This window comes from Podarcis filfolensis, assembly GCF_964270895.1.
Source record: "Podarcis filfolensis genome assembly, chromosome: W".
NCBI classification, from domain to species: domain Eukaryota; kingdom Metazoa; phylum Chordata; class Lepidosauria; order Squamata; family Lacertidae; genus Podarcis; species Podarcis filfolensis.
The window spans coordinates 15685105-15757193 of record NC_139619.1 but is presented as its reverse complement, the minus strand read 5'-3'; positions in this window follow the sequence as shown (position 1 = coordinate 15757193).

Genomic DNA, 72089 nt, shown 5'->3' with positions numbered 1-72089 from the left:
TACGCAGATCTTTTAAAATCAAAAGTAATAAGTCTAAAGGTCCTTTCCCGACGTTTCCCAGCAAATTTACACAGAGACTGCCGAAATAACTTCCCCCTCTGCTCTCCACCTCTCCGCACTAATTAAAAACTATTAAATGAACCAATATCAACCGTAGAAATTAAGGAATTAATTCAAAAATTAAAAATAGGGAAGTCCCCAGGCCCAGATGGCATACCAGCAGAATACTATAAAGAAATGTTAAATGAATTAATCGACCCACTAAAAGAAGTAATAGAGGAAGCGGTAGAGAAGGAGAATATTCCAGACTCATGGACCCAAGCGTATATAATACTCCTGCCAAAACAAGGTATGGACTTGGAATCTGTCTCAAATTATAGACCCACATCGTTGTTAAATCCGGATGATAAAATTTATGCAGGATTATTGGCAAATAGTCACTTGTGGCTCCTCCCCTCGCAAACAGTGTTCCAAGCAGTGAGCCGACCCAAAGGGTAAGGGATTGTTGATGCCATGACACCACTGGGTCATGGAGTGCCAACCAACTCATTCCCAGAATAATGGGTGGTCCCGCCAACGTGGCCACATGAAAGGCAATGGTTTCCGCGTGCCTGGAAACCCTCATCCTCATTGGGAGTGTCTGGTGCGTCACTCCCTCCCCCCAGTAGCTCTCTCCCATCAATGGTGTTCACTCGCAAGGGGAAATCTAGTGGCAACAGGTGCAGCTGGTGTTCTAAAGCGAAGTCTCTGCTGAAAAAGTTCGCCGAAGCAACAGAACCCAGAAGGGTGTGGACTTCTATTGGGTGCCCATTAGGAAGCTCCAGCACCACTTGAACTGCTATGCCCGCCTTGGGGGGGGGGTCTGGCTGGGGCTTTTCTACTGGTTGCCTGCCTGGCTGCTGCCCCTGTTGATCTGCAGCCAGGCTCTTTCGTTTCCCTGCACCTGAGCCTTCTCTCCCTTCTCCTCTTTGCCTGCTGCCCCCACCATGCCTTGCCAGGCTTTTTTGGGGGGACAAGCTTTCGCGAAATGCCCCGGCCGCTGACAGATGAAACATTTTTTGGTTGCCTTCCAGTCCCTCCCCTCTTTCTTCCTGAGGTCATTGGCATTTGAAAACTCCCGCGCGATGACTCCATTGGCTCGGCTGGCGCCAGTCTGTGGAAAGCCCCTGTCGGTATCTCAGGAATGCGGCTGCCGTGGAAACGCTCCCCTCTGGCTTCCCGCCTTTTCTGCGTGCATGCGCGCGCTTCCTGTCGAACCCCAATGGCTAACGTCGCTTTAGTTAACTCATCCATGGAACGCAGGTGAGGACCCCTGGATAATTCATCTTTCACCTCTGGATTCAAGCCGGCCTCAAACAAAGCTTGCAGGGGTTCAGAGTCCAGGTCCCAGCTTAACTTGTGCACTAGCATCGCAAAGCGCGATCAGTAACTCTGGAGGGTCAAAGTTCCCTGCCGGAAACTCAGCAACTCCTTTCGCGTCACACTCCCCTCCACCTCGCTGGAGAACATAGCGTCCATCGCCTGATAAAACTTGGTCAGGTCCTTTAGGGCATCGTTTCCTGCTGCTATGAGGGGTCTAACCCATTCTCTCGCACATCCCTCAAGGTGTCCAATTACGAAAGCAACTTTTTCACGATCGTTAGCAAACTCCCCTTCTTGCAGTTCCAGCGCATATTACATCTCCATTCTAAAAGCGTTGTATTCCTGAGGCTTCCCCCCAAAACTTATTCACGAGTCCTGGGACCCTCCTCCCAATTGGAGTGGCTCTGACTTGGCCGTCTTGTGCCCGACGCTCCTCCAACCGGGCTGACAGCGTCGCGACGTGAGCCTCCAGGTCTTGGTTCCTTTCCATTAAAGCTCGCATTACCTTTTCCTGCTCCATCTCAGCGGCTGCCCCTGTCTTGCTCATCGTGCTGCCTTCTCGCGGCTACCCTCAAACTGTAGCCTTATTGGAGTTCACTGATTGGGTCTGCATTGCTCCGGGACAGGAGGAAGGAAGTCAAATGACACCGAGGTTGGTTCAAAGAAAGAGTTTATTCTGCTCTCCGGATAGCAGAAGGCACTTGCGTGGTGAGTCCACAGCAAGTCCAAAGAAATCAGAGATTACATGCAGTATATATATCCTCCAGGCACCCTCTCCCTTCTTCCCCAGGAATCCAACCATGTCAGCCTATGTACGCAGGTTGACATCACATATGTTCTTGCTCTGGTATTCTTAACCATAAAAGGGTATTCCTTCCTGTACTTCTGACCATAAAAGGATCTTCCTCTTCCTACTCTTATCTTGGAGGAAGAGTTCGTCATCTCCGAGAACACGCTCTGGCGTTGTTCCCGGACTTAGGTCTGTGTGTCTTTTGTGGTCAGGACATAAGATAAGGCACAGACGTGTCTTCTCTGTTCTACTGGTACAGTCAGGGTCATCCCTTGCCGTGACTGATAAAGGAGAGAGTTTGTTTATACAGCTGTGTCCTTGTTATGCATTTGCTCAACAGCTCAAGTTTTATGCATTTTAGAGTGCTCTCTTGGAGAAACAAGAAAAGGGGGGGGGGGGGTTGAGTCAGTTTTAAACTGACTGCACAGAAACCCATTCCTTCAGAACAACTTCAGAGACTCCCAGATTGCTGTTATGTGTGCCAGCGTGGTTGCTCAAGAGCAAACAGGCAAGACTCCCCATTGGTCTTTTCAAGGCTTTATTATCTGTCCAAAATGTTCACAATGCAGATTGACTAAAATCCATGTCTGCTCACTCGCTAGCAGAATCTGGGAGTGGGTGGTCCTTAAACTTTCCCCAGCAGAGTAGTCTTTTGACCCCCACCCTACGCCTCTCCTCTCTGCGCGTAAACCGACTGCGCAAAGAGGGCCTGGGCAGAGGGGGACCTGCTCCCCCCCCCCGCTCTGTTCATGCTTGATGCTGTCTCTCCCTTGCATACTCCGAGCCCTGCACCCCTTCCCCACTGGAGGTGTGGCTTAACTCCTCCGCGGAGGAAGTGCTTCTTCTCATAATCTTTGGAGGACTCCCTGTAACCCAACTGCCCTTCCACCTCTCGCCTCTGAGCTGATGGCACTTCCCTGACATATTGCCTAAGTTGTTATTTTTGTTCCAAGTACTTCCTATCATTGATAAGTTGAATTGTTTTAAGGAATGACAAAAGGTATTATCTAAATTTATCTGGCAGGGGAAAAAACCCAGAATTAAATTTAAATTATTAACAGATGTGAAAGGGGGGGGGGGGTTTCTCCCTGCCAGATTTAAAGATTTATTTCGAAGCAGCAGCCTTTTGCTCCCTGGAAGAAAGGTTTTTATTGGAAGATACAGATGTTTTAGATCTGGAAGGTTTTGATAATGTATTTGGTTGGCATGCATATTTATGGTATGACAAGATAAAAACTCACAAAGGGTTTAAAAATCATATAATTAGAAAATCTTTGTATAATGTTTGGATAAGATATAAGGATACGTTAGAAAGGAAAACACCCAGGTGGATATCACCATTGGAAGCTAAGACCCATAAAAGGTTGAATATGAAAGACACGTGGTTGAAGTATAATGATATTCTGATGGAAGTAGGGGACCAACTTAGATTAAAATCTTATGATCAGTTGAAAGAATAAAGTAGATGATTTGTTTCAGTACATCCAGATAAATGAAGTGTTTAAAATGGATAAGAAAATCGGTTTTCAAACAGAGAAATCCAAACTGGAAACGGAATTATTAGATACAAAAATGAAAAACCTATCCAAGATGTATAATTTATTGCTGGAATGGCATATGAAAGATGAACAAGTGAAATCTGTAATGAGTGAATGGGCCAGGGATGTGGGGCACAATATCATGATGGTGGATTGGGAGAAATTGTGGAAAAAAGGAATCAAATTTACAGCTTGTAATGTATTAAGAAAAATTTGATGAAAATGATGTACAGATGGTATTTAACACCCGTGAAGTTAGCAAAAATGTATCATACTCATGATAATAAATGCTGGAAATGTAGAGAAAAAGAAGGAACCTTTTACCACATGTCGTGGACGTGCCCCAAGTTAAAAGACTTCTGGGAAAGGATTTATAATGAACTGAAAAAAGTGTTGAAAAGAAACCAGAAGCCTTTTTACTTGGTATAGTGGGGGGTGAAATCCCCAAAAAGGTTGTTACTTTTTTTCTGTATGCCACAACAGCTGCGAGAATATTGTTAGCGAAGAATTGGAAGAAACAAGATTTACCAACTGTCCAAAAATGGCAGATGAAGATGAGGGACTATATGGAACTTGCCGAACTGACCAGGAGACTCCGAGACCAGAGAGAAGAGACGGTGGAAGAAGATTGGAAGACATTTAAGGAATATTTGAAAAAAATCTGTTAATATTTAAATCTTAGAATAGCTTTGGAAGTGGATATAGGCTGTAGGATTAGAAGTAGAAGATAGTTTATTTTAAAATAGTATTATTTGTAAGTGAAATGTGAAGACTTTTAAGTGTGATAAAAAAATGAAAAAATGGTTAGAAATTATGATATATGTAAAGTGCTTAAGATGAGGTAAAATGAAAATCAAATAGGGGGGACTTGGGGAAGCCCACTTAACAATGTTTAGAAAAATAAGGATATGACAAGAATCTGTTTGTATTGCTTGTTTTTCTCTGTGTTTATTTGTGTTATAAAATGAATAAAAAAAATTGAAGAAAAAAAAGATTCAAAATGGTTTTAACAGATTGGAGAACTAGGCCCAAAGTAACAAAATAAATTTCATTAGAGACAAATGTAAGGTTCTATACTTAGGCAGGAAGAACCAGATGCACAAATATACAATGGGGGACACCTGGCTTACACTGTTTGAAATTAACCAGTTGCCAGTCATTTTTGCGACTCACGAGAGCCGTCTAGCAACCAAATTGAGATTTGCAGTCCCCTTGTTTGCCAGTGAAATAAATCTCCCCAGCAGGAGAGCAACTGAGCTTCTGGCATTCCCTTTCCATGCTATTCCCCTGAAGACTTTTGATGTGCTAAAGAGACTCCAATGTGGCACTGTTTGCATAAGTAAACAACCTGCAAAGCTCTCTTGGGGGTAGGGAGCAGGAGGGGAGATTTATGTGAGGAGAATCAGAGCTTACGGGGTTAACAGCTCAGAGTGTGTGTCCTGCCCACTGGGGGGTGGTCCCACATAGGGGGATTGTTCTTTGTCTGTTAGATACTTTCGGTTTTGCTGACGACCGGGAACCAGCAATGTCTGCTTGGTCTCCCGGGAATGCTGATTTATTGCTGCTGTATAAATCAACGCTTCTTAGATTAGGAGAAGCTGTGCACGGACTGTTATTTCTACACCCACACAAGGCACACTGTTTGCGATACTCTGCTTGAAGCTGGGAAATGTACAGAGGCACAAGGAAGCGTGCAGGACGGCCAGTTTATTTCACAGGTTATGGAGTCCAGCCACACAGATTATGAATTTCAGCCACGTTGTGCCTGGGTGTGGAGCAGCAAGCCCGGCTGGAGGACCTGCCTAAAAGGCAGCTGAACCCGCCAGTGAAGGACTCATCTTCAGGACCGGGTGCCAGGAGCTACTGTGTGTGAGTAAGCTAGCCTCGGGAGGAAGATGGCGGAAGGCCAGGAGTCCTACACAGTCCCTTTTGAGAGACTCGATGGACATAACTGGGAGGAATGGTCCCGAAGAGTTAAGGCCTGGCTTACAGCCAAAGGTCTGTGGGAGGCGACCCAGGCCACTCCGCTTCAGGCTGGAGAGGGAGATAGTGCAGCAGCAGTTGCAGCGGCCACGGCTTCACAGAGAAGGGATCAGAGAGCCTTGGGATCTGTAGTGCTCAGTATTGATGGCTCACAGTTGCCACTGATTGAGGATCTCGGGACGGCCCAGGTCTGGCAAGCCCTGGAGAGAGTTCATCACAGAACAACAGCAGGGGCCAAGATCCATGCCACTAGTCAGTCAGTCAGTCAGTTTTATTGCACATAGCCAAAGGCTGCCGCAATGTACACAGAATTATTTGACAATTAAAAGAAAATATACTGAATTGATAAAAAAGACTTAAAACATTTATATTATCAAAACATCACGTACTCTAAACAGAGCTATAAAAGTACCCCAATGTACAAATCAAGACATTAAACAATAAAATTCATAAGCTAAAATCATCACATGGCCACTAATGTTAAAAGCAATGTCAATTAATACAGTGTGCAATTTATACTCAGAGTTTGGTGACAAAGATAGAGCATAGCCTGAGGTAGATAGATAGGATCAAATAAATTCATCTCCTTTAAAGTTAATGGCTACCTTGGCTATATAATTTGCTCTAATTTTCCTAGCAGCAGTTGCAAAAAGTGAAACACGCCAGGTCACATACTTATCTGTGTCTGCGAGGAGATATAAAATCATGTCAGAGGGGTTCTGGTCAGGGGACCTTGTCATTATAGGTACTAAAAAATTTTTTCTCGCATCATCATATAAGGGACAGTGCAAGATAGAATGCATAAGGTCCTCTACTTCAGAACATCCCCTAATGCAAACACGTTCGTTTTTTGGTATGCCTCTGTGTCTCCCATACCTATAAGCAGAGTTTATTGTATTTAGTCATAACTCTGTAAAAGCTTTCCGAAGTTGTGCAAAAGTCAATTCATTAAAATAAGATGTATGTTCATTGGCCTCTCTAAGTTTAGAATACAATGGGGCACATGTAGATGTGTACATAGAGTTTAGATCGTTTTTAGTTGCCACTGCCCTTATGGTTCGTTAATAATAATAATAATAATAATAATAATAATAATAATAATAATAATAATTTATTTATACCCCGCCCATCTGGCTGAGTTTCCCCAGCCACTCTGGGCGGCTCCCAATCAAGTGTTAAAAACAGTATAGCGTTAAATATTAAAAACTTCCCTGAACAGGGCTGCCTTCAGATGTCTTTTAAAGATAGGATATCTGCTTATTTCCTTCACATCTGAAGGGAGGGTGTTCCACAGGGTGGGCGCCACTACCGAGAAGGCCCTCTGTATGGTTCCCTGTAACCTCACTTCTCGCAATGAGGGAACCGCCAGAAGGCCCTCGGCGCTGGATTTCAGTGTCTGGGCTGAACGATGGGGGTGGAGACGCTCCTTCAGGTATACAGGACCGAGGCCGTTTAGGGCTTTAAAGGTCAGCACCAACACTTTGAACTGTGCTTGGAAACGTACTGGGAGCCAATGTAGGTCTTTCACAATGTATGTGGTCTCGGAGGTCGCTCCCAGTCACCAGTCTAGCTGCCGCATTCTGGATTAGTTGTAGTTTCCGGGTCACCTTCAAAGGTAGCCCCACGTAGAGCACATTGCAGTAGTCCAAGCGGGAGATAACCAGGGCATGCACCACTCTGGCCAGACAGTCCGCGGGCAGGTAGGGTCTCAGCCTGCGTACCAGGTGGAGCTGGTAGACAGCTGCCCTGGACACAGAATTAACCTGCACCTCCATGGACGGCTGTGAGTCCAAAATGACTCCCAGGCTGCGCACCTGGACCTTCAGTGTGTGGTGTAGTGGTTAAGAGCTATAGACTCGTAATCTGGGGAACCGGGTTCGTGTCTCCGCTCTTCCACATGCAGCTGCTGGGTGACCTTGGGCCAGTCACACTTCTTTGAAGTCTCTCAGCCCCACTCACCTCACAGAGTGTTTGTTGTGGGGGAGGAATGGAAAGGAGAATGTTAGCCGCTTTGAGACTCCTTCGGGTAGTGATAAAGTGGGATATCAAATCCAAACTCTTCTTCAGGGGCACAGTTACCCCATTCAGGACCAGGGAATCCCCCACACCCGCCCACCCCCTGTCTCCCAAAAACAGTACTTCTGTCTTTGTCAGGATTCAACCTCAATCTGTTAGCCGCCATCCATCCTCCAACCGCCTCCAGGCACTCACACAGGACCTTCACCGCCTTCACTGGTTCTGATTTAAAGGAGAGGTAGAGCTGGGTGTCATCTGCATACTGATGAACACCCAGCCCAAACCCTTATATTTTTCTGGGAATATAAGGGAAGTTCTTTAATCTCAGTCACTGAGAAGTCATATTTGCCCATCAGTTGGGCAGCGTGATGTACCCAGTTTTTGAGGGGTAATCCATTCGAGAGCTCAATCAGGCATTTTTTTGGTAGCCTAGTGTTGTCCGTCTGTTGAACTCTAAACCAGTAACAGATAATTCTTTTATCTATTTAGCTCTCTATGCTCAACATGCGAGTTTTCAACCTGACCATGGCAGATTGCACGTCTTTGGGTAAACCTAAAAGAACTCTTAAAAAATAATTCTGTGGGGGTTCCAAACCAGAGACCTTTGAAGTACCCCAAACCTCTGCACCACATAAAATCTGGGCCATTGTTTTTGCTTTATACACAGATAGAGCTGGGTTGACCAGATTTCCACCTTTACAGGCAGTGAATTCCAGAATAGTTTTTGCTGATTTAAAGGCTTGCAATTTAATATTGGATAGCTGTGTATTCCAAGATGCCGTTTCTGAATAAATCAATCCCAGATATTTAAACGTATTTACTTGGTTTATGATGTGTTCATCCAGGTGCCAAACATACTTTTTAGAACGCTTCCCAAATACAATGACCTGCGTCTTATTGTAGTTTATAGATAAAGCATTCCTCATAGCAATATGAACTTAATTTTGCAAGCAGCCGTCTTAGGCCCACCTGGGTTCTAGATACAAGTACTAGGTCATCAGCATACATTAATACTGAGAGTTTTTGGTCGAGAATTGTGACAGGGGCAAACTGTAGGCCCTCCAGTTCTTTAACCATGTCATTAATATAAAAATTAAACAGGAAAGGTGCCAAAATGCATCCCTGTTTGACTCCAGTAATGGTCTTAATTCTAGTGGTGAGATGGACAGCCAGATCCACCTTTACTTGTATTGATGTGTCAGTATATAATGTTTAAGGTCTGTATAGTTAAAGCCATGGTTTTCCCAGTAGTGATGTATGGAAGTGAGAGCTGGACCATCAAGAAGGCTGATCGCCGAAGAATTGATGCTTTTGAATTATGGTGCTGGAGGAGACTCTTGAGAGTCCCATGGACTGCAAGAAGATCAAACGTATCCATTCTTAAGGAAATCAGCCCTGAGTGCTCACTGGAAGGACAGATCGTGAAGTTGAGACTCCAATACTTTGGCCACCTCATGAGAAGAGAAGACTCCCTGGAAAAGACCCTGATGTTGGGAAAGATGGAGGGCACAAGGAGAAGGGGACGACAGAGGACGAGATGGTTGGACAGTGTTCTCAAAGCTACAAACGTGAGCCTGACCAAACTGCGGGAGGCGGTGGAAGACAGGCGTGCCTGGCGTGCTCTGGTCCATGGGGTCACGAACAGTCGGACACGACTAAACGACTAAACAACAACAAATATAATGTTTTGATGAGAAATAATAGACTGAGGTCTATATTTGTCTTTTCCAATTTTTGCCACAATGCATGTCTTGGGACCGTATCAAAAGCTGACTTTAGATTGATAAAAGCAACATATAATTTTTGCTTCAAATTATGGATGTATTTACATAGCAGAAAGTTCATCACAAAGCACTGGTCCAATGTGGATTTCCCTCTTTGGAAACCTGCCTGGACTTCAGATATCACCTTATTTGTATCTGCCCATTCTTCTAGTCTCCCAAGAAGGAGCCTGGCATATAGTTTGGAGGCTACATCTAACAAACTAATGGGTCTATAAGTGTCAGGGTTTTTCTTATCACCTTTTTATATATTGGGGCAATTATACTCAGCTTCCACCCTTCAGGTATGCGACCTGAGCTGTTAATGTATGAAAACAATTTTGCAAAAATGGGTGACCAGAAATCAGGTCTTATCTTATAGATCTCCATTGGGATTATGCCTTCTCCTGGAGCTTTATTAGCTAGTTGGCTTGCGATTAGCCTCTTAATCTGATTGGGCGTGACGTCTGGCCATTCTGGCAGTTCTAATAACTGAGTATAGTAAACTTGTGGGGGTGAGTCAGGACAGGGGCCATATATTCCTGTAAAATATGTCACCCAATCCTTTCCTTGGACAGATGCTTCTAACAAGTAGCCCAGCCCATTTGTGCCTTGGACAACCAGATGCCAAAATTTCCGTGAGTCCTTTGGAAGTGCTGCATCTCCCAATGCTTTCCACTGTTGTTCATAATATATTTGTTTCTTGCTTTTAAGTAATAATTTATAATTTTATCGTAATTGGGCTACCTCAGCTTGTAGAGCAAGATTGTGCTTATCCTGTTTTAACTTCAATTTTCTAAGTTCCCTAGCTAGGCATTTTTTGCTATTCTGACATTCCTTATCAAACCAAGTCTGTCTTTTCAACTTTTTGTTTTTTATCACACTAGTTGTGGTCATCAGTGGGCGCATTCGGTTGATTATGTTCTCATAAAGTCCGATTATGTTTCCTGTTTCTAACAACATTTCCCCCTTTAATAAAGCAAATTCATGGGAATCCAGGATCTGAATCATTTTTTCTTGGACCTGTGCATTCCATTTTAACCTTCTATTTCCAAGTATCAGATATTCCGTTTCATCCAATAATTTAGGAAAGGCAGGAGAAACGAATTATGTCAGAGATAACTCAAGTGGAAAGTGGTCACTTTCAGCTCTGGGAATTATCCTGAAGGTATCTTGGTTAATTGGCACATTATTAGATGTTAGGATATAATCTATGGTGCTAGTAAATCCTCTGGGGGAGATAAAAGTAAAATAACCCTCTTGATCCCTTTGACCGTGCCCATTGCATAACAAAAGGTTATGCTTAATTATAAGTTCACAAAGATATTTCCCAGAGCGATTAGAGGTGGTGTCCATTGCTGCCCTCTGACAGATTTCAGGTTCGTCCTCCAAGTTTAGTCCAGATAATATTGTATTTTGTGGGGAAACAAGGCCGATCCGGGCATTGAAGTCGCCTCCCATGACAAGCCGAGGGTTGGGTGACAGAGAGTCTATACTTTCGAGTAGTTGGTCAAGTTTTTCCCAATATGATCTCAGTTCCCCACAAGACTCTACTGGAGGTATGTACAAGCAGATGCAATAAGTATTTCTCAGGAGACTATCAGAAAGGGACAACACTAAAAAGTTAGGGGTGGTCAACGAAGGACACTGTTGAATTGATACATTAAGAGAGGTTGACACCAGCACCGCCAGCCCCCCACTAGGCCTTCCATACTTTACAGTTTTAAGAGCTGGTTGAGTGTAACTTGTAAAACCCTGTAATTCAACCATAGTGCCCTCTTTTGCCCAGGTTTCTTGAAGAAAGATGATATCATGTGTTTGTAGATAAGAACAGAAATCACTGTCTTGGATCTTGTTCGTCCACCCTGTTACATTCCATGAGAGAAGTTTAATTGTTTTACAGTGATTTACTCTTAGTCAATTGTTGGCCAATGTACTCACGGAGTTTACCAGTTTTTGAGGCAACAGAGTATTGCTAATGCTAGTGGAATAATCCAGATGTTCGATTATTTCAGTCGTCGTACATAAAGTACTCACATTTGTAATCACTGGGCCTTTTATTTGCAAATTGCTCACCAGCGGGGATTCCTTGGGTGTATTTCCTGACTCCTCCTCTTCTAAATATCTCATCTTTGTCCAATACTCCGGTGGTTCTATAGTTATTCTGTTGTGGCCATTGGGTCTATTGTCAGTCTCTGCCTCCGGTTCTTTAATCTCTTTCAATGTCTGGCTCATAAGATCAAGCCTCTTGATAACTGTTTGTTGCTCTTCCTGAAGTAGATTCCTAAAGGAGTTGAGAAAATCCTCTTCCAAAGGATTTACAGAGTGCTCAGATTCCTGAAGATGATTGTCTAGAGGAATTGGCTGTTCCTTTTGGCTCACCTGGTTATTTTGATGTTGGGCATGATCCTGCGAATTCAACTCAGGCATGTCTGTTTCCTCCCCATCTGTCAAGTTTTTTTGTAATGTCATTACTTCCATTGGGGATCCAGGCTTTGGTTTTGTGGGCCCCTCTGAAGCACCAGTCCTCATCTTACATAAGGGTGCAACAATAGAATTGCGAAATACCCGGGTTGGGAAAACTCCTCTGCTTGACAATCTGAATTTCAGCTTGTGAATCAGTGAGGACAATCTAGTAGAGGAAAAAGTTAACATAATTTTTTGGATTTGATTTGTGGTATTTAAGAGTTCAGTCCTAACGAGGTCGATCTCTGTAAGTCCAATGCCAAGTAAGTCTGATAAATGTCGTTTGGAATGCTGGGCACCTTTCCAGTTAGGAGTTTGATCTGGCCTTCCACAAATTGTCATGCAGATCTTTTTTGGTTGGAAGATTAAATAAGAAGAGTTTGTTTTAAGAGCCTCTGCGTGTTCTATGTTGAGCTTAGGGGTCTGCTCTTATTGTCGCCAATTCACTTTGGTACTATGGTGTTCTGTTAATGCCTGCTTGTTATTAACTGATAAACTGTGGACCTCTTTGGATAATTGGGTTATTTGAGAGGCAATACCTCTAATTTGTTGGAAGATATGCTCAACCGTTCTTGCAATTAGAGTTAATTTTTTTGCTTTTTTTAGATTTCAGCTCGGCATTTAATACCATTCTACCACAACGTCTGATGTCTAAACTGGAAGATCTGGGGCTTCCGTTATCACTTTGTGGGTGGATACTGGACTTTTTGTCAGACCGCCCCCAGAGGGTTCGGTTGGGCCCTTATACCTCTAATATGCTTAAGACTAACATAGGAACACCACAGGAATGCGTACTCAGTCCGCTCCTTTATATTCTCTACACGTACGATTGTGTCGCTGCTCACCCTAGTAATAGGGTTGTCAAATTTGCAGATGACACAACCGTGATTGGGCTCATCCCTGAAAGGGAGGGTGAAACGGATTATAGAGATGAGGTGGAGCGGCTGACAGAGTGGTGCAGAGCTAACAACTTGCTCATAAATACAAGGAAGACAAAGGAGCTTGTGGTGGACTTCAGGAGACAGAAGAGCAATATCCAGCCACTTTTGATTGATGGGGTCTGTGTGGAGAGGGTAACAACGTTCAGATTTTTGGGCATTGAATTACAAGAGGATCTGTCCTGGAGTGTCAACACAAGGGGGCTTGTGAAGAAGGCGCAGCAGAGACTACTTTTTGAGAATTCTAAGGAAAAACCATCTTCCGCAGAAACTGCTGCTTGCCTTCTATCACTGTGCCATTGAGAGCGTGCTCACTTATGGCTTATGTGTGTGGTACGGAAGCTGTACTACCCAGGACAGGATGGGGTTGTGCAGAGTTGTTAAGGCAGCAGAGAGCATTTTTGGCTGCCCACTCTCCACCTTAGAGCAGATTTATGCCACAAGGTGCCATAGGAAGGCACTGGACATAGTAAAAGATCCATCGCATCCTGGTCACTGTCTCTTCGAGCTCCTGCCGTCGGGACGGAGATACAGGACGATGAAGACAAGAACGAGCCGTCTTAAGAACAGCTTCTTCTCCAGAGCGATCTCGGCCCTGAATGGGAAGCCTGGACTTTGAAAGTCATCTAATCTTCCTTGCTGTACTATACTGTATTGTTTTAATTAGTGTTTTTATGGAGCAGTCAAGTAATTTCGTTGTCCCTGAGAGGGGGCAATGACAATAAAGATATTATTATTATTATTATTATTATTATTATTATTATTATTATTATTATTATTTGGGTCTCTCCCTACTTGTTATTCCTTCCTCTCTGAGCGGCACAGGATCAACTTGCCCCATTGCTGGATCCAGTTCCACGCTCTCACCTTGAATACTCTCCCCACCTCACAATCATCTTCAAGAGGAGAAAACCGGTTTTTTGTTGCAACTATAAAAGCAGATTTGTTTTTAAAAGTCCTCTATTTTAGATTGTTTGGGAACCAGTGAGAGAGCTACATCCTCTGGGTCCCTGTAGCATTTACTAGCAGGCATAACGTCGCCGTGGGGAGTAAACAAGAAGAGGTTTTCCCAACCAAAAAAAGAGAGAGAAAATAGAAAGCGCTCAGTTTGTTCAATTTAAGAGCTTCTCTGTGTGGTGACTGCAAGGAGTTCCAGGAACAAAGTATAGAAGCGAGCTGGCAGTTAATAGCTAGCAGCTGGCGGCCTGCCCAGGATGCTTCACAGAGGAAATGGAGAAGACTTCCGGTATGAGGATAAGACTTCCGGTATGATGGCAACCAGCACTCTACTAATGTGAGCCCGTTGATTTTATCTTTTTGTTTTCTCTTACTCCTTTTAAAGACTATTTTAATGAACACTGAGCTCAGATAAATTTAAGCACCTCACCGCACTCTATCCCACGCTTTGTATTCCTGACACTTCTTGGAAGTTTAAAGCTGAATTGACTATCTTATCACATTGCGAAGAGTTTACAGGAAGACTCATGGGCTGTTCCCACCACAAGTTTGGAGGCACAGATGGAGCATAATTTAGTGTTATGCCAATAATCTTTGGCACACTACTCCTCCTTGAATAGGATACTTTCAAGGAAAATACTCCCTCGACTCTTTGAAAAACCTAGGGAAGATAGAAGAGCGAGGTAAAGGGAGAGATGACTCAGCAATTAGACAGCCCTGCTGATGCGAGGAGGGGGGTTGGAAAACGCTGCAGAGAATCTGAGGACTTAGAGGAAATGGCATGTTTGCCCCTCACCAAGCAAACCAAAATCAGCGAGTTCTTTAATGGAAAAACAAAGGATACTTTTAATATTCCGACCTCGAATAGCTTCTCTCCATTAGCAGAGATAATAGATAAGGAAACTACACCGAAGGAACTATCCGCTAAACAACCCACTAACCCCTTAAACAACACCATCACGAGACCAAAAGGTCCCAAAAAAGTTCCAACTATGCCCATTCAGGCGGAAGACTGCATCAGAGAACATGAAAACCATCTCTCTGAATTACTACTGGAACACTCTACCACGTTAGACCTAGTGGCTAAAACCGTGGACTATATCTTTAAATACATAAGAGACATCAAAGGCTCCCTAGAGAAGATTATATCCTTTGTATCCCCAAAAGTTAATGTCAGCCCCGTAGATGCTTCACCGGAGGATAGGGCCGAACCAACACCTAGAGTACCTGTCCTACTGCGCTCAACTTCGCAGACTGGCTGCAAATTTGAAAATGAACAAACTATGGAAGATTTACACTCCATATCTTCCTACAATCTCTCACTACAAGCCACTAGACTTTGTTTAATTATCCTCCCCTTCAAAGGTCAGGCTGTTAACTGGTCGTCTATACATGTCGCAAGAAGGCATCTAGCTGAGCTTTTGGGCGTAAATCCCCTTTCCATCGATCTGAAATCTACTGTCCACATTTACAGCAAGCCACACATGCAGAGGATACTGCTCACCTTCGAATCTAAAAAGTTTCCAACTTATATGATGTCCCTACGAAGCTACCTGACTAATTATGGAATTTTTATTACAAGAGTTTTTATCAACACTAAGATTTGCCCTCTTATACCCTACTCTCCAGCTAAAAGGAAAGCAATTAAAAATGAGGGCACCCCACTTACTACGAGCTCTACCTCTCCACCCTCAGACTTAATTAGTTGGACAGAGACCCCCTATCAAATGCCCCTCCTATCAAAGGCTACTCATCTAGAGAATTCGATGGAGCAGGAGTTACTTATTTCCTTCTCCCATCTGCCAAAAGCCGAACAAACAGAGATAACGGACAGACTAGATGAGTTATTACTCTATCTCCGCAACTCTGAAGACCTAGCGCCCACAAAAGAGGCAAATACTCCACCTAACTTGGAGCGAAAAATGGGATATGAATCTCCTCAGGTCATGTCAGAACACACACCCCTACTCTGCCCAACTGAAATCCATGCCGAAATCTCTGTGGCGCCCCTAATCACATTACCAGAGACTTTACCATCCAATGGATGCATCTTCCACGACCCCAGGAAAGCCCTAGATGCTATTGAAGAGACAAAATGACCCTTCTCTTATTGGTTATGATATTCCTGTTGGTGGGGGGACGGGCTATACCTTGTTGAAGAAATATAAGGAAAGCTGGCAGTAACGGGAGAAACTGAGAAAGCTAACAATCTGTGTGGGTGAACCAAAGAAGGAAGAATATAAAATATACAAAATATACAAAATGAAAAAGGGGGTGGGAACGCCGGCTGAAAGAAGGCCATCTAGACAAGAAGAGGGGAAGGAGGGGAAAGAAATTAAAGACTATGATAGTTTGATGGCCGAAATAAGGAAAGAATTTAAAAATAATGAACATTATATAGAGAAAAAACTATTAGAAGTACAAGACACTCTGGACAAGAAATTGGAAAGGGTGGTGGGTGAACTGACAGGAAAAGTTAAAGATATATCAGCAAAAACTAAGGTACTTGAGGATTCAATGAAAAGGGTGCAAAAAGATACGAAAGACAGTAAGAAGGAGGTGGACAGGATTAGAATAGAAATTAAAGAGATAGGAAAGATACAGGAAGAACTGCTGGATAACATGGCTATGACACAGATGAGACAAAGTCAGTCTAATCTGAAATTTAGAGGAATACCGGAGAATCTAAATGAAGACATTAGATCTATAATGGTCAAAGAGTTAGCAATCTGGTTAGATAAGAAGGAAGAAGAGATAAATTACTCTTTAGCAAATATTTTTCGGATAAGACCTAAATCGACTAAAGTTAAAGGGAAAAAATTGCCAGGGGATGTGATAGCCATGTTCAACTCGCTGGACATAAGAAATGAAATATTGAAACAGAACTACAGCAAAAGGTTATATATTGAAGGAAACTCAATTATTATATTTAAAGAGATTCCTTCGAGATTTCTTAGAAGGAGAGATGCTTATAAAAAATTAGCTAGTCAGTTGAAGAAAAACGGGGTCCTATATAGATGGGAGTTTCCGGAAGGCATTTCATTCTATTTCAAGGAAAAAAGATTCAAACTGTCAACCACCTCAGAACTGGAAAAATTTGAAAGGAGATACGAGAAGGATTTCGGAAAGATAGTGGGAGGGGGAGGAGACGGAGGAGCGGCAGGGGGAGGGGATGAGGGGGAGGGGTCGGAAGAAGAAGAAAGAGGGGTAAACTTAACAGAAGAAAGAGAAGAAGTAGAGAAAGAAGACAAGGAAAAGTAGTTTGCACACAGATTTTGACAATTTATAAACACTTTATAATAGATGGCTTTAAAAATTCTGACTTGGAACGTGAATGGACTGAACAATAAAAATAAAAGGAATCAGATTGCTCACACGCTATTGAAAAAGAACCTTGACCTAATCTGTCTACAAGAGACTCATGTAATAAATAAACACAGGAGAATCTTGAGTAATAAGAGGTTAGGGATGGATTTTGTGACTGCCGATAAGGTTAAGAAAAGAGGTGTGGTATTATATATAAAAGAAAAATTTGATCCTGAGTTATTGTATAAAGATGATCAAGGGAGAGTGATTGTAGTACAGATGGTGTTTCAAGGAGAAAAAATAATCGTGGTTGGAATATATGCACCTAATGATAAAAAGTCAGCTTTTTTCCTCGAATTAGGTAATAAGTTAATGGAATGGATGGATCACAAAATGATATTAATGGGTGATTTCAATGGTGTGGTTTCACCGAAATTGGACAAGTCAACAAAAAAGGAAGAGACTAAGGAAGGGAAACTACCCCGATCCTTTTTTGAGCTAGTTAACAATATAGGATTAATTGACGCCTGGAGATTCAAAAACCTTACTACAAAACAGTATACGTTCTTCTCAAACCCCAAGCAGAGCTGGGGGAGAATAGATAGTATTTGGATATCGAAGGAATTGACGCAGAATTTAAGCAAATGCGAAATTCTAGCACAAACTATTTCTGATCACAATCCGGTATCTATGGAGATAAAAGGCAAAGATACTAGAATAGGTAGATGGAGAATGAATGAATTTTTATTCAACGATCAAAGAATAGTAACTAAAGCTAAGGAAACAATTGAAGAGTACTTCAAATGGAATTTAAATGGGGAAACAGCTCTAGAGGTAGTGTGGGATGCAGGAAAGGCAGTCATGAGAGGCTTCCTGATCCAGAAAAACAGTCAATTAAGAAAAGAAAAAGAGAAAAAGAAAGAGCAAATTCTAACTCAGATTATGGAAAATGAAAGAAAATTAACTATAAATCCCGGTGATGAGAACGTAAAACAAAACATAAAGATATTACAAGCCAAATTTTCAGTAATAATTAACCAGGAAATTGAATGGAAAATAAAAATGATGAAACAGAAAAACTTTGAATCAGCCAATAGGATAGGGAAATACTTGGCATGGCAAATAAGAGAAAGAAGGAAACAAAACATGATTAGCAAGATAAAGGATGGAGATAGGATTGTAGAAGAACCAAAAGAAATAAAAAGGACTTTCCAGAAGTACTACAAAGAACTATACAAAAGAGGCAAAGAAACAGATCATGAAATAGACTGCTTTATGCAAGAACATCAGATGCCACAGATCTCAAAAGAAGAAAAAGAGTTACTAGACCAGACTATTACACAAGAAGAGATAAAAAGGGCTATAAAAAGGATGAAAATTGGAAAAGCGCCGGGGCCGGATGGCTTATCGGCTAAGTATTATAAGACATTAAGCGATCAAATATCCCCAATTCTATGCGAAGTGATGAATGGTATCTTAAAAGAGGGGAGGATCCCGAACACCTGGAAGGAAGCATATATTACTTTAATTCCTAAAAAAGAGGTCGATATGTTGGAGCTGAAGAATTATAGACCAATTTCGTTACTAAACAACGATTATAAGTTGTTCGCAGACGTAATGGCAGAAAGATTAAAAAAGGTATTAAATAATAGAATTCATAAAGATCAAACGGGCTTCCTTCCAGGGAGACAATTGAGGGACAATGTAAGAAATGTGATAAATTTTATTGAATATCTGGATATGAGAATAGATAAGCAGGCCGCCCTGGTATTTATAGATGCCGAAAAGGCATTTGATAATGTTTCATGGGGGTTCATGAGGAAAAGCTTGGAAATGATGGGGATGGGAGAAAAAATTAGAAAAGGTATCGAAGCAATCTATCATGAACAAAAGGCAAAACTCATAATAAACAATACTATGTCAGAATCTTTTGATATATTTAAAGGGACTAGGCAAGGTTGTCCTCTGTCTCCTTTATTATTTATAATAGTATTGGAAATATTCAATAAGAGATTAAGGGAAACAACAGAGATTAAAGGAGTCAGAGTAGGAAAGAAGGAACACAAAATAAAAGCTTTTGCCGATGATATTGTATTAACACTGGAAGACCCAAAACACAGTGTAAAAGAAGCTTTAAAAAAATTTGAAGAGTTTGGTGCAGTGTCAGGACTTAAGATCAATAAGAACAAAACTAAAATGTTGGTTAAAAATTTGACAAAGGAAGAAATGTTAGATTTAGAGCAAAGGACGGGACTTATGACAGCTAAGAAAGTGAAATACCTTGGAGTGTGGATTACGGTAAAGAACATTAATCTCTATAAAGATAATTATGAGGTCACTTGGAGGAATATTAAGAAAGATCTTGAAATCTGGGGGAGAATGAGGCTATCCTTCTTGGGGAGGATAGCAGTGGTGAAAATGAATGTTCTCCCCAGAATGCTGTTTTTATTTCAAACTATACCCGTACTCAAAGGTTTAAGACAATGTAAAGAATGGCAGAGAGCCCTGGGGAAGTATGTTTGGCAGGGAAAAAGACCACGAATAAAAATGAAAATATTGGTTGATAGAAAGGAAAGAGGGGGCTTTGCTCTACCGGATTTGAGCATATATTATGAAGCGGCATGTCTACTATGGTTAAGAGATTGGATTAGACTGGAAAATAGAGATATATTGGATCTGGAGGGCTTCGATAATAGGTACGGGTGGCACTCGTACCTATGGTACGAAAAGGTGAAGGTGCACAAGGGCTTTCTAAATCACATTTTCAGGGGACCAATATTTCAGGTATGGGAGAGAAATAAAAACTTATTGGAAAGGAAGACCCCCTGGTGGATCTCACCAATAGAGGTGTTAACTATTAAGAAATCTAATATGGAAGAGAAAAATGCCACCTATGAAGATCTCATAAGCAAAACAGAACAAGGTATTAAACTTAGACCGTATGAAGAAATAAAAGACTCACTTACTGGTTGGTTGCAATACCACCAGGCGAATGATTTGCTAAAAGAAGACAAAAAGAAGGCAGGTTTCGAGGATAAAAAATCTAAGTTTAATGTGGAGGTTGTTGAAGGCAAGAGTAAAATACTGTCTAAAATATATGATATACTACTCGAGTGGTATACAAAAGACGAGGAGGTGAAGGAGGCAATGACCAAATGGGCGATAGATTTCGGGTATAATATTGAATTTGAAAGATGGCTGGAATTATGGAATAAAAATATAAAGTTTACAGCGTGTACGGCACTGGGGGAAAACGTATGGAAAATGATATATAGGTGGTACCATACACCGGTGAAATTGGCCAAAATGTATAGATTAAAGAGCAAAAGTTGTTGGAAATGTGGTGAGGCGGAGGGCGATCTCTATCATCTATGGTGGTCATGCAATAAAGTGAAAGGTTTTTGGGAATTAATATATAATGAGCTTAAAAAAATTCTTAAATATACATTTCCCAAAAGACCCGAAGCCTTTTTGTTAGGAATTCTGGGTAAAGAAATCAAAAAAGAAGATAAGATAATATTTCTCTATGCCACTACAGCCGCAAGAATTATGTTGGCTCAAAACTGGAAAACGGAAGTTATACCTAATATAAATGAATGGCAGCTTAAAATGGTAAATTATGCAGAGCTTGCCAGGATAACAGCAAGAATACGAGATCAAGATGAACAGGAATTTCATAAAAACTGGAACAAATATTGGAAATATATTGGAAATAATTTGTAGATGACATTAGCGGGGATGGAGTAACGCTAACAGCAGCTAATATATAAGTTTAAAAACAAAGTACATGATTATAGAATTTTTATTTGATACTTACCAAAAGGGTAGAGGGGAGTCCAAAGGTTTTTTGTTTGTTTGTTTAGGGAAGGGATATAATAAACTATGTAAATGAAAGATATGTACATATATTGTAAGATATATTAGCATGTTTATTTGTGTACCTTACATTTATAAGAATCTGTTTATTTACAAAAATTTGAATAAAAATGTATTGAGGAAAAAAAATGAAGAGACAAAATGACTCTCGCCTCTACTACTATCCTGGAACGTTGCTGGATGGCAATCGAAAACAATGGACAAAGACGTTCTAACCTACGTATCACAGTTCAAGATCATCCTGCTCCAAGAAACCTGGATGCAAAATCCTTTTGAACTACACAATTATTTTGCTTTCCATTCCTGTGCCTCAATCGGCCCAAAAGGCGGAAGACCGGCGGGAGGTCTGAGCACCTTCGTATCGACAGATCTAGGAACCTCCCCTATCCAATTGAAAATCGATAAAAAATGGATTTTGGCTGTTAAAATATTCTCTACCCATTTTAAGATCATATGCATCAATGTTTATATTCACCCACTTATGAAACAAACTGATCTTAAAAACATCTGGAACGAACTGGAAGACTGCATTCTCCTTGTCTCAAATAAGTTTCCCTCTGCCTCCTTAATTATTGGTGGGGACTTTAATGCAAGGCTAGGCCACTCAGACAAACAGCTAATCAACGAAAGTGGAATGGGTCCCCTAAATGCTAATGATGAACATTGGCCCCTATTCAGGCGTCATTCACTTGACCCAGTTACCAATTTTGCTGGTACATGTCTTTTTCTAATGGCACTTAGATTAAACCTTGTTATTTTAAACGGCCTCTCCTCGGGAGACTGCCCTGGCCAATTTACTTATTGGTCAGGCTTAAGGCATTCTGTTATTGACTACATCCTTGTCTCCCAAGAACTCTTTGATGAATATATTGAATTTACTGTAGATATAAGAACCGAAAGTGACCATCTACCCCTAAATCTTAAAAGGACTGAATTTTGGGAACCCTCTAGATGTGGGCTCGCCCCACAAACACCTGATCCTAATGTTCTACAACAAATAGGCAGATCCAGAATTAAATGGTCCCCTTATGTTAATAACAATTTTAGCATTTGGACACAATCAATGGAAGGTCAACTTCTCTGGGCTGATCTGACCTCCAACGACACTGAAGAGACCTCCCCAATTGACCATTATAACACTTTAATCCGAAAACTCCAACCGTTATTGTCAAGACTCAGGAGACCTAACCACAATGAGTCCCCTACCAACAAAAAATGGTTTGACCGTGAATGCATCCAGGCAAAACTTATACTCAGGGAATGCTTTAAGGTCTTCCAGCAAAATCCTAACCCTATCACTAAATTAGAGTTACAACTTAAAAAAAAGAACTACAAAGAGTTACTAAAAACCAAAAAAAGAACCGCAGACTCTCTCATCTGGCAGGCCCTCATAAAAGCATCAATAGAAAAAGACAATACCAACTTCTGGAAAATTATCTCCAGTCAAACCAAAACTCCTAACGAGGGCACAATAATCCCTGCAAACTCATGGGAAGAGCACTATAAAGTGCTGTTTAGGGAACATCGTCCTTCTGCGCTGCTCAACATCTCTTTAGATAATGATACACCATGGCCCCCAATATCTGAAACTGAGATCACTTTGTTAATTCTACAAATGAAATCTGGCAAAGCCCCAGGAAGTGATTTCATTGTCGCTGAACTTCTGAAAGCGCAAATAAACTGGTGGGCCCCGGTTCTTGCAAATCTATTTTCATATATAGATAAGACAACTGAAATCCCTAAAGATTGGGGACTGGCTATAATAGTTCCTATATTTAAAAAGGGCAACCCCTCTGACCCATCTAATTATAGACCAATTAGTCTTCTGAATGTGATCTGCAAACTTTATACAAAACATCTATGTCTAAAATTATGTGAATGGTTAGATCATAATGACTTGCTAGAAATTGAACAAGCAGGGTTTACGTCTGGACGTTCTACCATAGATCACTGCTTAGTGTTAGATTATTTTGTCTATAAGTATGTGAAACATTGGAAAAAGTCATTGTATGCGGCCTTTGTGGACCTAAAGGCAGCATTTGATTCTGTATCCAGGGGTAGGCTCTGGGCCAAATTGGCCAATATGGGTATTAACAGAAGGTTATTACTTCTGATGATTAAGCTTCATGAGAACAATACCCTCCAGATAAGACTCGCACAGGACGGCAGACTCTCTAGAGAAATCCCAGTCCAAAGGGGAGTTAGACAAGGATGCCTATTAGCCCCATTTTTATTTAACATCTATGTTAACTCCCTGGTCACATGTTGCCATGAAATCGAAACCCACCCCCCCCCCCGTGTTCTCTAACGGCAGAAAAGTACCAGTTTTAATGTATGCGGATGACGCTGTTCTTCTCTCTCAAACCAAAGTGGGTCTGAAACGTGCCTTAGGAAAGTTTAGTGACCAATGTAACACTGAACTGTTAACAATTAACTTTGCCAAAACCAAAATTGTACATTTTAACCGCTCCTTCAGGAAAGATAATTGGAGCGTAAAGGGAAACGCCATTGAACAGACTAAGACCTTCCAATACTTAGGCATTACTTTCTCTTATAATGCCAAATTGTCAACACACCTGACCACATCAGCTATATCAGCAGGAAGAAGTGCAAATGCCATCCTTAGATTATTCAGAAGGAAAGGAGCTGGCTTCCTCCCGATGGCCCTAAAAGTTTTTCAGGCAAAATCTTTAGCCCAACTCCTGTATGGCTCTCAAATTAGCCCCTCTGCCAACCTTAAGACCCTTGAAACAGTACAATCAAAATTCTTAAGATCATTATTTGCTACCCCAAAGTGTACACCTAATGCAGTCTTAAGGCAAGAGGCAGGACTGCCCAGAGTGGAATTAAAAGTCTGGGAGCAAACAATATCCCTCTGGCTGAAAATCCATTACAATCCTAAGGGACTGTTACCTTGCTTCCTGGCCGCAGCTCCCTATCCTCCTTGGCTTATGCAAATAACTAATAAGATCAAACAAATTGGCCTAAACCCTGAAAATCTTTTTATTGAAACTCCGAACAAGGCAAAAGCAATTATCACTCAGAGACTTTACGATGTCGAATTACAACAAGAAGACGCCCTACTCCCGGAGACGTATAGATGCTTAAAAGCTTGGCCTAATTTTGCAGCTGCCCCTTACTTAACTAACATCACTAACGAAGCTTATAGATGGGCTTTCTCTAGAGCCCGCTTTGAGACAATGCCCTCAGCAGTGCTGTACGGCAAATTCACGCGGGTACCAATGCATGCGCGTCTCTGCCCCGTATGTCTAATAAGGTAGAATCTGTCACACACATCCTTCTATTTTGCGAATTTTATAGTGAAGAACGAGTTCAACTTATTTTGCCGCTTTTATCAAAATTTATACCCCTACAACATTATTTGGAATCCTCCCCCGAAATTCTACGAAAATACCTTCTGGAAGTTTCCTCAAGCTCAATATCATATGAGGTGGCCAAATTTTGCACTTTAGTAATCAGGAAGCGTAAATTTCCTCTGTTGAATGGCACACTGTGAAGTTCCCTTGTGTAATCTTTTTTTTTTCTTTTTCTTTTCTGATGTTGTTGTTGATTTCTTTTTGTTTGATCTTGTGGTGTTTAGTGTCACTGGCTTTTGCCGCAATAAAACTTGAACTAGAACTTGATGCTTCACAGAACTTGCCCAAGATGTTTCTCATAGCATAGACAAAAAGGTGCTGTTAGAATCTCAGTAGGTTGGTAAGTTTAAGAGTAGACAAGTAAAAAGGAAAAATTACTTCCCTGGGTGGCAATCAACGCTAATTACAGTCCTGTTATCTGCGGAGGTCTGAAGCCTGTTTGCTAAGCCGTCGCCATCTTGGAGCTTAGTCCCCATGCCACTAGAAATTTGTTTGAGCTGAAACTGCGTCCTGGGGAAGACATCAGGCAGCATGTGACAAAGATGGTGGCTGTGTTCAATAAGCTGAGGCAGCTGCAGGTGAACTTTACAGAAAAGTTAGAGGTTTATATTCTTCTGCATTCTGTAGAGAAAAGCTATGACAATCTGTGTTTAACCCTTGAAGCTATGCCCCCAGTGGATTTGACGATGTAGCTATTGGGATACTGCCAGGGAGATAAAGCCCATCATGGCCCCCACGTCGCCTCTGGACGTCCATCGATCTCCCGTAGACATGTAGTATCAGCAATTAGCGACACGAGCTCCAGAAAATAGCTTGCCACATTCCAGAGCTGATGCACACTCTATCAGCAGAATTCGTACAGCGAAAGATGCACGCAGGAGAGCATTTTTCCAACCACTGCTGCTGCTGCATTGTGAGTTGGGGAAGGCCGCTCCCTCCTCAGGCTGATTCCACCTGGCCCAGGGGGCGGGGCCCAGACTGACTCACCACCGCCACAGCTTAAGAGGCCTCATGAGGCACCGGGACACCACTGCTGCTGCTGCACCGTGGGGGTTGAGGAAGGCCACTCCCTCCTGTAGGCCCATTCCACCAGGCCTAGGGGGAGGGGCCCACACTCGCCACCGCTACAGTTTTAAGGACACTGGTGTTGCTGCAGCAAATGTTAAAAATGTTTTTATATATTTTAAAGTGTTTTAAAGGGGTTTTTACTTTTTACTTTGTTGTACCACCGTGAACGGTGGTCTGTATACATGTATTTTTATTTTGTTCCGTTTTATGTTGGTTTGGGGTTGGATAGTGAGTGGGGTGGGGATTTGTTTTGTTGGTACAATTGTTTTTGGTTTGATTTGTTTTTATTTTGTAAATGGAGGTTGGTTTGAGGCTTGGGATTGCTACCGTAGTGGGGCGAGGGAGGTATGGCGGTGGGGGCAGATGTCATAGGCGAAGGGGATCAAGATACGGATATGCTCGTACCCCTTCCAATCTGCGCCCCATCCCGAGGGACGAAGGTAGGGTGAGCAAGGATTACTCACCTCCGTCACTGGTGTTGTGCAATGTCAGGTCTATAGGCAACAAAACCGCCACCCTGCGAGACTTCTTCACCTCGCAGGGGGTTGACCTGGCTTGTGTGACGGAGACCTGGGTGCGCGAAGGGGAAACTGTTACCTTACGACAGATGGCGCCCCCGGGTTTCTCCGTCCTCCACCAGTCGCGGACTGTGGGCCGGGGGGGAGGGGTGGCATTATTAATCCGGGAAGATTGTACCAAATACAATATATGGAACTGATGAATCAAGAAATAGAATGGAAAATTAAACAAATGAGACAAAAGAGATTTGAATCAGCAGACAAATGTGGTAAACTATTGGCTTGGCAAATGAGGAAAAGACAAAAATTAAATACGGTTACAAATCTAGAAGTGGAAGGAAAGAACATATATAAGCCAAATGAGATTAGAAATTGCTTCCAGAGATATTTTAAACAATTATATACACAAGGGCCGCAGAAAGAAATGGATATAGACAAATTTCTTAAGACTTATGGATTACAAAAAATTTCTCATGAAAGTAAAATAGTTTTGAACCAGAAAATAACTGAACAGGAAATAGAAGGTGCCATTCAAAACATGCAACTGGGCAAGTCTCCGGGACCGGACGGGCTTACTTCCAGATACTATAAAATGTTGAAGGAGTGGCTATTACAACCTATGAAGGAAGGCTGCAATGAAATTTTGGAGGGGAAAAGGGCACCAGAAACGTGGAAATAAGCTTATATTACACTTATACCGAAAACTGAGACTGAAAAGAATCAACTTAAGAACTACCGCCCTATCTCGTTATTAAATGTGGATTATAAAATCTTTGCTGACATTTTGGCTAAGAGATTGAAAAAAGTTTTGATGGAGGAGATTCATAGGGACCAAGCGGGCTTTCTCCCAAGAAGACATATGTCAGATAATGTAAGGAATATAATTGATATTTTGGAAAAGTTAGAAGTGAACATAAATACTAAAGCAGTTTTGATATTTGTGGACGCGGAGAAAGCCTTTGACAATATTTCTTGGAGTTTTATGAAGAAGAATCTCCAGGGGATGGGGGTAGGCCAAGGATTTGAAAATGGTATAGGTGCAATATACTCAGAGCAGAAAGCAAAGTTAATTGTAAATAATGTGGTTACGGAAGAGTTTAAGATAGAAAAAGGGACACGTCAGGGGTGCCCAATCTCCCCATTACTTTTTATATCAGTCCTGGAGGTTTTCCTGAATATGATCAGAAGGGATCAGTTGGTTAAAGGGGTACAGGTCAAAGCTAAACAATACAAATTGAGAGCATTTGCAGATGATTTGGTACTTACGTTACAAGAGCCAGAATCTAGTACCAAAAGGGTTTTAGAACTATTGTATTGATCTTTATTACGGCCATTGGCCCATCACACCACAGTTTCCCATACCAACATAATGTACTTAAACCTCCAAATTTAAAACCGCCAAAACTTACAAACAACAGACAAGAACCAAAGCAAAACAAAAACAAAGGACCAACATCATACATTACAATAAATTTGTAACATAAACATCGCCCTCTGCTTATAAATTAGTAAAAGACATCCATGGTGATATCACCTAATTACAACCTAGAGCATAGATCATAGTTTAAAGGGATTATCCGAGCCGCACAGGAGTCCGCTTCTCTTCTTTAGGGATAGGACGCTGATCAAGAATCTGGCAACCATGAGTGATCTTAGGGGGTCATCATCATTTAATAGATATCTCAGTTTGGCTTCATTCGTATCATCGGCAATTCCCTTTAGATATTGAGCAAGAAACTTGCTCCTGGCCGATGAGTGAAGAGCACAGTCAAGAATTATGTGATGCAACGATTCCGGTGCCCCACAATTACAATCACATAAGAGCGATATCTGTCCATTGGAGAATCTATTTCTCAGCACGTTCGATGGGAAGGTGTTGAATCTTGCCTTTACAAAGGCATATCTATGAGCCGAAGAAGTCAAGGAATTCAAATAGTTTGGGAGCCTTAAGAGGGGTAATAAACCAAGGTTTAGAGGTGAGCAGGTACCATTGCCCAAGATCATTTTCTGCTGCAAGTCCATCTCCTCTAGTTTACAGGTTACTGTTCTTTTAGCTGGAACTATATCCTGCTCTAGTAATTTGGATGGGGAGATTCCCATTGCCGTAATTTTCAGTTGTAAATTTTTTACCCATGGGCTCTGGAAATCATCTCTCCACATACATTGTATCAAGTACAAGTTTGGGAGACTGTGCCATAGAGATAGCCAGTGACAAAGTATGTGCTTCCACAGAGCGTTTTCCAGGGATACAATATTAAGTTCTATGCTTAGCGCTGAATTACTTACACAGTTGGGCAGTTTCAATATCCCTCTTAAAAACTGATTTTGAATAACCTCTAAGTGAGATAAGTTGACAAAAGTCCCCCAAATTGAGATGGCATAAGCAATTGTCGGGATCACCTTGGCCTTGAAGACTTTCAGCGCCGATGGGATATGAAGGGCCCCATCGGTGAAGAAAAATCGCAAGATCGCCAAGGAGATAGCTTTGGCTCTGTTTGTAACATAGGCTACATGGGCCTTCCATCTAAGGTTATGTTGTAACCAAACTCCCAAGTATTGGAATCTATAGACTTGTTCGATGACTCTCCCGTCAATTCTCCAATTATGGAGTTTCCGGCTCTTTGAGAAAACTAGAACTTTAGATTTTCCATAATTAATTGTAAGGGAATTTGCGTTACAACATGATCCAAAAACTTTTAAGGCCCTCATAAGCCCTACTCTAGAAAAAGAAAGGATGACTGCGTCATCCGCATATAGTAACAAAGGGCAGCGATAAAGTGCTAGGCGTGGTGCGTGAATCTTTTCTTGAGCCTCTATTAGGGGAGTCCTCATGTCGCTTATGAACAAATTGAACAGGAATGGAGCCAATATACAACCCTGTCGGACACCTCTGTTAATGGGAATTGAATTGGTGAGATCACCCTCAGGGGTGAGTCTCACTCTAGCCGCTGAGTTCTCATGGAGTTTGATTATTAGCCAGAGAAGCCTTCTGTCGATGCCCAAGCGGGTGAGTTTTTCCCAGAGGATGCTCCTGGAGATACTATCGAATGCTGCCTTTAGGTCAATGAATGCCACACAGAGTTGGCCACCCTTTGGGGTGGAATATTTCCAGGCAAGATGCTGTAAAATTAGAATATGATTAATTGTTGACTGTTTTGGGCGGAATCCAGCTTGTTCGGGCCCAATTAATTTTTTCTCTTCGGCCCATTGAATAAGTCTGTTCAACAGGAAGCGGGCATACAGTTTCCCCACTATTGAGAGCAGACTGATATTTCTGTAATTCCCCGGGTCATCTGGTGAGCCCTTTTTGTGGATTGGAACGATAACAGCGGCCTTCCATACTTCCGGGATCATTCCAGAGTTGTTAACGGCATCGAAGATGGTTGCCAGGACTTTGGCCCACCAGTCCGCGTGGTATTTTATAGCTTCTGCCGGGATCAGGTCTGGTCCAGGCGCTTTCCCTGTTTTGAGTTTAACGATCAAGTCATGGATGTCTTCTGGATCGGTGGGGGGCCAGAGGGGAAGCTGATCTTGAGATTCATCTCTTGTGTTAGCAATACAGTCGGTTGTGGCAAAGTAGTTTTTTAAGTAAGATTCCCAAACCGGGGCAGAAATAATAGTTAAAGGGTATCTTTTAGTGGTTTTAGAACTAATTCAAGATTTTGGCCAAGTAGCAGGATTTAAATTGAACAAATCTAAAACTAAGGTATTGGAGAAAAATTTAACACCTATGGAAAGGGAGAGGTTTCAGAATGAGACAGGCTTAACTGTGGTCAAGAAAGTGAAATACTTGGGTATTAATATGACAGCTAAAAATGTGAATTTGTTTAAAGATAATTATGAAAAATGTTGGACAGAGGTAAAAAAAGATTTAGAAATTTGGTCAAAATTGAAGCTTTCCTTGTTGGGTCGAATTGCAGCTATAAAGATGAATGTATTGCCTAGAATGTTATTTTTGTTCCAAACATTGCAAATTGTTGATAAGATGGACTGTTTCAAGAAGTGGCAGAAAGACATTTCTAAATTTGTCTGGCAGGGCAAGAAGCCCAGGATAAAATTTAAGATATTAACTGATGCAAAAGAAAGGGGGGGATTTGCCCTGCCAGATCTTAAACTTTATTATGAATCAGCAGCTTTCTGCTGGTTGAAAGACTGGCTACTTCTGGAGAACACAGATATTTTGGACTTAGAAGGGTTCAATAATATTTTTGGGTGGCATGCATATTTGTGGTACGACAAGGTTAAAGCTCATAAAGCTTTCAAAAACCATATTGTCAGAACAAACAAAAAAAAAATTTCCTTCCAGTAGCACCTTAAAGACCAACTAAGTTAGTTCTTGGTATGAGCTTTCGTGTGCATGCACACTTCTTCAGATACACTGAAACAGAAGTTGCCAGATCCTTCTATATAGTGAGAAGGTGGGGAGGGGTATTACTCAGAAGGGTGGTGGGAATGGGTGGTTGGCAGATAGCTGTGATGAGCCTGTTGACGACTCTTAACGACTGCAATAGGTCTTACAGGAAAAAGCAAGGGGTGAGAAGGTGAAAAATGGCTTTGTCATGTATAATGAGATAAGAATCCAATGTCTTTGTTCAGACCAGGTCTCTCCATGGTTTTAAGTTTGGTAATGAGTTGCAATTCAGCAGCTTCTCTTTCCAGTCTATTTCTGAAATTCCTTTGTAGTAATACAGCTACTTTGAGATCTTGTATAGAATGTCCTGGGAGATTGAAGTGTTCTCCTACTGGTTTCTCTGTCTTGTGATTCTTGATGTCCGATTTATGTCCGTTTATTCTTTGGCGTAAGGTTTGGCCTGTTTGTCCAATATAGAGAGCTGAGGGACACTGTTGGCATTTGATGGCATATACAATGTTAGACGATGAGCAATTAAATAGTCCCGAGATGGTATGTGTGATGTTGTTGGGGCCAGTAATGGTGTTGTCCGGGTGTATGTGGCAGCAAAGTTGGCATCTGGATTTATTGCAGGCTCTGGTGCCAGTGTCCGTGTTACGTCTGGTTGTAGTATTATTGTGGGTTAGGAGTTGTTTAAGATTGGGTGGCTGTCTGTAGGCAATGAAAGGTCTTCCTCCCAGAGCTTGAGAAAGAGAACTGTCATTGTCCAGGAGAGGTTGTAGATCTCTGATGATGCGTTGTACTGTTTTAACTTGGGAGCTGTATGTGATGACTAGAGGTGTTCTGTTATTTTCTTTTTTGGGTCTGTCTTGCAGCAGTTATCTGTAACTGGAGCCATATTATCAGGAAAGCATTGTACAATGTCTGGATCAAGTATAAAGACTTGCTGGAGAACAAAACTCCCAGGTGGTTGTCCCCAATGGAGGCAAAGGCTGTGAAAAAACTTAATATGGAGTCTAAATGGCCGAAATATTGGGAAATTTTGGAACAAGAAGGGGATATATTGAAATTGCAGAGTTATGAGAAATTGAAAGATAAAGTGCGAGACTGGCTCAATTATTATCAAATAATGGAGGTTTTTAAGTTAGACAGGAAAATTGGTTTCCAGGTGGAAAAATCAAAATTGGAGACAGAATTGTTAGAACCCAAAACTAAGAACTTGTCAAAAATGTATAACTTGCTGTTGGAATGGAATACACAGGATGAAACAGTTAAATCAGCTATGATCAAGTGGGCACAAGATATTGGTCATAACATTATGTTTGAGGACTGGGAACGGTTGTGGACCACCGGTATAAAATTTACGGCAGGTAATGCCTTAAAAGAAAATATTATGAAAATGATTTATAGGTGGTACATGACTCCAGTCAAGCTCGCAAAAATTTACCACTTGCCTGATAATAAGTGTTGGAAATGCAAAGAGACTGAAGGTACATTCTTTCACCTTTGGTGGACATGCCCAAGGATTAAGGCTTTCTGGGAAGTGATTTATAATGAAATGAAAAAGGTATTTAAATATACCTTTCTGAAGAAACCAGAGGCCTTTCTCCTGGGCATGGTCGGCCAATTGGTGTCAAAGAAGGACAGAACATTTTTTATGTATGCCACAACAGCGGCAAGAATACTCATCGCAAAGTATTGGAAGACAGAAGATCTACCCACCGTGGAAGAATGGCAGATGAAGGTTATAGATTATATGGGACTGGCAGAAATGACCGACAGAATCCGAGACCAGGAAAAAGAGACGGCGGAAGAAGATTGGAAGAAATTTAAGGACTATCTTAAGAAACATTGTAAAATTATTGAATGTTAGAACGATGTTGATTCAGAAATTAAGTGGTTATAAGCTGTAATGATTATGTAATCAAGAAAAGAAAGATCAAAACTTATATAGAAATTAGGGGAAGGATTTGCTGAATTGAATTAATTAGAGATTGGAATACAGAAAGGGGAGGTATGAGGAGGTCGGGAAAGTAAGTTTTATGAATATAAGGGATTGAAATTATACTTGTTGTTGTATGTGTTCTGTGTGTATTTTTACTGTTTCTGTTTTTTTGTTTTTTCTATTTTATATAAACTTTTAAAACTTTAATAAATATCTTATAAAAAAAAATAGATTACAAAGCGGGAGTCCATGTTTCTAGGCGTTCATGCACCCCGTGCTGGGGTCACTACTGTACCGTAACTGCACTTGCTTTTTGGATGACATCTTGATCTTCTCAGAGAACGAAAAGCAGCACGTGAAAGATGTGCGTCAAGTGTTGGGAAAGCATCGTTTGTGGGTGAAGCTGGAGAAGTGCCAGTTCCACACCGGGGAGGTCGAGTTCCTGGGGTACCGGCTGTCGGACAGAGGTCTGGCCATGGATCCGGAGAAGGTGAAAGCAGTGTTAGACTGGAAGAGCCCCAAGACAAAGAAGGATGTGCAGTGGTTCCTGGGTTTCAGCAAATTCTACAGAAAGTTTATCAAGAACTTTGCTCTTTTGACGGCGCCCATAACTGATTGCCTCAGTGGGAAGAAGTTTCTGTGGACTGAGGAGGCACAAAGGGGATTTGAGAAACTGAAGAAGGTTTTTGCATTGGAGGGGCAGTTATTGCACATGGACCCCGATGAGCCGTTGCGAGTGGAAACTGATGCTTCAGATCGGGCCATCGGAGCGGTCCTGTTGCAGCAGGATGTGGGGGGAGATTGGAGACCATGTGCCTTTTTCTCCAGGAAACTGAACAAATCGGAGCAAAACTACAGTATGGAACTACAGTATGGAAATGCAGAATCTCAGGCATGAGTTGCAACAGCGTGGAATCACCTTGCCAGAGGCTGTGTATTCCTTCATGATTCTACATTCTTTGGGTTCAGGTTGGGAAGCAATTGCCAGCCAGCTTGCTGTTTTGCCTACTGCTCAGCTAACGGTAGTGCATGTCACTGCTGTGGTATAGAATGAAGCAGATTGGCGTAGTGCTAGCTGCATCACTAAGGGGGAGTCCTCACAGATGCCATCCCAGAATGCAGTGCAACCTCTAAATGGCGCCAAAGCTTTGAAGGCAGTGAAATGCTACTTGTGTGAACATCTAGGCCACATGAAAAGGGATTGTAAACATCCGAAAGAAACAGAGCAGCGCAGTGAAAGCTCAACGCGTGGAAAAGGCAAAGGCAAAGGTCAGAAGTCCAGGACAACGCAACACAAAGCTATGGTCTCACGCTACACTCCAAAGGTCCAGAAGACGTCTAGATTTTTCTTCATCGTCGACTCGGGAGCCACCTGGCACATCTGCAAAAACAAACACCTGTTCGTGTCCTTTACTCTGCATGAAGGTGTAATTCACCAAACAGATGACCACACGATCTACAGTCAAGGCTATGGAACGGTTGTTCTTCACAGCTTGGATTCATCGATACATAATGTTCTTGTTCCAGATGCTGCACACAACCTATTGTCTCGCAGCTGACTGAACAGGACATAGACGTTTCCTTCAAGAAGAGGAAGAGCACCATTACCAAGAAAGGTGACTATGTATTGCATGCTGATTATGTTGAACGTTTATTTGTATTGCATTATGATGATTCTGTTGATGTTGTGCAGGATGAAACTTGTTGTATTGCAGATACTAACAAGGTTTTGCATGCAGGATGTATTCATGATTATCATAGGAAACTTGGTCACTTAAACTTCAAGGCAGTTTCCAAAATGCCTGCCTTAGTTGAAGGTATGACTATTAAACCCTGCAGGTACCACATGAAGTGTAAGGCATGCACAGCAAACAAGGTCAAAATGGCTGCCAAAGGTAAGGTATCTTGTAGACAAGCTACAGAACCATATCAGGTAGTGCATGCTGAACTCGTTGGTCCACTAGCACCCTCTTTGGGTGGAGCCAAGTACTTCATGGTTCTCATTGATTCATATTCCAGGTATAGTCATGTGTTCAATCTCAAGCAGAAATCAGAAGCATTCCCTAGGTTCAAGGAATTCTGTGCTTGGTTGAAAAATGTGCATGGTAGACAAGCGAAATATTTGTTTACAGATCAAGGGGGAGAATTCACTTCTCAGCAATTTGAAGCTTTTCTGACTGAGAAAGGAATTCAACATGGCCTTTCAAGTCCACGCTCTCCTTGGATGAATGGACTTTGTGAAAGGGCAAGCCAAACATTGCTTCAAGGCTTGAAAACCTTGCTGCATGATGCCAATCTTCCAGAGAGTTATTGGGCAGAAGCACTCAGCTGTTTTGTTTATACTTATAATTACAGATTGTCATCACCGATTGGTTGTACCCCCTATGAAAAGATGTTTGGCAAGAAACCATACATCAAGCACATGAGAATTTTCGGTTCTGACATGTGAGTTCATACACCACAAAGCTCCAAGTTAGGGAAACGTGGTTTGCATGGTATCTATCTAGGATATCAGAAAGGTTCTTACAGAGTAATGATGACTGACACTAATACAGTTAGGCTCACTAGAAGTGTTGAGTACAATGCCAAGTGGGGGGGAGAATGTGGGGATTTTCCAATGTTATCCTGATGACACTGAAGAGTCTGAGGATAAACAGCAGCAAAACCCCACACCCACTGATGAAAGTTCTGAATCTGAAACAGACTCAGATGATTCAGAGGATTTCAAGAGTGCTAAGGCCTCTCTGCGACCCTCTGAAGGCTGTGATCAAGAATCAGGAACCACTGTTCACTATAGGCCACTTTTCTCCTAAGAAAGAAGAGGAGAGCGCTGAAGACTTACGTTTGATTTGCAGGTCTGAAAGAGCCACAAAAGGTAAACCTCCAAAGAAATTTGCTGATGAATTTGCTAAAGCAGCAAATGAGAAGAAGGATAAGATCCTGGAAAAGATAAAAGAAGGAGAAAAAAGATTGAGATCTAAACCAAAGTCACATGAAATCTTGAGAGAAATCAAGTTCTACCAGAGACAATATATGGAACTGATGAATCAAGAGATAGAATGGAAAATAAAACAAATGAGACAAAAGACATTTGAATCGGCAGACAAATGTGGGAAATTTTTGGCATGGCAACTGAAGAAGAGACAAAAACAGAATACGGTTACAAATTTAGAAGTGGAAAGAAAAAACATTTATAAACCAAATGAGATCAGAAACTGCTTTCAGAGTTATTTCAGGAGACTTTATGCACAAGGGCCGGTGAATGAAAAAGAAATAGAAGAATTTCTTTAAAAATATGGATTACAAAAAATTTCTGAACAAAGTAAAGTGACTTTGAATCAGAAGATAACTGATCAAGAAATTGAGGGAGCCATTCAAAATATGCAATTGGGAAAATCTCCAGGACCTGATGGACTGACCTCCAGATATTATAAAGTTTTGAAAGAATGGCTTATACAACTGTTGAAGGAGGTCTGTAACGAAATCTTAGAGGGGAAGAAGGCACCTGAATCGTGGAAAGAAGCATATATTACACTTATACCAAAATCAGAGACTGAGAAGAACCAGGTTAAGAACTACCGCCCTATATCATTACTTAATGTGGATTACAAAATTTTTGCAGACATTTTGGCAAAAAGACTGAAAAGAGTTTTGGTGGGGGAGATTCATAAAGACCAAGCGGGCTTTCTCCCAGGAAGACACTTCTCAGGCAATGTGAGAAACATAATAGACATTATGGAGTTACTGGAAGTTAATATTAATACCAAGGCAGTTTTAATATTTGTGGATGCGGAGAAAGCCTTTGACAATATTTCTTGGAATTTTATGAAAAAGAATCTCCAAGGGATGGGGGTAGGCCAAGGTTTTGAAAATGGTATAAGTGCAATTTATTCTGAACAAAAAGCAAAATTGATTGTAAATAATGTGGTTACAGAAGAATTTCCTATCGAGAAAGGGACACGACAGGGATGCCCAATATCCCCACTACTTTTTATATCGGTCCTGGAGGTCTTATTAAACATGATTAGAGAGGACCAGCTGGTTAAAGGGATTCAGGTCGGAGCTAAACAGTATAAACTGAGAGCATTTGCAGATGATCTAGTTTTAACATTACAAGAGCCAGACACTAGTACGAAAAGAGTTTTAGAACTAATACAAGTATTTGGTCAAGTAGCAGGATTTAAGCTGAACAAACAGAAAACGAAAGTATTGGATAAAAATCTAACAGTGGTTGAAAGAGAGAGGTTTCAGAGTGAAACTGGTTTAACGGTAGCAAAGAAGGTGAAATACCTGGGGATTAATTTGACATCTAAGAATGTGAACCTATTTAAAGATAACTATGAGAAATGTTGGTCAGAAGTTAAGAAAGATTTAGAAGTATGGTCAAATTTGAGACTTTCCTTGTTAGGCCGAATTGCTGTTATTAAGATGAATGTCTTGCCGAGAATGTTGTTTTTGTTTCAAACATTGCAGATTTTGGACAAAATGGATTGTTTCAAGAGGTGGCAAAAAGATATATCTAGATTTGTCTGGCAGGGCAAAAAGCCCAGAATAAAATTTAAGATACTAACTGATGCAAAAGAAAGAGGGGGGTTTGCCCTGCCGGACTTAAAATTGTATTATGAATCAGCGGCTTTCTGCTGGCTGAAAAGTTGGCTGCTTCTTGAAAACACAGACATTTTGGATTTGGAAGGGTTCAATAACAGATTTGGCTGGCATGCATATATATGGTATGACAAGGTTAAAACTCATCAAGGTTTCAAAAACCATGTTGTTAGGAAAGCATTATATAATGTTTGGATTCGGTACAAAGATTTGTTGGAAAACAAAACCCCCAGGTGGTTGTCACCAATGGAAGCTAAGGAAGTGAAAAAACTTAATATGGAACCAAAATGGCCAATATATTGGGAAATTATAGAACATGAGGAGGGAAAAGTGAAATTGCAGAGCTATGAGAAATTGAAGTCAAAAGTAAGAGATTGGCTTCATTACTATCAGATAAATGAAGTCTTCAAACTGGACAGGAAAATTGGCTTCCAGGTGGAGAGGTCAAAATTAGAAACAGAGCTATTGGAACCCAATACTAAGAATCTGTCAAGAATGTACAACTTGCTGTTGAAATGGAATACACAGGATGAGACGGTTAAATCAGCTATGATTAAATGGGCACAAGACATTGGTCATAACATTATGTTTGCTGACTGGGAACAGTTATGGACCACCGGTATAAAGTTCACGGCATGTAATGCCTTAAGAGAGAATATTATGAAAATGATATATAGGTGGTACATGACCCCAGTCAAGCTGGCAAAAATTTACCACACGCCCAATAACAAATGTTGGAAATGTAAGGAAACTGAAGGTACCTTTTACCACCTTTGGTGGACGTGCCCTAGGATTAAGGTCTTCTGGGAAATGATTTATAATGAAATGAAAAAGGTGCTTAAATGCACTTTCATGAAGAAACCAGAAGCTTTCCTCCTGGGCATGGTAGGCCAATTGGTGTCAAAGAAAGATAGGATGTTTTTTATGTATGCTACAACAGCAGCAAGAGTACTTTTAGCAAAGTATTGGAAGACACAAGAACTACCCACACTGGAAGAATGGCAGACCAAGGTGATCGACTACATGGGACTGGCGGAGAAGACTGGCAGAATCCGTGACCAAGGGAAAGAGACGGTGGAGGAAGACTGGAAGAAATTCAAAGTTTATCTTAAGAATTGCTGTAAAATTAATGAATGTTAAAATGTCTTGGGTAATGCAAAATAGAATTGCAGTGACAAACAATTGGACAGGGAAAAAAAAGGAGTTAAAGAAAGTGCTATAAGAAATTGAAATTAGGGGTTGCTGGAATGATTTAAAACTGGGATGCAGAAAGGGGAGGTATGGGGAAGTCGCTGAAAGAAGGTTTTAGGAAAGAAAGGTCATGAAATTATACATGTTTATATGTTTGTTTGTCTATGTATTGTGCTGTATTGTCTTTTAATATGTGTTGAAAAACCAATAAAAAATTTATTAAAAAAAAAAAAAAGAATTTGCTAAAGCAGCAATAGCTGTAACTGCTGTGAATAGCTCCAATAAGGCATTTGAACCTTCAAACTTCCAAGAGATCCAAGCTTTGGACGCAAAGGTTGCTGAGCCATGGTTAACTGCCATGAAGGCTGAGCTTTATTCCTTAGAGAGGAACAAAACATGGGAGCTAGTTCCGACAGTTCCAGGGATGAAACTGCTTGACAGCAAATGGGTATTCAAAGCACAGACAGACCAAAATGGCAAGGTAGCCAGATTGGTTGCTAGAGGTTTTTCACAGGTACCAGGAGAAGACTAGCATGAGACCTACTCACCCACCATGAGATATGAGAGCATTAGGCTTGTGCTCAAACTTGCTGCAGAAGAGAATCTACACGTTTCTCATCATGATGTGAATACAGCATTTTTGTACGGAACCTTAGGTGAATCACTTTATATGCTTCCACCTGATGGTGTACAGGTAAAACAGGGATTTGTTTGTTCTCTGAAGAAGTCCCTATATGGTCTCAAGCAAAGTGCACTATGCTGGCACTCTAAACTCACTGAAGTGTTGTTTTCTCTAGGTTTTCAGCAAGGTAAAGCTGATCCATGTGTATTTGTCAAAGAGGAAGGGCAAAAGAAGCTGTATTGCTTATTTTATGTTGATGATTCCACCAGGCCTAGGGGGCGGGGCCCACACTCACCATCATCACAGCTTTAAGGACACTGGTGCTGCTGTAGCAAATGTCAAAAATGTTTTTACATATTTTAAAATGTTTTAAAAGTGTTTTTACTTTGTTGTACCACTGTGAACGGTGGTTTCTATTTATGGATTCTTATTTTATTTTGTTTTATTTTGGTTTGGGGTGGGATAAATGTTGAGTGGGGTGGGGATTAGTTTTATTTAGTATAATTGTTTTGGCTTGTTTGCTTTACTGTTTTGTAAATGGAGGCTAGTATGAGGCTTGGGATTGCTACCGTGGTGGGGCGAGGGAGGTATGGCGGTGGGGGCAGATGTCATAGGCGAAGGGGATCGAGATACGGGTATGCTCGTACCCCTTCCAATCTGCGCCCCATCCCGAGGGACGAGGGTAGGGTGAGCAAGGATTACTCACCTCCGTCACTGGTGCTGTGCAATGCCAGGTCTATAGGCAACAAAACTGCCACCCTGCGAGATTTCTTTACCTTGCAGGGGGTCGACCTGGCTTGTGTGACGGAGACCTGGGTGCGCGAAGGGGAAACAGTTACCTTACGAGAGATGGTGTCCCTGGGTTTCTCCGTCCTCCACCAGTCGCGGACTGTGGGCCGGGGGGGAGGGGTGTCATTATTAATCCGGGAAGATTGTTCTTTCAGGGCTCTACCATCGCCATCGATCCCCGGCATTGAATGTGTTGGCCTAGTGTGGGGCTCCGAGGTGAGCTTGGCTGTCTGGCTGGTGTACCGGCCACCTAGTGCACCAGCAGCCACCCTGTCAGGCCTACTGGAGGCGGTGGCCGGCTGGGCCTTGGAGTTCCCTAATCTATTGGTATTGGGGGACTTCAACATCCATGCTGATGCCACTCCCTCCTCACAGGCTCTGGACCTGGTGTCTTCCATGGTGACACTAGGGCTCTCCCAGTTTGTTTCGGGCCCCACACATCAAGCAGGCCACACGCTGGATTTGATCTTTGGCGTAGATATAGATGTGATCATGTCTTCTTCGATGAAGGTGCCATGGTCTGATCACTACGCTCTGAAAGCCAGGATTGACTTTCCACCCCCACCCTGCTTAGGTGGCGAGCCGATTTGGGCTCGCCCACAGAGGCTGATGGACCCTGATAGATTCCGTGAAGCCTTGAGGGACCTTGCTCCCCCTGGTGACTCATTGACTGAGCTTGTTGAGGGCTGGAATACCCAGCTCCTGGCAGCTATCGATGAGATTGCACTTAAGCACCCTCTGCGACCCCGCAGAAACCGGGCTCCCTAGTTTACCGAGGAGCTCAGGAAAATGAAGCGGGACCTCAGACGGCTAGAGCGAGTATGGCGGGGTGCCCGTGATGGAGCCTCAAGAACATCTTATAGGGTTTTTATGAAAACCTACGAGATGGCAGTGAAGGCCGCTAAGAAGTCTTACTTTTCGGCCTCCATTGCATCTGCTAGCTCTCCCCCAGCGCAATTATTAGTATAATTAGGTCTTTACCATCCCTCGAGGGACAGCCAAATTTAAATAATAATTTGACACACAGCTGTGAGGCATTTGCGAGCGTTTTTGCGGAGAAGGTCCTGTTGCTCCGCCATGACCTCCCTGCCAATTTGGATACAATAAAGGAACTGGAGGCCCCTTGACTGTCCTCGGTCCAGTATTGGACCACTTTGACCAGATATCCCCAGCCGATGTGGACAGACTCCTCCGAGCTGGAAAGCCCACCACCTGTCCTCTTGACCCGTGCCCGTCCTGGCTGATTAAAGCGTGTCCAGACGAGGTGCGGGCCCCCCTAGGGGATATCATCAATTTGTCCCTTGGCACCGGGACATTCCCAGGGGAATTGAAGGAGGCAGTGGTGCGCCCGCTCTTAAAGAAAACATCATTAGATCCGTTAGATCTATCCAATTACTGCCCGGTTTCGAATCTTCCATTCCTGGGTAAGGTGATTGAGACAGCGGTTGCTGAACAGCTTGGTGGGTTTCTGGATGAAACATCGGCTCTGGATCCATTCCAGTCCGGCTTCCGCGCTGGTCATGGGACCGAGACGGCTCTGGTCGCCCTAACAGATGATCTCCGCAGGCAGCTGGATCGAGGCGGGTCGGGGCTGCTGATTCTTCTAGACCTGTCAGCAGCCTTCGACATGGTTGATCACGAACTCCTGGACCACCGCCTTGCTGAAGTGGGGATCCAGGGCACAGTCCTTCAATGGCTGCGCTCATATCTCTCTGGTCGGGGACAGAGGGTGGCGCTTGGGGGGGAATTGTTATCGCGCCACTCCTTGGTGTGTGGAGTACCTCAGGGTGCGAGACTCTCCCCGATGCTTTTCAACATCTTTATGCGCCCCCTCGCCCAGCTTGTCCGGAGTTTTGGGCTGGGTTGCCATCAGTATGCTGATGACACCCAACTCTATCTGTTGATGGATGGCCATCCTGACTCGGCCCCAGACACACTGACCAGATGTTTGGAAGCTGTGGCTGGATGGTTACGTGGGAGCCGGTTGAAGCTAAATCCTTCGAAGACAGAGGTCTTGTGGCTGGGACGGGACGATATGGGATGGGGGGGCAACTCCCATCTCTTGCGGGGGCGCAATTAGTGCCAGCACCGTCCGTTAAGAGTTTGGGTGTAATCTTCGACACCTCCCTTTCCATGGAGGCGCAGATTGCAGCTACAACAAAGGCGGCATTTTTCCATCTCCACCAAGCTAAGCAGTTGGCTCCTTACCTCTCTCGCCCTGACCTAGCCACTGTGATCCACGCAACGGTCACCTCCAGACTGGATTATTGTAACTTGCTCTACGTGGGGCTGCCCTTGAGACTGACCCAGAAACTCCAGCGGGTGCAGAATGCCGCAGCGAGACTCCTTATGGGGTCCTCTCTGCGAGATCACATTCATCCAGTGCTATACCAGCTGCACTGGCTCCCGGTGGAGTACAGGATCAGGTTTAAGGTGCTGGTTTTAACCTTTAAAGCCCTATACGGCCTAGGACCCTTGTACCTACGGGACCGCCTCTCCTGGTATGTCCCACAGTGGAACTTACGGTCTTCAAACAAAAACATCCTGAAGGTCCCAGGCCACAAAGAGGTTAGGCTGGCCTCAACTAGAGCCAGGGCTTTTTCTGCTGTGGCTCCAATCTGGTGGAACGCTCTGTCACAAGAGACTAGGGCCCTGCGGGACCTGACACCTTTCCGCAGGGCCTGCAAGACAGAGCCGTTCCACCAGGCCTTTGGTCAGGGCACAGCCTGACTCCCTCCTTTGGCAATCTTCACAGAACTTTAGCCTAATGGTTGCCATCAATTTGAGTTGAATTAATCTTAATGAAATGATTTTAGAATGTTGTATTATTTTATTGTTGTTAGCCGCCCTGAGACCGGCTTCGGCTGGGGAGGGCGGGATATAAATAAAAATAATAATAATTATTATTATTATTATTATTATTATTATTATTATTATTATTATTTTCTTCTCTTTTGGAAGGATGTCAAGATGTACAATAGTGCCCTAGCCCAACTGAAGAAGCACTTTGACATGTAAGATCTTGTTGAGGTAACCAATTACCTATCTCTAGAAATAGAGAGAGACCAAGATGGTAATATTTTAGTACACCAGCCACAGAAAATTGCTGATGTGTTGACCAAACTGAACCTGATGGATGCTAACCCTGTAGGCACACCAATGACAACAGGTTATCAGGTAGATGATACTGAAGAAGCATTTTCTGACACTACACTGTACAGAAGTGTGCTAGGCAAACTAAACTTCATTGCCAGATGTCCAAGACCTGACATTGCAGTTAGCACTAATTTGCTAAGCAGACCTGTCAACAATCCTACTGTTAAGGATTGGAAAGCTCTGGAACGCATAGCACGCTATTTGAAAGGCACTATGCACTACAGACTGAGATTTACCAATCAGAAATCTGGTGGTCTTGAGATATTTGCTGATGCGAGTTTTGGAAGTGACACTACAGACAGGAAAAGCACGTCTGGAGTTTGCTACATGTACAACCAGGGTCTATTTGAATGGTCGTGCAGGAAGCAAACAACAGTAAGCTTAAGTTCTTGTGAAGCTGAACTTGTGGATTGTGAATGGTTGTTACAATTGTGTAAGGACATGTGAATTCCTGTAAAGTGTCCAATCCAGGTTTATCAGGACAACAAAGCATGTTTGGCTTTGCTGACTTCTGAAGGTTGTAAGCAAAGCATGAAGCACTTGCAATTGAAGTTGCAACATGCTAGAGAATGTGTTCAGAAAGGACTCGTAACGGTGTCCTACATGCCAGGTAATGAAATTCCTGCTGATTTATTGTCCAAGGTTGTTCCGAAGGATCAACACTGTACCTATGTACAGAAACTGGGTTTGTACTGAGATTGTACTGACACACTGCCCAGTGGTGTTCACAGAAAGAGGGAGGATGTTGGTTTCTGTTTATGCCACTGCGCAGTGCTTGGAGTCACAAGACTGTTTTGCATTCCAGACATTCCAGGCTGTTGGAAGTCTCACGGAAGACGGGAGACGGATGTGATGTTACTGGTTTCCTGTTTCCATGTTTCAGTTGCTCTCTGCCTTTCACAGAGAGGGTGTATTTTCTGTTTGCGTAGTTAGAAATAAATCCTAGCAATTTAGCTCATATTTCTTGTCTCTTTGCTGTGCTTTGATACTCTGCTGAATGGGGAACATGCCTGGAGCCTTATCAAAGGCTCAGGTCGTTAATCACGTTGGAGGACTCGACCGGAGGAGTAGCTCGGTCGTAATGGAGATCCTGACATGGTTGTCCACGCAGGGGCTGCCCTGGAGGGGTGGGTGCAAGAAGCTGAAGCCTAGGAGGGTGGGGCCCTTTGAGGTCATCCAACAGGTCAATCCCGTGGAGTTTAAGTTGAAGCTGCCGGACAATATGAGCATCCATCCAGTCTTCCACAGGTCACGGTTGTCTCCCTACAGGGAGGGGGCGGCCGTCCGGGGAGGTGGTGCCCACAATACTGGATGTAGTGGAGAGGGAGAAATGCAATGAGGTGACGGAGATACTGGACTACCAGTGGAAAGGGGCAGCAACTAGAGTATCGGGCCAACCGAGGACGAGGGGGATTCCGAAGGTTTCTCACCCTCCAAGAGTGATGACTGGGCACGGGGGAGGGGCGGTCACCAAGAGCTTTGCTGCAGAAGGCACCCCGAGGATCGCCCCAAGCTAAAGGGGTTGTGGGAGGGCTAGGAGGCTGTTTTCGAGGACACAGAAGAGGACAACGATGTCTTCCTAGGATTCTCCTCCTTGCCTCATGAGATCAGCAGAGAAGAGGTAGCCCTCAGTCCTGTGGACGGGGAGGGGGGTTTTGTGGGGGGGTGGATGTCAGGGATAGGTTTGCAGGGGAGGGGGAGAGACAGGAATGTACAGAGAGCCTCCCCCTCTGCTGAGCAGCTGCACTTCGTCAGAGTCGGGGGAGGAGAAACTTTCAGGAGACACGGAAAATGAGGGAGAGAGAAGCCCAAAGGCTGCTACCAAAGAGAGAAAAGAGTGGAGCCACGGCCATGAAAAGAAGCGCAAGACTTCCAGAACAGCATGCTCAGCGTCGGGTTGGAGTTTGAGCTCTGAGCTGCTCGAGACAGACTTGGCATCTGGAGAGGCGAAGCAGGAGCAATAGGAGGTGTAAGTTGCCCCTACTCGGGTGGATTTCCCGAGAGCAGAGGCTCAGCAGCGCCAAAAAGGGGTTTCCCCACACTAGAACTGGACTTTAAGACATTTTTAAAAAGAAGAAATTTAGGGGAGAACCTCTGCGCAAAGGAGCGACACCGCCCTCCGCTGCCTTCACCTCCAGACCCCATGAGCTAGCGCTGGACTCTCCAGTAAGATATTGACACAAATTCAAGGAGCGTTCCCCCCCCCAATTTATACAGTGAGAAAGGGGTTATCTAAGCCCCAACAATACATCAGAAACAAAAAAAGGGGGGAACTAACAAATAGTTAAAATTAAGAAGTTGCAAGTGGAATGCTAAAGGGGGTCATCCCTCACAACAGAAATTAATGCTGCAGAACCGGCAGTGCGGTAGAGATCTTGAGGGGCTTCTCTGCGCTCCCAAAAAACACAGTTAACCCAAGAAGTGTCACTGGAGTTTGGAGCGGGGGAACAGTTTAGACCAGCTAAACAGACAACAGAAATAAGGAGAGCTCTTTACCAGAGACTTGCGGAGATCTGGAGAGGCGAGGAGAAGGCTGGAGGAGTGAGTCAGCAGATTGAGTGTGGTGGGTGGCGGCCATTACTGAAAGACTACACTGGAAAAGTCTTTAAAGAGCGGCTTTAACACCAGAGAAAGATAGAGTGAGGAACGGCAGGACGAGTGACATAGCGGCCACTAGTGGAAGTAAAAGACATAACAGCTAAGAGACATAATAGTCAAGAACCGTAGGAAGAGCTACACAGCGGCCACTAGTGGAAGAAGAAGTTGTTGTTTAGTCGTTTAGTCGTGTCCGACTCTTCGTGACCCCATGGACCAGAGCACGCCAGGCACTCCTGTCTTCCACTGCCTCCCGCAGTTTGGTCAGACTCATGTTTGTGGCTTCGAGAACACTGTCCAACCATCTCGTCCTCTGTCGTCCCCTTCTCCTTGTGCCCTCCATCTTTCCCAACATCAGGGTCTTTTCCAGGGAGTCTTCTCTTCTCATGAGGTGGCCAAAGTATTGGAGCCTCAGCTTCATGATCTTTCCTTCCAGTGACCACTCAGGGCTGATTTCCTTAAGAATGGATGCGTTTGATCTTCTTGCAGTCCATGGGACTCTCAAGAGTCTCCTCCAGCACCATAATTCAAAAGCATCAATTCTTCGGCGATCAGCCTTCTTTATGGTCCAGCTCTCACTTCCATACATCACTACTGGGAAAACCATGGCTTTAACTATACGGACCTTTGTTGGCAAGGTGATGTCTCTGCTTTTTAAGATGCTGTCTAGGTTTGCCATCGCCTTTCTCCCAAGGAGCAGGCGTCTTTTAATTTCGTGACTGCTTTCACCATCTGCAGTGATCATGGAGCCCAAGAAAGTAAAATCTCTCACTGCCTCCATTTCTTCTCCTTCTATTTGCCAGGAGGTGATGGGACCAGTGGCCATGATCTTCGTTTTTTTGATGTTGAGCTTCAGACCATATTTTGCGCTCTCCTCTTTCACCCTCATTAAAAGGTTCTTTAATTCCTCTTCACTTTCTGCCATCAAGGTTGTATCATCTGCATATCTGAGGTTGTTGATATTTCTTCCGGTGATCTTAATTCCGGCTAGGGATTCATCCAGCCCAGCCTTTCGCATGATGAATTCTGCATATAAGTTAAATAAGCAGGGAGACAATATACAGCCTTGTCGTACTCCTTTCCCAATTTTGAACCAATCAGTTGTTCCATATCCAGTTCTAACTGTAGCTTCTTGTCCCATATAGAGATTTCTCAGGAGACAGATGAGGTGATCAGGCACTCCCATTTCTTTAAGAACTTGCCATAGTTTGCTGTGGTCGACACAGTCAAAGGCTTTTGCATAGTCAATGAAGCAGAAGTAGATGTCTTTCTGGAAATCTCTAGCTTTCTTCATAATCCAGCGCATGTTTGCAATTTGGTCTCTGGTTCCTCTGCCCCTTTGAAATCCAGCTTGCACTTCTGGGAGTTCTCGGTCCACATAATGCTTAAGCCTGCCTTGTAGAATTTTAAGCATAACCTTGCTAGCGTGTGAAATGAGTGCAATTGTGCGGTAGTTAGAGCATTCTTTGACACTGCCCTTCTTGGGGATTGGGATGTAGACTGATCTTCTCCAATCCTCTGGCCACTGCTGAGTTTTCCTTTTTTTTTAATATAATTTTTTATTGATTTTCCAACACATATTAAAAAAACAATACAAGACAATACATAAACAAACAAACATATAAACACGTATAATTTCTTAACCTCTTTTTCTTAAACCTTGTTTCAACGACTTCCCCATACCTCCCTTTTCTGCATCCATGTTTTAAATTTTCCCAGCAACCCCTAATTTCAATACTTGTAATACAATTTCTGATCTTTTTCCTCTTATCCAATTACTTATCACTTTACTTACTTATGATTCACTTTCTTTAATCCTTTTTCTCTTACCCAATTATTTAATCCTTTTTCTCTTACCCAATTATTTATCACTGCAATTCTGTTTTACATTACCCATGACATTTTAGCACTCATTAATTTTACAACAGTTCTTAAGATAAACTTTAAATTTCTTCCAATCTTCTTCCACCGTCTCTTTCCCTTGGTCACGGATTCTGCCAGTCATCTCAGCCAGTCCCATATAGTCTATCACCTTTGTCTGCCATTCTTCCAGCGTGGGTAGCTCTTGTGTCTTCCAATACTTTGCTAAAAGAACTCTTGCTGCTGTTGTCGCATACATAAAAAACGTCCTATCTTTCCTTGACACCAATTGGCCTACCATGCCCAGGAGAAAGGCCTCTGGTTTCTTCACGAAAGTGCATTTAAGCACCTTTTTCATTTCATTGTAAATCATTTCCCAGAAGACCTTGATCCTTGGGCACGTCCACCAAAGGTGGTAGAAAGTACCTTCCGTTTCCTTACATTTCCAACATTTATTATTGGGCGTATGATAGATTTTTGCAAGCTTGACTGGGGTCATGTACCACCTGTACATCATTTTCATAATGTTCTCTCTTAAGGCATTACATGCCGTAAACTTTATACCGGTAGTCCATAACTGTTCCCAGTCAGCAAACATAATGTTATGACCAATGTCTTGTGCCCATTTAATCATAGCTGATTTAACCGTCTCATCCTGTGTATTCCATTTCAACAGCAAGTTATACATTCTTGACAAATTCTTAGTATTGGGTTCCAAAAGCTCTGTTTCTAATTTTGACCTCTCCACCTGGAAGGCAATTTTCCTGTCCTGTTTGAAGACTTCATTTATCTGGTAGTAATGAAGCCAGTCTCTTACTTTAGACTTCAATTTCTCATAACTCTGCAATTTCACTTTTCCCTCCTCATGCTCAATAATTTCCCAATATTTTGGCCATTTGGATTCCATATTAAGTTTTTTCACTTCCTTAGCTTCCATTGGTGACAACTACCTAGGGGTTTTATTTTCCAGCAAGTCTTTATACCGAATCCAAACATTATATAGTGCTTTCCTAACAATATGGTTTTTGAAACCTTGATGGATTTTAACCTTGTCATACCATATATATGCATGCCAGCCAAATCTGTTATTGAACCCTTCCAAATCCAAAATGTCTGTGTTTTCAAGAAGCAGCCAGTTTTTCAGCCAGCAAAAAGCCGCTGATTCATAATACAATTTTAAGTCCGGCAGGGCAAACCCCCCTCTTTCTTTTGCATCAGTTAGTATCTTAAATTTTATTCTGGGCTTTTTGCCCTGCCAGACAAATCTAGATATGTCTTTTTGCCACCTCTTGAAACAATCCATTTTATCCACAATCTGCAATGTTTGAAACAAAAATAACATTCTCGGCAAAACATTCATCTTAATAACAGCGATTCGGCCTAACAAGGAAAGTCTCAAATTTGACCATATTTCTAGATCTTTCTTCACTTCTGTCCAACATTTCTCATAATTATCTTTAAATAGGTTCACATTCTTAGATGTCAAATTAATCCCCAGGTATTTCACCTTCTTTGCTACCATTAAACCAGTTTCACTCTGGAACTTCTCTCTTTCAGCAACTGTTAGATTTTTATCCAGTACTTTCGTTTTTTGTTTGTTCAACTTAAAACCTGCTACTTGACCAAATACTTGTATTAACTCTAAAACTCTTCTCGTACTAGTGTCTGGCTCTTGTAAAGTTAATACTAGGTCATCTGCAAACGCTCTCAATTTATATTGTTTAGCTCCGACCTGAATCCCTTTAACCAGCAGGTCCCCTCTGATCATGTTTAATAAAACCTCCAGGACAGATATAAAAAGTAATGGGGATATTGGGCACCCCTGTCGTGTCCCTTTTTCAATAGCAAATTCTTCAGTAACCACATTATTTACAATCAATTTTGCTTTTTGTTCAGAATAAATTGCACCTATACCATTCTCAAAACCTTGGCCTACCCCCATCCCTTGGAGATTCTTTTTCATAAAGCTCCAAGAAATATTGTCAAAGGCTTTCTCCGCATCCACAAATATTAATACTGCCTTGGTATTAATATTAACTTCTAATAACTCCATAATATCTATTATATTTCTCACATTGTCTGACAGATGTCTTCCTGGAAGAAAGCCCGCTTGGTCTTTGTGAATCTCCCCCACCAAAACTCTTTTCAGTCTTTTTGCCAAAATGTCTGCAAAAATTTTGTAATCCACATTGAGTAGTGATATAGGGCGGTAGTTCTTAATCTGGTTCTTCTCAGTCTCTGATTTTGGTATAAGTGTAATATACGCTTCTTTCCACGATTCAGGTGCCTTCTTCCCCTCTAAAATTTCGTTACAGACCTCCTTCAACGGTTGTATAAGCCATTCTTTCAAAACTTTGTAGTATCTGGAGGTTAGTCCATCAGGTCCTGGAGATTTTCCCAATTGCATACTTTGAATGGCTCCCTCGATTTCTTGATCAGTTATCTTCTGGTTCAAAATCACTTTACTTTGTTCAGAAATTTTTTGTAATCCATATTTTTTAAGAAATTCTTCTATTTCTTTTTCATTCACCGGCCCTTGTGCATAAAGTCTCCTGAAATAACTCTGAAAACAGTTTCTAATCTCATTTGGTTTATAAATGTTCTTTCCCTCAACTTCTAGATTTGTAACCGTATTTTGTTTTTGTCTCTTATTCAGTTGCCATGCCAGAAGTTTCCCACATTTATCTGCCGATTCAAATGTCTTTTGTCTCATTTGTTTTATTTTCCATTCTATCTCTTGATTCATCAATTCCATATATTGGCTCTGGTAAAACTTAATTTCTCCCAAAATTTCATGTGACTTTGGTTTAGATCTCAATTTTTTTTCTCCTTCTTTTATCTTTTCCAAAATCTTATCTTTCTTCTCATTCTGGCTCTTCCTTTTTATAGCATTCTGTTGTATTAAAAATCCTCGCATAACGGCTTTGCTTGCGTCCCAAATTACTCTTTTTTCCACTTCTGTTCTCAGATTTATCTCAAAGTAGTCCTTTACCACTTTCTGGGCCTTTTTATACACCTCTTCATCTCTAAACAGGGAGTCATTCATCCTCCATCTAAAGGAGCCAGCTGTTGTTGGGTTCATCTCCATCTTTACAGCGTTATGGTCGGAGCAAGTCTTTGGGCAGATTTCCACTTTCTTGATCTTTGATGCCATCCCACTAGTTACCCATATTTGGTCAGTTCTGGTCCGAGTCATTTTTGCCTCAGAGAAGAAAGTTCCCTCCCTCTCAAGAGGGTTCCTTGTTCTCCAAATGTCAATCAGGTTCATATTGTCAGTCATTTCAAAAAAAGTCTTTGGTAGTCTCCCATCCTTGGAGACCACCTGTCTTTGTGCTTTGTCCATGTTTGTAGAGACCACTCCATTCATGTCTCCCATCAAAATTACATTATAGTCCAAATAGTCCATTAATGTCTCATGCAATTTCTTGAAAAATTCTGACTTCCCTTCATTCGGTGCATAAATTCCTATTATCAGTAATTTTTCTCCTTGAACTTGAATTTCGATTGCCAAATACCTTCCTTGTTCATCTTTAAAAATTAATTTGGGGGCTAACTTTTCCTTTGCATAGATCACCACTCCTCTTTTCTTCACCTTATCCGATGAAATAAATTCCTGTCCTAATCTTTTATTAATAAGTAATTTTCGGTGTACTCTAGTCACGTGGGTTTCTTGTAAACAAATCAAGTCCAAATGTTCTTTTTTTAAAATGTGAAAAACCTCACGTCTTTTCCTAGGAAGATTAAGTCCATTACAATTCCAGCTTAGAAATTGCAGAGACATCTTGTTGTTTACTTGAGTTTTCCAAATTTGCTGTCATATTGAGTGTAGCACCTTAACAGCATCATCTTTTAAAATTTTAAATAGTTCAGCTGGAATATCATCACTTCCGCTGGCCTTGTTGTTAGCAGTGCTTTCTAAGGCCCATTTGACTTCACTCTCCAGGATGTCTGGCTCAAGGTCAGCAACCACACTACCTCGGGTATACGAGACATCCATTTCTTTCTGGTATAGTTCCTCTGTGTATTCTTGCCACCTCTTCTTGATGTCTTCTGCTTCTGTTAGGTCCTTTCCACTTTTGTCCTTTATTATGGTAATCTTTATACAAAATGTTCCTTTCATATCTCCAATTTTCTTGAACAGATCTCTGGTTTTTCCCATTCTATTGTTTTCCTCTATTTCTTTGCATTGCTCGTTTAAGAAGGCCTTCTTGTCTCTCCTTGCTATTTTTTGGAAATCTGCATTCAATTTCCTGTATCTTTCACTATCTCCCTCGCATTTTGCTTGCCTTCTCTCCCCCGCTATTTGTAAGGCCTCGTTGGACAGCCACTTTGCTTTCTTGCATTTCCTTTTCGTTGGGATGGTTTTAGTTGCTGCCTCCTGTATAATGTTACGAGCCTCCATCCATAGTTCTTCAGGCACTCTGTCCACCAAATCTAAATCCTTAAACCTGTTCCTCACTTCCACTGTGTATTCATAAGGGATTTGACTTAGATTGTATCTTACCGGCCCAGTGCTTTTTCCTACTTTCTTCAGTTTAAGCTTGAATTTTGCTATAAGAAGCTGATGATCTGAGCCACAGTCAGCTCCAGGTCTTGTTTTTGCTGACTGTATAGAGCTTCTCCATCTTTGGCTGCAGAGAATATAATCAATCTGATTTCGATGCTGCCCATCTGGTGATGTCCATGTGTAGAGTCGTCTCTTGTGTTGTTGGAAAAGAGTGTTTGTGATGACCAGCTTGCTCTCTTGGCAGAACTCTATTAGCCTTTGCCCTGCTTCGTTTTGAACTCCAAGGCCAAACTTGCCAGTTGTTCCTTTTATCTCTTGACTCCCTACTTTAGCATTCCAATCCCCTATGAGAAGAACATCCTTCTTTGGTGTCATTTCTATAAGGTGTTGTAAGTCTTCATAGAATTGCTCAATTTCAGTTTCTTCAGCACCAGTGGTTGGTGCATAAACTTGGATTATTGTGATGTTAAAAGGTCTGCCTTGGATTCGTATCGAGATCATTCTATCATTTTTGAGATTGCATCCCAGTACAGCTTTCGCCACTCTTTTGTTGACTATGAGGGCCACTCCATTTCTTTTACAGGATTCTTGCCCACAGTAGTAGATATGATGGTCATCCGAACTGAATTCGCCCATTCCCATCCATTTTAGTTCACTGATGCCCAGGATGTCAATATTTATTCTTGCCATCTCATTTTTGACCACATCCAACTTACCAAGGTTCATGGTTCTTACATTCCATGTTCCTATGCAATATTTTTCTTTGCAGCATTGGACTTTCCTTTCGCTTACAGGCATATCCGCAACTGAGCGTCCTTTCAGCTTTGGCCCAGCCGCTTCATCAGCTCTGAATCTACTTATACTTGTCCTCCGCTCTTCCTCAGTAGCATGTTGGACGCCTTCCGACCTGAGGGGCTCATCTTCCAGCGTCATAACTTTCATATGCCTGTTGTCTTTGTCCATGGAGTTTTCTTGGCAGGGATACTGGAGTGGCTTGCCGGTTCCTGCTCCAGGTGGATCACGTTTGGTCAAAACTCTCCACTATGACCTGTCCATCTTGGGTGGCCCTGCACGGCATAGCTCATAGCTTCTCTGAGTTATTCAAGCCCCTTCGCCACGGCAAGGCAGTGATCCATGAAGGGGAAGATGAAGTTACAGCAGCCAAAAACGGTAGGAAGAGCTACACAGCGGCCACTAGTGGAGGAAGAAGACATAACAGCCAAGAGACATAATACTCAAGAATAGTAGGAAGAGCGACACAGCAGCCACTTGTGGAAGGAAAAGATACAACAGCCAAGAGGAAAAGTAATAGCCATACCCGCAACGCCAGTACTTGCTTAGAGGAACTGTAAAGCATAAACATCAGATATAAATAAAGGGGAAAATTAAAATTCCAAATATATCCAGCATAAAGATAAAATTAATTACCCATGAAAATTAGATCCAATTAAACTTCCCACAGGGGAACTCCCAATAGCTTTAATCTTTGGAGACTATATAGAATCTGAGGCGGAGAAGCGGAATCAAAAGACAAGTGAACTCAATCTCAAAACAACCAGCCATCCAAAAATACCCAAACACCCAAATGGGTTCAAAGAAAACGCAATCAACAATTGGCCAAACTTTAATTGCCAGCCAAGCAAGGAGAACTTCGGTGGCGGAAGGTGAAGCAAGTATGGATATAAAGGATTTGATTATTGCCATGCAGAAAGACTTAGGGGACAGAATAAACTCAGTAGGTGGAAATATAAAATCACTGGAAGAGAAAGTAGTAACTATGGGCAATAAAATTGGAAAAAAATTCAGCTCTTATAATGGACCTTACACATCAAATGAACCAATTGACAACGAAGAATAAAGAAATTGGTAAGACAAGTCAGTGCAAGAAGTGAAGGCAAAGACATTGAAGCAAGAGGAAATAACCAAAAAGATGGGGGCTGAGCAAAAAGAACTGAAAAAAACCCAAGACAAAAACAAGGGGGAAATAGAGGACCTAAGGAAGATGCAGGAGGAGATTTGGGACGAATTGGCAGTCCTTGAGTTGAGACAAAAGGAAATGATTCTCCGCCTGAGAGGAATACCAGAGAGCCAGGATGAGGACATTTCAACAAAATTATTAAAAGTCCTGGCGGACTGGTTGGGGGTTCAGGAGGAGGACTTATCACTTGATATTGATAAAATCTTCAGGATAAAACTGCATAAACCTAAAACCAAAAAGGACCAGGAGACTGCCTGGTTTTCTTGAACTCAAGACTTCTTAAAGAAAAAATATTACTGAAATGTAGACGTAATGCCTTATGTATAGATGACAAAGTCATAGAAATAATGAAAGAGGTCCCAACTCGCCTCCTGAAGAAAAGGGAAAACTACAAACCCCTGACAACTGCACTAAAGAAAAACAAAATTTTATTTAGATGGGAATTCCCCGAAGGGTTAACTTTTACCTATAAAGGAAGATGCAAGACCTTCAGATCGGCAGAAGAAGCAGACTCTTTTCGTAAAAAAAAACTGGAAGGACTTGGGGGGGGGGAACCACAAGAAGCCGAAGAAGCAAGATTGTAACAGAACTGGAAAATAGGACTTTATTTCTAAATTTTAATTTTGAAAAGGTGACGTATGATCATTAAGACTTTATGGCACTAAAGTGCATTTCTTGGAACGTAAATGGGTTAAACAGTAAACTTAAAAGGGATAAAATAAATCATGTATTAAAGAGGAAAAAATGGGATATCATATGCCTACAAGAGACCCATATCTCTAAAAGTCATACAAGGGTCTTACAGAATAGAAACCTGGGTCTAGAGTTTATTGCATCAGGAACAGAGAGAAAGAGGGGTGTTGTGATTTATGTTAGAGCAAGCCTAGACCCCCAATTACTTTTTGTGGATGAAGAAGGTAGAACTGTAGGAGTGCGGATTACTATAGAAGGGGGGGAAATAATCATAGTGGGCATTTACACTCCGAACAATAATAAATCAGAGTTTTTTAAGGAGCTGGAAAAGAAGTTATGGAATTATATTGGGGAGAATATTGTTCTTATGGGAGATTGGAATGGAGTGGTCTTGGTCGAATGGGATAGAACTTTTAGAGGGAAACTTACCAATGAAGGTAAATTATCGCTCTCCTTTTTCCAGATGGTGGACAATTTTGACCTCTATGACTCATGGAGAATTAAACACCCTAATGGGAAAGATATTACACACTTCTCGGAAGCTAAAAAATCAGGGGGGAGGTTAGATGCTATTTGGATTTCTAAAGGGCTGACCTTCTTCTTAGAAAAAGCAGAAATTCTGGGAAGGACTATATCAGACCATAATCCAGTGAAACTACATATAGAAATTAAAAAGCAAACAAAGGGAAGGTGGAGGATGAACAATGAGATATGGAGAGACGACCAATGGGTGACGCAAGCAAAAATCAAGTTAGCAGAATTTTTCGAGATAAATGGGAAACAAAATACAGATATAAATGTAGTTTGGGACGCAAGTAAAGCGTACATGAGGGGTCTTGGAATACAACAAATGGCTAGGCTGAAGAAGACAAAAGACAATAATATCCAAGAGCTAACTAAACAGATAAGAATTAATGAAAAAGAGTTGATCAAAAATCCAAAAAGTCATGAAATATTACAAAAAATAAAGATATTGCAATCCCATATCTCTAGTATATTAAATAAGGAAGTAGAAAATAAAATTAAATGGGCAAAACAAAGGTACTTTGAGTCCGCCAATAAGCCCGGTAAGCTGTTAGCATGGATGATAAAGGAAAAGCAAACAAAAAAAGTTATAAATAAAATTTTGGACCAAGGGGAGGAAATAACAGACCCAGTAAAAATAAAAATAAAATTCTTAAACTTTTATAAAGATTTGTATAAACAAGAACAATTAGAGGTTAATAAAATGGAAGAGTATTTACAACAAAATAAATTACCAAGAATTGAAAAAGAAGTTGAGGCCCTAAACTCCAATATAGATATAGATGAAATAGCACAAGTAATAAAAAAAAAAAAAGAGTGGCAAATCGCCAGGTCTTGACGGAATCACATTAATGTACTATAAGAACCTGGAAGAAGTAATCCTCCCTATATTGCAAAGAATAATGAATAATATACTGGGAGGGAAAGATATACCACAATCATGGAAAGAAGCACTGATCACTCTAATCCCGAAACAGGGAGTGGAGTTGACAGACATGAAAAATTATAGACCAATCTCCCTGTTGAATACAGACTATAAAATCTATGCTGGGGTGATGGCTAATAGATTAAAAAAGACTCTAAACAAAATATTTAGCAGAGACCAGGCGGGCTTCTTACCGAATAGACATATAAAAGACAATACAAGAATAATAATTGACCTGTTGGAGTATGTGGAAATGAAACCAAGTAAAAAGATGGCCATGTTATTGGTTGATGCAGAAAAAGCTTTTGATAGAGTATCATGGAATTTCCTATTGGAAACTTTCAAAGGTCTGGACATAGGGGAGAAAATAATTAATGGAATTAGGGCAATATATGATAACCAAAAAGCAAAATTGCTAATAAATAACGAGATCACCGAAGAGTTCAGCATCGAAAGGGGGACAAGACAGGGGTGCCCTCTCTCTCCACTTCTTTTTATTGCCACCTTGGAACCACTTTTAATAGCAATAAGAAAGGATAAAAACATAAGAGGAATTAACCTAGGAACTCGATACTACAAAACTAGAGCATTTGCAGATGATGTAATCGTAACCACTGAAAACCCAGTGGAAAGTATCCAAAAAACGCTTGCACAACTGGAATAATTTGGGAAGGTCTCGGGCCACCAGGTGGCGTGTTGGAAGATGGCCGACAATAACATCTCTCTGACCCATACGAGGTAATTCAGGGGCTGCTATGGGAAGTAGGCAGCCTTCCCTTCCCCCCAGGAGGTGGGGGGACCCTGTCTTGCCAGCGGTGTTCATAATGCACCCCCTGATCCGAGAGATGGGGGTGCCAAACACTTGGCACGAGCCCTCGGTGAAGTCAGCTCTTCCTGACGCCGATTCCAATTAGCGCGTGCTGGTTGCTTCAGCTCGGAATTATAATTGGAAACATATGATTGGAAATGAAGCTGAAGCACATATATCAAGTAAAGCTCAACGATAAGGCTGCTGAGTAATGGATCTCTGTGACCGGGAGCGACGGATGGATAAGTAAATATTTTGATGTGTCACCACTAAGAGACTGTATGCTTGGAACGAAGGGGGGGTGGAGGAAAAACCCTTTTTCCCCCTTTTATATGATGTGATAAAATAACCCTCCACCCCAGAAAGAAACAAGAGCGTTGCGTTTTTTAAGAATCATAAGCAGGATTTTAAGAACTGTGTGGGGATGGATTACAACAGGAGAGAAGATTTGAACGGTGAGAAAGTGGAAAATTTTTATGACGCAGTTAAAAAATGGCGTCTCGCCAAGACAGGCTTGCCGGAGAAAGAAGGACGGGGGAGGAGAATCAGGAATATTGGAAAGAGAAGGAGTGTCGGAATTGAAAGTTTGACCTGACAGAGCCCTCTGACCTATTTGATTTATTTGGCTAGCCTGGAAAAATAAAGGACAGACCGAAGATTAACCTTGTTTATGGAAGCATTAAATAGAGGCTGTCCTGGACTGATATAGCTTTTGAAGAGTACAAAACCCACACAGAGACGCCAGCTTTCAGTCTGCTTGTGAGAATCATCAGAGATCTCAAAGAAAAGGAATATATGACTACAACAAGATGAGAAAGAAAGTAATAAAGGACTATCCGGAGTTGTATCTACTAATATGGATAAGGTGCAAAAACAGGTAGTCACCAAAGATGGTAGACTACCAAAAACCTTCTTCGAAATGACTGACAATATGGACTTGATTGATATTTGGAGAACTAAGAACCCTCTGGAGAGAGAGGGAACATTTTTCTCTGAAGCCAAGATGACATGGACCAGAATTGACCAAATTTGGATTACTAGAGGAATGGCACCAAAGATAAAAAAAGTAGAGATCTGCCCTAAAACTTGCTCTGACCATAATGCTGTAAAGATGGAGATGAAGCAAATAACAACCGGCACCTTCAGATGGAGGATGAATGACACCTTATTTAGAGATGAAGAAGTTTACAACAAGGCCCAAAAGACTTTAAGAGACTATTTTGAATTAAATTTGCCAACAAATGTGGAAAAAAGAGTAATTTGGGATGCAAGTAAAGCTGTGATGAGAGGGTTTTTGATACAACAGAATGCATTAAAAAAGAGAAGGCAAAATGAGAAAAAAGATAAAAATTTTGGAGAAAATTAAAGAAGGTGAGAAAAAAATTGAGAGCTAAGCCGAAGTCACAAGAGATTCTGAGAGAAATAAAGATCTATCAAACGCAATATATGGAATTGATGAATCAGGAAATAGAATGGAAAATTAAACAAATGAGACAGAAGACATTTGAATCGGCGGACAAATGTGGGAAATTACTGGCTTGGCAACTGAAAAAAAGACAAAACTTAAATACAATTACAAACCTGGAAGTAGAAGGAAAAGACATAAACAATCCAAATGAGATCAGAAATTGTTTCCAGAAGTACTTCAAGCAATTATATGCACAAGGGCCACAGAATGAAAGGGACATCGATGGATTTTTGAAAACAAATGGATTACAAAAAATTTCACAGGAAAGTAAAATACTGTTGAACTGTAAAATAACAGATCAGGAGATAGAAGGTGCCATTTTAAATATGCAATTGGGCAAATCTCCGGGACTGGATGGACTGACTTCCAGATACTATAGATCTTTGAAGGACTGGATAATTCAACCTCTGAAGGAAGTCTGCAATGAGATCTTGGAAGGGAAAAGGGCACCAGAATCGTGGAAAGAGGCCTACATTACACTTATACCGAAAACAGAGACTGAAAAGACCCAACTTAAAAACTACCGTCCCATATCCTTATTAAATGTGGATTACAAAATTTTTGCTGATATTTTGGCCAAGAGATTGAAAAGAGTATTGATTGAAGAGATACATAAGGACCAAGCGGGCTTTCTGCCGGGAAGACATATATCTGATAACTTGAGGAATGTAATTGACATCTTGGAAAAGTTAGATGTGAACATAAATACTAAAGCTGTTTTGATATTTGTGGATGCGGAGAAAGCCTTTGACAACATTTCTTGGAGTTTTATGAAAAAGAACTTACAGGGTATGGGGGTAGGCCAAGGTTTTGAAAATGGTAATATGGTAAGTGCAATATACTCTGAACAAAAGGCTAAATTAATTGTAAATAATGTGGTTACAGAACAATTTAAGATAGAAAAAGGGACACGACAAGGGTGCCCAATTTCCCCTTTACTTTTTATAACGGTCCTGGAGGTTTTGCTGAATATGATTAGAAGGGACCGGTTGGTTAAAGGCATACAGGTCGGAGCCAAACAGTACAAATTGAGAGCATTTGCAGATGATCTAGTTTTGACGTTACAGGAGCCAGAATCTAGTACCAAAAGAGTTTTAGAATTAATTCAAGAATTTGGTCAGGTGGCAGGATTTAAACTGAACAAGTCCAAAACTAAGGTTTTAGAGAAAAATCTGACATTGTTTGAAAAAGAGAAATTTCAGAATGAAACAGGTTTGACTGCGGTGAAGAAAGTGAAATATTTGGGGATTAATATGACAGCTAAAAATGGGGATTTATTTAAAAATAATTATGAGAAATGCTGGTTAGAAGTGAAAAAAGATTTTGAAATATGGTCAAATTTGAAGCTTTCCTTGATGGGTCGAATTGCAGCTATAAAGATGAATGTATTGCCTAAAATGTTATTTTTGTTTCAAACATTGCAAATTGTGGACAAGATGGACTGTTTTAAGAAGTGGCAGAAAGACATTTCTAAATTTGTCTGGCAGGGCAAGAAGCCCAGAATAAAATATAAGATTTTAACTGATGCAAAAGAAAGGGGTGGTTTTGCCCTGCCAGACTTCAAACTTTACTATGAATCAGCAGCATTCTGCTGGTTGAAAGACTGGCTGCTTCTCGAAAACACAGACATTTTGGACTTAGAAGGCTTTAACAACGTTTTTGGATGGCATGCATATTTGTGGTATGACAAGGTTAAAGCACATAAAGCATTTAAAAACCACATTGTTAGGAGATCTTTGTTTAATGTCTGGATCAGATATAAGGACTTATTGGAAAATAAGACCCCAAGGTGGTTGTCACCAATGGAAGCGAAAGCCCAGAAAAAGCTCAATATGGAGGCCAAATGGCCAAAATATTGGGAAATTTTGGAACAAGAAGGAGACAGATTGAAATTGCAGAGCTTTGAGAAACTAAAAAACAAAGTGCGAGACTGGCTTCATTATTTTCAGATAATGGAGGCTTACAATTTGGACAAGAAAATTGGCTTCCAGGTGGAAAAATCTAAACTAGAAACAGAAGTGCTAGAACCTAAAACTAAGATTATGTCAAAAATGTATAACTTGCTGCTGAAATGGAATACACAGGATGAAACGGTTAAGTCAGCTATGATTAAATGGGCACAAGATGTTGGACATAACATTATGTTTGCTGACTGGGAACAGTTATGGACCACCAGTATGAAATTTATGGCATGTAATGCCCTAAGAGAGAAAATTATGAAAATGATATACAGGTGGTACATGACACCAGTCAAGCTTGCAAAAATATATCATTTGCCTGATAATAAATGTTGGAAATGTAAAGAGACTGAAGGTACATTCTTTCACCTTTGGTGGACGTGCCCAAAGATTAAGGCTTTCTGGGAAATGATTTATAATGAAATGAAAAAGGTATTTAAGTATACCTTCTTGAAGAAACCAGAGGCTTTTCTCTTGGGCATAGTCGGCCATTTGGTGCCAAAGAAGGACAGAACTTTCTTTATGTATGCTACAACAGCAGCAAGAATACTTATAGCAAAGCACTGGAAGACGCAAGATCTACCCACTCTGGAAGAATGGCAGATGAAGTTGATTGACTGTATGGGACTGGCAGAAATGACCGGCAGAATCCGAGACCAGGGAGAAGAGTCGGCAGAAGAAGATTGGAAGAAATTTAAGGACTATTTACAGAAATATTGCAAAATTAATGAACTTTGAAAGATGTTGGTTTGAACTTATGTGGTCTCTAGCTGTTATGATAAAAAGAACTGGGATTAATATTGTTTAAGTTATAAAATTTTAAAAAGTTGATTGGAAAAAAAAGGTGTTAGTTAAAAGGAATGTTAAGAGATTAGGATTTGCTGGATTAACAATTTGAGCTAGAAAACAAGAAGGGGAGGTATGAGGAAGTCAAAGAAACATGTTATTGAAAAATTGATATTGAAATTGATTTGTTTTTAATATTTTTCTTTTTCTTTTTCTTTTTGTGTTTGTATAAAATTGGAAAAATTGAATAAATATATATTAGAAAAATAAAAAATAAAGGACTATCCGGATTGAACTGGATAGAACTGATTAATTAAAGCAGTAAAATAAGTGATGTCTAGAATTATCCGAAATTTTGGACTCGTGCGGAGCTTGATATATGGGTACCCTCAAAAATTTAAAATTTGGCTGTATAATTCGGAACTAATGTGATTTGAATAATGTGATGTGATTGGCCTGTTAATAAAAATTATTTTTTTTAAAAAAAGAATTTGGGAAGGTCTCTGGGTTCAAACTGAATAAAGGAAAATCCAAATTATTAACGAAAAATTTACGTAAGTCGGAACAAGAGGAACTGGAAAATACAACAGGTTTAAAGGTAGCCAATAAGGTAAATTATTTGGGGGTTTGGATCACCAATAAGAATATCAACTTATATAAGGACAATTATGAGAAGAAGTGGAAGGAAATAAAAAAAGAATTAGAGACTTGGGGGAAATTGAATTTGTCCCTGTGGGGGAGAATATCCACATTTAAAATGATGGTATTGCCAAAGGTGATTTTTATGTTCCAAACAATACCTATAATTAAAGGCGTAAAGTGTTTTAAAGAATGGCAGAAAGACCTTGCCAAGTTTATTTGGCAAGGGAAAAAACCACGCATAAAATTTGAGCTACTAACAGCAGCAAGGGTTATAGCGGCAAAACACTAGAAAGATAAAAATGCACCCACTAAAGAGGAATGGGTAGTCAAATTGTGTGAGTACTTGGAGCTCACAAAGCTGACAGTTGCAATAAGAGGTAAACCTAAAAAATTGGTGAAAGAAGAATGGGAATGTTTAATAATAATAATAATAATAATAATAATAATAATAATAATAATTTATTTATATCCCCCCCTCCCCAGCCGAAGCCGGGCTCAGGGCGACTAACAACAATAAAACAGTACAACAGTAAAACACAACACAACACAACACAACACAACACTCTAAAATCATTCATTATAAAATTAATTCAAATCAAACCAATGGCAACCATTGGGCCAGAGCTCCGCAAAGATTGCCGAAGGAGGGAGTCAGGCTGTGCACTGGCCAAAGGCCTGGTGGAACAACTCTGTCTTGCAGGCCCTGCGGAAAGATGTCAAGTCCCGCAGGGCCCTAGTCTCTTGTGACAGAGTGTTCCACCAGATCGGAGCCACAGCCGAAAAAGCCCTGGCTCTAGTTGAGGCCAGCCTAACCTCTTTGTGGTCTGGGACCTTCAAGATGTTTTTATTTGAAGACCGTATGTTTCTCTGTGGGACATACCAGGAGAGGCGGTCCCGTAGGTACGAGGGTCCTAGGCCGTATAGGGCTTTAAAGGTTAAAACCAGCACCTTAAACATGATCCTGTGCTCCACCGGGAGGGAGACAGTGCTCCTGAAGGTAGGAGTCTATCAATTGATGAAGATGATCATCCAAATGTCATAGACCACATGGAGCAAACAGCACGCAGACCTAGTGGTGGGAGGAAAAAATCCTTAAATAAGAGACACGGGGGAATGATTAATGGACTTCAATGCCTGTACACTAATGCGCAAAGCATGGGAAATAAACAAGATGAGCTTGAGCTCTTGGTACAGCAAACAAAATATGACATAATAGGCATCACTGAAACCTGGTGGGATAAGTCCCACGATTGGAATGTAATAATGGAGGGATACAATCTATTTCAGAGAAACAGACCAGACAAGAAAGGAGGAGGAGTGGCGTTATATGTCAGGGATGTGTATAGAACCTCAAAGCCAAAGTGAGAGCATTTGGGTCAAAATTAAGGGAGAGAAGAATAACAGTGACCTCATTGTGGGAGTTTACTATAGATCCCCAAGCCAAACGGAGGACATAGATGATGCCTTCCTGGAACAGATGGCCAAGCATGCAAAAGGAAGGGAGATAGTAGTAATGGGGGACTTCAATTACCCGGATATTTGTTGGATGTCAAACTCAGCCAAGAGCATAAGGTCAAACAGATTCCTCACTGGCCTTGCAGACAACTTCATTGTCCAGAAAGTGGGAGAAGCAACAAGAGGAACAGCCATTTTAGATCTGGTCCTAACCAATGTTGATGACCTGGTTAGTGGGGTAGAAGTGGAAGGATCATTAGGCGCGAGTGATCATGCTCTTCTGAAGTTTACTATACAGCGGAAAGGAGCAGCCAAGCATACTAGGACTCAATTTCTTGACTTTAAGAAAGCTGACTTCATAAAACTTAGGGAAGTGCTGGGTGAGATCCCATGGACAGTAATACTAAAAGGAAAGGGAGTTCATGATGGCTGGGAGTTTGTTAAGAGGGAGATAGTAAAAGCACAACTTCAGGCAATACCAATGAGACGGAAACATGGAAGGTGCCTAAAGAAGCCAGGGTGGCTATCTAAAGAACTTTTAACTGAGTTAGGATTTTAAAAGGATGTGTACAAAAAATGGAAAAGGGGGGAAACCACCAAAGAGGAATTCAAACAAATAGCCAGCACGTGTAGACACAAAGTCAGAAAAGCTAAAGCACAGAATGAACTCAGGCTTGCTAGAGAGGTTAAAAGCAACAAAAAAGGCTTTTATGGGTATGTTCGTAGCAAAAGGAAGAAGAAAGAAACAGTGGGGTCACTCAGAGGAGAAGATGGTGAAATGCAAACAGGGGACACAGAAAGGGCTGAACTCCTCAATGCCTTCTTTGCCTCAGTCTTCTCCGATAAAGAAAACAATGCCCGACCTGAAGAATTTGGAGCAAATGATTCAGCAGAGGAAACACAGCCCAGAATAACTAAGGAGATAGTACAAGAATACTTGGCTAGTTTAGATGTATTCAAGTCTCCAGGGCCAGATGAACTGCATCCAAGAGTATTAAAAGAACTGGCAGATGTGATCTCAGAACCACTGGCAGTCATCTTTGAGAATTCCTGGAGAACAGGCGAAGTCCCGGCAGACTGGAGGAGGGCAAATGTTGTCCCTATTTTCAAAAAGGGGAAAAGAGAGGACCCAAATAATTACCGCCCAGTCAGTCTGACATCAATACCAGGGAAGATTCTGGAGCAGATCATTAAGCAAACAGTCTGTGAGCACCTAGAAAGGAATGTTGTGATCACCAATAGTCAGCATGGATTTCTGAAAAATAAGTCATGTCAGACTAACCTGATCTCGTTTTTTGACAGAATTACAAGCCTGGTAGATGAAGGGAACACAGTGGATGTAGCCTACCTTGATTTCAGCAAGGCATTTGACAAGGTGCCCCATGATATTCTTGTAAAGAAGCTGGTAAAATGCGGTCTTGACTATGCTCACACTCAGTGGATTTGTAACTGGCTGACTGAACGAACCCAAAGGGTGCTCATCAATGGTTCCTCTTCATCCTGGAGAAGAGTGACTAGTGGGGTGCCACAGGGTTCTGTCTTGGGCCCGGTCTTATTCAACATCTTTATCAACGACTTGGATGATGGACTCAAGGGCATCCTGATCAAATTTGCAGATGACACCAAACTGGGAGGGGTGGCTAACACCCCGGAGGACAGGATCACACTTCAAAATGACCTTGACAGATTAGAGAACTGGGCCAAAACAAACAAGATGAATTTTAACAGGGAGAAATGTAAAGTATTGCACTTGGGCAAAAAAAAATGAGAGGCACAAATACAAGATGGGTGACACCTGGCTTGAGAGCACTACATGTGAAAAGGATCTAGGAGTCTTGGTTGACCACAAATTTGACATGAGCCAACAGTGTGACGCGGCAGCTAAAAAAGCCAATGCAATTCTGGGCTGCATCAATAGGAGTATAGCATCTAGATCAAGGGAAGTAATAGTGCCATTGTATTCTGCTCTGGTCAGACCTCACCTGGAGTACTGTGTCCAGTTCTGGGCACCACAGTTCAAGAAGAACACTGACAAACTGGAACGTGTCCAGAGGAGGGCAACCAAAATGATCAAAGGCCTGGAAACAATGCCTTATGAGGAACGGCTAAGGGAGCTGGGCATGTTTAGCCTGGAGAAGAGGAGGTTAAGGGGTGATATGATAGCCATGTTCAAATATATAAAAGGATGTCACATAGGGGAGGGAGAAAGGTTGTTTTCTGCTGCTCCAGAGAAGCGGACACGGAGCAATGGTTCCAAACTACAAGAAAGAAGATTCCACCTAAACATTAGGAAGAACTGCCTGACAGTAAGAGCTGTTCGACAGTGGAATTTGCTGCCAAGGAGTGTGGTGGAGTCTCCTTCTTTGGAGGTCTTTAAGCAGAGGCTTGACAACCATATGTCAGGAGTGCTTTGATGGTGTTTCCTGCTTGGGAGGGGGTTGGACTCGATGGCCCTTGTGGTCTCTTCCAACTCTATGATTCTATGATTCTATGAGCCAGTGCAGTTAGTATAGCACCGGATGAATGTGATCTCGCAGCGAGGACCCCATAAGGAGTCTCGCCGCAGCATTCTGCACCTGCTGGAGTTTCTGGGTCAGTCTCAAGGGCAGCCCCACGTAGAGCAAGTTACAATAATCCAGTCTGGAGGTGACAGTCGCGTGGATCACAGTGGCTAGGTCAGGGCGAGAGAGGTAAGGAGCCAGCTGCTTAGCTTGGTGGAGATGGAAAAATGCCACCTTTGTTGTAGCTGCAATCTGCGCCTCCATGGAAAGGGAGGTGTCGAAGATTACACCCAAACTCTTAACGGACGGTGCTGGCACTAATTGCGCCCCCGCAAGAGATGGGAGTTGCCCCCCCAATCCCATATCGTCCCGTCCCAGCCACAAGACCTCTGTCTTCGAAGGATTTAGCTTCAACCGGCTCCCACGTAACCATCCAGCCACAGCTTCCAAACATCTGGTCAGTGTGTCTGGGGCCGAGTCAGGATGGCCATCCATCAACAGATAGAGTTGGGTGTCATCAGCATACTGATGGCAACCCAGCCAAAAACTCCGGACAAGCTGGGCGAGGGGGCGCATAAAGATGTTGAAAAGCATCGGGGAGAGTATCGCACCCTGAGGTACTCCACACACCAAGGAGTGGCGCGATGACAATTCCCCCCCAAGCGCCACCCTCTGTCCCTGACCAGAGAGAAACGAGCGCAGCCATTGAAGGACTGTGCCCTGGATCCCCACGTCGGCAAGGCGGTGGTCCAGGAGTTCGTGATCGACCATGTCGAAAGCTGCTGACAGATCTAGAAGAATCAGCAGCCCCGACCCGCCTTGATCCAGCTGTCTACGAAGATCATCTGTTAGGGCGACCAGAGCCGTCTCGGTCCCATGACCAGCGCGGAAGCCGGACTGGAATGGATCCAGAGCCAATGTTTCATCCAGAAACCCTCCAAGCTGTTCAGCAACCGCTCTCTCAATCACCTTACCCAGGAACGGAAGATTCGAAACCGGGCGGTAATTGGTTAGATCTAACGGATCTAATGATGTTTTCTTTAAGAGCGGGCGCACCACTGCCTCCTTCAGTTCCCCTGGGAATGTCCCCGTTTAAATAATTATTTAGGGGACAAGGGCTCAACAAGAAAGATCTGGCTATGTTTACAATGATACCGCATAGAGAAATGTTCCCTGATACCAAGATGAGGGATTCCTTTGGAATGCAGATAGAGATAATTGATAAGAATAATGATCTGTTGTGAGCTTGACGGAAGTGTACAATAGATGAACTTTCCTGCTTTGGCTCATCTTCCTTTTTCTTTTTTTCCCTATTTTTCTTTTTTCTTTTCTTTTATCTTTCCCATAGTTGCTTATGTTCTGTGTCATGTACTTCGATATTTTTTTTAGGTTTTTTTTAGTTTTTTTTCATTACTATTAAGGAATTTTCCTTTGTAATTTTGGTTGTCTATATTTATATGTACCTGTTTAATGCAAAATAAAAGTTTTTAAAAAAAAGAATGAAAGAAAGAAAAGAAGTGCGAGATAACCCTCTGGTGAGTCTCGAGCGGTGCGGGGGTTATTTGAGAGGTTTCGCGAAGGCTACGTGGACCTCGGAACCCCAGGAGGATATCCTGAGGGACGCAGTACCCAGCGGTACCCAGAGGTGCTCTCCCACTCCCAGGGTTTTAATAATAGACTCGGAGACAGGATTGAGCTGTGGGCACAAAGGGGAGCAGCTTTAAACCAGCACCGTGAAGTCTCAGGCTTCTTATGAAAGCGGCCAGCTTCCAAAACTAACAACGAATTTGGATTTACAATTGGCGGAGTGGATTTGACCACTTTCTTAAAAATTTTGAACTATTTAAAATTCGGTGAGCTACGGGGTGTAAAAAGCGAGTCCGTCCCAGCAGCTGGGAGAAAATGGCGCACGACGGAAGGTTGGAGGAAGGAGAAGAGAAATAAAGTTTCCGCTGAGTGAGTGTTACTTTTTAAGTCCTCAAGCACGAAATACAAAGTGTCGAGGCAAAGCTACTATTGAAATAACTGTTGGGGGGAAAGAATTGGAGGTATCTCTTGGTTGGTTCTGGTCGGGTCCCTCTCTGTCTGAGGCTTATTACAAAGCGATTCATCTCACTCCTCCATTTTAAGAGAAGAGGATTATAGCCACAGGATTTGGACTGTGGACTTAAAGTGAACCCTGTAGATATAAAAATCATGGTGAGGTGGCTTTATATTGATCTTTAACAGTTTTTTTGGGAGGCTAAGAACAGCTTTAAAGGAACATTAAAGGAGCAGAGAAGGACAACGGGGAATTAACCCCCACACACTGCTATCGGGAGGAAGAAGAAGCCGGAAACTACACTTCGGGAGCCTGGGAATTTCATGCAACCCGTGGGCTGTTCAAAATAATTTGTGGATTGAGCTGACAAGCGGCGGAAGAAAGAAGAAAAGAAGAAACACATGTGGGATTACAAATACTCTCTTACCTTCTGCCTTTTGGGACAATTATTTGGGGTTTTTTGGGCTTGCTTTCTTGTTTCGTTGCTTTCTGTGTGGCGGAGGCTGCGGGGAGAGGGGAGATGAAAGTGCTCAAAGTGCTGGGAGTGATGAGGTAACCAGTTGACTAGGTGCTGCCACCATGTGCAGAGCTAAAAAAATTGCACTTCAAAAATATAAAGGTAAAGGTAAAGGTACCCCTGCCCGTACGGGCCAGTCGTGTCCAACTCTAGGGTTGTGCGCCCATCTCACTTAAGAGGCCGGGGGCCAGTGCTGTCCGGAGACACTTCTGGGTCACGTGGCCAGCGTGACGAAGCTGCTCTGGCAAGCCGGCACCAGCGCAGCACACGGAAACGCCGTTTACCTTCCCGCTATAAAGCGGTACCTATTTATCTTCTTGCACTTAAGGGTGCTTTCGAACTGCTAGGTGGGCAGGAGCTGGGACCGAAAGACGGGAGCTCACCCCGCTGCAGGGATTCGAACCGCCGACCATGCGATCGGCAAGCCCTAGGTGCTGAGGTTTTACCCACAGCACCACCCGCGTCCAGAAATATAGAAGGCTGGAAATTGCGACCCCTGGAGGACTTCTGAAACATTGTACTGATTGATCTTTGATAATATATATTTTGGATATATATTTGATATATTTTGATATATATATATTTAAGATGTCTGGGAAAAATGGGAAAAAGGGAATAGGGACTCCAGCAGAAAGACATCCATCTAGGCAAGAAAATGGAAAAGAAAGTAGAGAGTATGAGAATCTGCTGGGGGAAATAAGGAAAGAATTTATATAAAATGAGCAATATATATAGAGAAAACTATTGGAAGTCCAGGAAGCCTTAGATAAGAAATTGGAAGTGGTGGTGGGAGAGTTGACAGGGAAAGTAAAAGATTTGGAAATAAGAACCAAAGCCGCAGAGGATTCAGCAAAACATACACAGAAAGACTTAAAGGAAGTAAAAAGAGAGGCAGAACCAATTAGAGGAGAAGTCACAGAAATGAATAGAGTACAGGAAGAGATGTTGGATAATTTAGCTCTTTTGGAGATGAGACAAAAACAATTAAATTTGAAATTTAGGGGGATTCCTGAAGAGACAAATGAGAATATAGGAGCTAAAATAATAAGAGAGTTGGCAGGGTGGATGGACTTAAGAGGAGAAGAAATTGGATCAATGATGAAGAATGTTTTTAGAATAAAGGTGAGATCAGTGAAAGTAAGGGCCAGAAAACTTCCAGGGGACGTTCTGGTTATGTTTAACTCAATGGACATAAGAAATGAAATATTGAGATTGAATTACAACAAAAAATTATGCATAGATGGAAAGACAATCATCATATTTAAGGATGTCCCAGCCAGATTTTTGCGAAGAAGAGACATTTATAAACAAGTGGTGAGTCTACTGAAAAAGAATGGAATCCAACATAGATGGGAATTTCCGGAGGGAATTTCCTTTCATTTTAAAGACAAAAGATTTAAACTAAGTAGTCCTCAAGAGCTGGAAATTTTTTCCAGAAGATATGACAAAGAGCTGGGAAAGATAGAGAAAGCAAGACCAAAACGGGATCAGAAGGAGGAAGAAAAGGAGAAGGAGAAAGTGGAAGAGCAACAAGAGGAAGAGGAAGAAGAGGAAGAAGAGAGAGAAGAATCAGAAGAAGATAATAATAAAAACCAGTAAATTTAGTGTAAACCGGCGAGAACTTTTAGATAAAAGAAATGATGACTTTGAAAGTATTTTCCTGGAATGTAAATGGGTTGAATAATAAAAATAAAAGAGACAAAATTAATCATGTTTTGATCAAACGAAACTTAGATATTATATGCCTGCAAGAGACACATGAGGGACGCGGGTGGCGCTGTGGGTAAAACCTCAGTGCCTAGGACTTGCCGATAGTATGGTCGGTGGTTCAAATCCCCGGGGCGGGGTGAGCTCCCGTCGTTCAATCCCAGCTCCTGCCCACCTAGCAGTTCGAAAGCACTCTTAAGTGCAAGTAGATAAATAGGTACCGCTTTATAGCGGGAAGGTAAACGGCGTTTCCGTGTGCTGCGCTGGTGCTGGCTCGCCAGCTGCAGCTTCATCACGCTGGCCACGTGACCCGGAAGTGTCTTCGGACGGCGCCAGCTCACGGCCTCTAGAGCGAGATGAGCACGCAACCCTAGAGTCGGACACGACTGGCCTGTACGGGCAGGGGTACCTTTACCTTTACCTTTAAGAGACACATGTAGCAAAGAAACATAAAAGAATCCTAAGTAATAAAAAATTGGAGAAGGAGTTTATTGCATCAGATTCAAATAAAAAGAGAGGTGTGGTAATAGATGTAAAAGAAAAGTATGATCCAAAACTAATTTTCAAGGATGATGAGGGAAGAATATTGATTGTAAAAATCGGGTTTCAAGGGGGAAAATGGTTGGTTGTGGGGATCTATGCACCAAATGATAAGAAAGCTGAGTTTTATACAAAACTGAATGAAATAATGTTAGACTACTTTGACCAGAAATTGATATTATTAGGAGATTTTAATGGAGTGGTGGTACCTGATTTAGATAGATCAGCAAAGAGACGGGACACATATGAAGGTAAACTGCTGAAAGCACTTTTCGATATGGTCAATACATTGGGGTTAATTGACATTTGGAGACTTAGGAACCCAATAATAAAACAATTTACATTTCATTTAGAACCAAATCAAAGTTTCGGCAGAATAGATTATATCTGAACTTCTAAGAATTTAGTACCAAGAGTTTCTAGAATCAAGAGCCTCCCAAAAACCTTATCAGATCATAACCCGTTATATATGGAATTAAAAGGAAAAGACCCCTCAACATATAGATGGAGAATGAACGAGAGTTTATTTAATGACCAGAAGATAGTGGAAAGAGCAAAAGAGACAATAACAGATTACTTTAAATGGAATTTAAACAAAGAAACACCCATTGAAACAGTCTGGGATGCGAGCAAAGCAGTGATGAGGGGCTTCCTGATTCAAAAAAATAGTTTCCAGAAAAGAGGAAGGGAGAAGAAGAAAGAAGAAATCCTGGCCCAGCTCATGGCGAATGAGAGACTGCTAACAATAAAACCTAAAGTTGAAACAATAAAGCAAAACATTAAAATGTTGCAGACTCAGTTCTCCATGGTGGTGGGCCAGGAGGTGGAATGGAAAATAAAAGCCATGAAACAAAAGAATTTCGAGTGGGCCAATAAAGTTGGGAGATTCCTGGCATGGCAAATAAAGGCAAGACAAAAACAGAATACAATTTGTAAAATAAAAGATGGAGACAAAGTGATACAAGATCCGAAAGAAATTAGGAAAGTATTTCAGAGATTTTACAGAGATCTTTATAGGAAAGAAAAAGAGGACAACAAGAGAATAGAAAATTACATCCAAGATCACCAACTACACCAAATCTCAGAAGAAGAAAAAAGAATGCTTAACCAGAAAATAACAGAACAAGAAATCACGAAGGCAATAAAAAGAATGAAAATAGGGAAGGCCCCAGGACCAGACGGTATTTCAGCGAAATATTACAAAACATTAGCGGGACATTTAACACAGGTATTAAGTGAAGTAATGAATAAAGTTTTAAGAGAAGGAAGGATGCCAAAACACCTGGAAAGAAGCCTATATTACATTGATCCCAAAGAAAGACGCTGATATATTAGATGTAAAAAGCTTCAGACCAATTTCATTATTGAATAACGATTAGAAGTTATTTGCGAATATACTGGCAGATAGACTAAAAATGGTGTTAAGCAAGTTAATTCATAAAGACCAAGCAGGCTTTCTGCTGGGGAGGCAACTGAGGGACAATGTAAGAAATTTGGTAAATATAATTGAGTATTTGGAGGTGAGAAATGAGAAACAGGCACCACTAATGTTTGTAGATGCGGAAAAAGCGTTTGACAATGTATCTTGGCATTTCATGAAAGAAAATTTAAAAGTATTAGGAATTGGTGAAAAGTTTCTGAGAGGTATTGACACGATATATTCAGACCAAAAAGCAAAACTAATAATCAGTAATATGTCAGACAACTTTGAGATTACTAAGGGCACCAGGCAGGGGTGTCCCTTGTTCCCTTTGTTATTTATTACAGTTCTGGAGGTCCTAAATAAGAACCTAAGAGAGTCATCAGAGGTTAGAGGTATTAAGGTGGGACAAAAAGAATTTAAAGTAAGAGCCTTCGCAGATGACTTAGCCCTAACTTTGGAAGAACAAAAACAAAGTGTGAAAGAGGCGATAAAAAAGATGGAAGAGTTTAGGAAGGTATCAGGGTTTAGACTTAACAAAAATAAGAC